Below are 72,089 nucleotides of genomic sequence, written 5' to 3'. Positions count from 1 at the left end.
GTGCTCAAGCATGGATATCCTTAAACCTGGATTAGTATTAGTCCAAAATTATGGTTTGATTGTAGATACGGTTAGGCCTCAATTAGTGTTAGAAATAGGCTTCAGTTAGGATTAAGGTTAGACAGACTGCAGTTAGTGTTACAGGATGGTTAGGCTAAAATTGTAGTGTCCATTTTCTGAACATGGTGACGTTGTAAATCTTAGAGCTGAGAAAATTATCTGAATGACTCAAAATATAAAATACTACAGCACAACAAGTACAATTGAGGTGAGGAGCACAATTAACAGTGGGAGAGTTAAATATTAGAATACAGTATGATTTACTGACAAATTAAATACTGGCCAACACTGTTACACCGGCAGGGTGCAAATACAGATGGTCAATATCCTAATAGGTACATAATACCAACAGTTGAAATGCCGAACGCAATATGTTGACATGATCATAAGGTTGAGCATGTTAAAATGCAGATACAGTTGTAATTTCACTCTATTAGTGTACAGCGCCCCTTGATGTGCTCGCCATGCTGTTCTACTCTCTCTTTATGCCCACTGCGATGGTAAAGTATAAACAAGTCGGTTTTTGTGAAAAAAAATCATGAAAAACTGTATATGGTACTACTTGTGTCAATATTTTGGCTGGCGGCATTGTGGTTTGTCTGTGTTTTGTACCTGTCGGAGTCTATATTCTCAGTATTTGGATTATCGGTGTTCTGTACCTGTCAGTATTTGTCCGCCGGCATTTGGTTTGAGGGGATTCTGTCAATCAGTATTTTGTCGGTTGGGAAATTAACTACATTCCACATATTCCTATTAATTTAGTTTTGTGTTCAATCGAGATTTATCTACTGTCTTTCATTCTGATGATTCACCAAGTCTCGGATGCATTTAAAAGTAGGAGCAAGAAGTATCCAGCAAGTATGGCAATGAGATCATACTGTAGGTCTCCAACAGCTACCCCATTTACCTTGAATCAATAGTACATACTGATTATGTTATGTTAGTAATATATGGATAAAAGAACTTTATTTCATACACAATTAAGGTTAAATAGTGAGCAATTCAACTATCTAACTTTTATTCTTGCCATTGCCATTCCAATCAACAAATCCATTTTCTAAAATAATCTGTATAGTTATGACTATTCTGTATTCAACCTTATCACAAACCACTTCAAATGATCGTGCCGAAGTTAATATACAGCATTTTTCAAATAACTTTATTGTTATCTGGGACTGTATTTAATAAATACTGTACAAAACCAGGCATGTAATGTATTGATTATAATTACCCATTTAAATAGACAGAACCATAGCCATTTAAATAGCTTTCTGTAATCACATAAGATTGCACTGAATAATAATTTTAACTTAAAGACGTCAAAAAAGATCTAGGTACTTCCTGAGTACTAACAGATGATCCAAGAAGCAGCTTTTTACATTTTCAAATTGTTTTGATTGCATGTTCTGTATAACATTGCTGAGTCAGTACAAAGAAATGAGTAATAATAATAATAATAATAATTATTATTATTATTACTACTGTTTCTACCATAGGCACCCTTTCTGTATCAACCAAGGAACAGGCTCATGAATAAAATTGAATATTGTCTATGTACACATGTTAATTGTGAAGACAGGGATACAGTAGGCCAACAATGAAAATATTGATTTTGGGGAGTATTCAATGCCATGGCGAGCGCATGGCAGCGAATCCTGTTTTTGATTCGCAGTGCGCTCGCCATGATTTTTCACTCCCCTTCAATTCGCTGCCAGACGCCAGCCCACACTATTCAATGCGTCAGGGGCTCGCTGCCCCTGACGGCGAATAGTGTGAAGAGTGACGAATCCCCCTGCGCAGATGCTCCATGCCTGTCTGGAGTCTGCAGGGGGATGGGAGGGACTGGTGTCGCGGCGGGGGAGCGCGCTGATGCAGGCGGGAGCCTCCGCACAGCCTGGGGACAGGTCCAGCAGCAGCAGAGCCTCCGGCTCAAGCAGTCCCAGCGCTGACATCACCGTGCTGTGGCTGCCGGAGTCAGAGGTCTGCTACTGCTGGAGCCGTCCCTGTCAGCTTGTCCCCCGCATATCTCTCCCCCCTCCCGTCCCCTCACCTCCCTCCCCTCACCTCACCCCCAGCAGAAGCGCTTGTAGGGTGCTGCTGGGGTCGGAGCCGCTGCACTCACTGGTCCCGATCATCGGGATCAGTGTTCAGTGAATATATGAATATTAATGAGCGGCTCCGGCTCCCGTCCCCCTGCTGGCGAATGTGTAAAAAAATAAAAAAAAATAAAAATATTGTTTAAAAAAAAATATATATATATTAAAAATATATTCATGTGCTGCAAGTATATGAATAAAAATAGCATGCCCCTTCATAGGAAAAATATTCTGATTTTTTAACACCAAAAAAAAAATTAAACACGCTTTAATTTAAAAGATCATATTACAGTTCACCTAAAAAAGATGACGAATGCTAAACGGAGAATCATGGCGAAAATCAATGGAGAAAGCAGTTCTCCATTTGAGCATTGAATACACTGTCGGCGAATTCCACTAAAAACCCCATTGAAAATCACAGGCGAATTGTGGAGAATAATTTACGGCGAATCGGCAGACATTCGCTGTTCATTTGTGGCGAATTGCCTCCATTGAATAGGGAGAATTGTTTCTTCTAACAGAAAATTCGCCGTAAACCCAGCGAATTGCCAGATTCACTGAAAAAAAACGGCGAATCTGAGGCATTGAATACTGGCCAATGTCTAGGTCAACCCCAAAAGGTTGACAGACACCAGGCCAACATAAACAATATGTCAACACAAGCAAAAGGTTGACACAGAAATGATCCCCACATGAAAAGGTTAACATGAAGTTTTCATGTTTTTTGGAGCTAATTTATAGATTTAATAAGATGGACCCCAAATTATTGTGGCAAGTCCCCTTGCATGACGTGATTCCCTTGCCATGCTTCGGACAAGGTGTCTCGCTCCACTACCTCTGAACTCGATACAATCCATGTGGATGGTAAAGTATGGAAAAGTTCAGAAAAAGAAAAAAAAAACATGTCAACCCTTTGATGTGTTGACTGGGATACGGTCATTGGGTATACAGTATGTTGGTCAACAAGCATTGGGTCGACACCGTTAGGTCGACAGGTCATTAGGTCAACACAAGCATTAGGTTGACAGTATCTAGGTCGACAGTCAAAAGGTCAACATGGGTTTTTTCACTGTTTTTGAGCCAACATGTGCTGACAGGCGGTATGTCATGCCCTACCATCCACTAGGGCATGGTGGGAGAATAAAATAGTGTGCCGAGCGCAGCAAGGCACCATGCCCGAAGCATTGCAAGTGAATTGAGCAATGCGAGGGGATGCGGTGCGATGGAAACTGTGTCCATGTCAACTGTGTTGACATTCAGGTCAAGAAACAGTGAAAAACCCCATGTCGATCTTTTGAATGTCGACCTAGACACTGTCAACCTAATGCTTGTGTCGACCTATTGACCTGTCGACCTAAACCCTTGTTGGCCTAGACCCATGTCGACCTTGTCCCATGTCAACCTAGAACCATGTCGACATTTCCCCATGTCGAGCTAACGGTGTCGACCTAATGCTTGTAGACCAACATGCTGTAGACCAAACGATCCCAACCTGTGTTGACCATTGCTCGATATTGACCTTTTGCTTGTATTAACCTTTTGTCTGTGCCGACCTTGTCAGTGTCAACCATTTGTTGTTGACCTAGACCTAGACATTGTTGACATATCATCCGGATCCCATATGACATCCCTCTGAAAAGCAGGACAAATACCCTTTATTGCATGGCTTCCAGAACCACAAAGCAAAATACTGTAATATATGAATGTCCTGAACAATGTCCTATTGGGAGTTTACAGTATGTCACAAGAGTTATCTGGAGCACCCTGAGATTTAGGGCCTTATTCTAGTTCACTCTTTCTGACAAAATCCTTCTTAGATGGACAAAACCATGTGCACTGCAGGGGGGCAGATGTAAAATGTGCAGAGAGAATTAGATTTGGGTGAGTTATTTTGTTTCTGTGCAGGGTAAATACTGTCTGCTTTATTTTTACACTGCAATATACAGTAGATCTCACTTTGAAGTAAAACCCCACCCAAATCTAATTCTCTCTGCACATTTTACATCTGCCCCACCTGCAGTGCACATGGTTTTTTCCATCTAAGAAGGATTTTGTCAGAAAGAGTGAACTAGAATAAGGCCCTTAGTCACTCAGAGTACTTATTCAGACCTCTCTAGTGATGAATGAGCTGCTACAGTAATGCTATAGATCTAAGTCCGCATAAAGTAATGTATCCATAAACACAACAGGCATAATTCAGCATTACTATTGTAAAGGGCATTTACTCAAAGCATATAAAAGGAAAATATTGTCTTTTGCAGAGACTTTATGCGCTGTGAAAGCAAAATAAGATTTCATGGCTTATCGGCTTGACATTTTATTTTTGGACTTAATATATGGACCAATATATTTCATCTGAATTCTTCCTGCAAGGTCTTTTCTGTGTTTAAAACATATCTTATGTTACGCATATAAAGAAAGACAATTTTGAGCTGCTGTGTTATTCCAAGCCTAAGTTACAGAATGTTTTACTGCACAGCAATGGCAGAGGCTTCAGATCTGCCAAAGAGACAGTACAGTGATACGATGTAACAGAACAGATAGCTTTAAAAAAAAAAAGTAAAAGTACTTTTTCACTTTAAAAATACGGGCAAACTCACAGAAATTTGGAGTCAGTAGCTCATAAGCTATTACATTTTTTCCAAGATGTCTGAATGGGTACCAATAGTTATCAAGGCTTTAGAGAAGTACACAATTTTGACTAAGCCGATTTTGACTAAGCCCGATTTGGCCATAGGCAAATTCAGTCCGGATTGCATGGCTGCAAATTCGTACATCGGGAGATTATGATTATCGATACACTGCGCATGTGTATGGGCCGCAATAGGCATACAGACGACGTGCTACGATGAAAGCCTGCTTCTTTTTTCTTTGCTAGCTATTTGCAAGTTGATTTGACAGGAAGTAGGCATCTGTGGGGGTGTGTGTGGTAACCAGCAGTTAAGTTGGAGTGTTGAGGAGAACACATACAGATGTAGCAGGCTTCATCCTTGGCCGGTGCCCGCCAGATCCTTTTCACTGGCGAGCACTGGCGATAGGGACTGCGGATGGGCAGCGCCCCCTGCCCGTCTCCACTTCAGGGAGATGCTGCCCAGTTCGAGGAAGGGGGGGGGGTGGTGGTGAAGTCGGGGCGGCAAGGGGGACCGGTGGCGACAACGGGGGAGGCGGCGGGGACTGGCTCCGCTACCACGGGGCATGCGAGCGTCATGTGCGCTCACGCCCCAAGCGGTAGCCGGACGCTGGCGATAGAATCACCAGCCTGCTACATCTGTAGGTGCCGAAAAAAAGCCTGGGAGTGTCAGGAAAAACGTAGGCGTGCCAAAGCCTGTTGGGGGAGGGTGTGTGACATCAGCTCCAGCCTCAATTAGGCTGATTTCAGTGCAGCTGCTGATTTGATGGTGAGCATCTTGCGAATAGATTTAGACATTTTCACAGGGCTGTGAAGCCTTCGCTATGTGTACACAACCATTTGCAGGGGGTACACATCCATTTGCAAGGCGGGAAGGCGTCTACCGGATCGCTGGCCTCTACACGTTCGTGGCTTTGCTATCAGGTCTGCATAGGCCCCTATTGCTCTGCCAATGCGATTTGTTTATATTTGGTCTGCATAATAATGCTACAGTACCAGCTTTACATACAAACTCAGTTCTATCATATTTCGTGTTACTACTGAGAAATAAAACTGCCATTTAGATGGTTAATCCGGTTTATCATTCTACTTGTGGGATTGTACATACGGAATAGTGAGATTTGGGCTATAGATGAAAAGTTTATATGAAACAGCAGTGTCATTTTGCATCCTCATCTGCATTTTGGTGATAAGGGACTCTGTGGGTGTCTGTGAAACTCAGAACAAGAGGCGTTTGTAAGTAATTAGGGAGCAAATTAGAGATTTGTTTTTCATTAAAAATCCTTTTCCCTAGATCAATAGAGAAAATCTATTTCTTTATTAAATGGCACATCTAAAAAAGTCAGTACTGAGAGCCTCATACAGAACATCTGGAGAACATTGTCACAGCCCAGAGCAATTACTATACAGAATTGAATTCATTACTATCACTAGGCGGAGGTAGATATTATAATTGGGCATTACCCCCGGGAAAATGGCAGACACGGTGAAATAAATTACGGCCGTGTATGCACCTCTGTGTAGCAGTCGATTTAAACTATTTTTTCCCCTCAAGGGTGAAAGTACAGTGGGAAAAGAGGCTTAAGCAGAACATCTACAAAAAAAGGAAAATAACTCATATCATGTGCTTAATGTGTCTGACCAGGCAGAAAACAATCTGTATATTAAATATTGGAATTCATGTTTCCTTTTTTAGTTTACCATAAAAAAAAAAACAACTGGCTCATGGTGCTCTTATTTTATTTATATTTAAATGTTAATTACAGTGTTGCTACAAATTTGTAAAATGTGCATAATGTTGTATAATTATTATAGACTAAAGGGGCCTACACACATAGCAATTTGCTGAGCAATCTCTGGTGAGAACACTGGCCCTGCCCGGCGATATTACTAGATATATCTAGCATGCTGGATATTAATCATTGGGCGATAGTGGCTACATGTGTAGGCCCTATAACAGGAAATGCAATTTGTTACTTTATATTGGCCTGTACTTAGAAGGTGGTGCGTAACTTTTCAATTGCCTGAAGCATACAGTATTTTGTTTTGGGGGTTTTTTTTGGTGGGGGGGGGGGGGCCTCTAACATCACTTCTAATGTAAATATATATATATATATATATATATATATATATATATATATATATATATTAGAGATGTGCGGCGGCCACTTTTTCGGGTTTTGGTTTTGGTTCTGGATCTCCCTTCGTGTTTTGGATCTGGATTGGTTTTGGCAAAACCACCCTTGTGGGTTTTGGTTTTGGATCTGGATTTTTATGAAAAAATGCTAAAAATTGCTAAAATAACAGAATTTGGGCCTGTTTTTGCCCCTAAAGTATTATTAACCTCAATAACATTAGTTTCCACTCATTTCTAGTCAATTTTGATCACTTCACAGCTCACAAAATTGTTTTCATTTACTGTAGTTGGGCCAAAAGGTTATACCGAGGTAGCTGGATGACTAAGCTAAGCGACAGCAGTGGGCATCACATACATGTGGACCTTACACTTCCAACCTGGCACATCTTGGAAGCAGAGCGGCACTGCTGGGGTAGTCAGGGTGGCAGTTTAATAAATTATCCCCCAAAAAAAAGAGAAATGCTCCAAAGAGCAAAAAATACAAAGAGGTATCGGCCTTGTCATGACTGGTGGTAGCAGCTTCAGCACTTCTATCAGGTTGCTGATCTCCCACTATTTCCTCCTCCATCATCCTCCAAAAATGTGTTTGGTACTTGTTTCCTAGCACGGCCACAACGATTAGGATCTCGGGCATTGGTCGCATCGCATGCGGCCATAAAAATCGCATGCGATGCGACCGACGCGATGCCCGCGATTTCCCATAGGGAACAATGGAAAATGCCTCAATTTACCCAAATCAACATAGGGAACAATGTTAAATGGCCCAGAGACACCTAAAAAAAACCCCTGAACAGTGAAATGGCCCCCCAAAAATTGTTAACGCCACCCCACGATCAACGTGAACCCGAAGCGTGGCGAGCTCAGCGAGCAGCGAGGGGCGGCGGTACGCGATCTCCGACCTTTTCATACCCCCACTATCCACGTCGGCGTGGAGTTGAGAATAGAAAGTGTGACGAGCGCAGCTCGCCACCGAGCCTGAAGCGTGGCGAGGGGACGCGGACACCTTCACAGGTATCCGCGTCCCCTCGCGGGCTTCACAGGTATCCGCGTGCGCTCGCCACGCTTCGGGTTCGGTGGCTCGCTGCGCTCACCACACTTTCTATTCTCAACTCCACGCCGACGTGGATAGTGGGGGTATGAAAAGGTCGGAGTACGCGTACCGCCGCCCCTCGCGGGCTCGCTGCGCTCGCCATGCTTCGGGTTCACGTTGATCGTGGGTTGGCGTTAACAATTTTTGGGGGGGGCCATTTCGCTGTTCAGGGGGGTATTTTGGGGTCTCTGGGCCATTTAACATTGTTCCCTATGTTGATTTGGGTAAATTGAGGCATTTTACATTGTTCCCTATGGGAAATCGCGGGCATCGCGTCGGTACCATCGCATGCTTTTTTTGGCCGCATGCGATGCGACTGATGTGATTTTGACTTTTTCAATGCATTTCAATGGGAAATCGCGGGCATCGCGTCGGTCGCATCGCAGACCATTAAAAATGACCCGCGATGCCCGCGATTGTGGCCGTGCTAGGAAACAAGTACCATGTGTTTTTATTTTATTTATTACTTTTATTTATTTTCCTTACTTTACACTGGACACAGCCTGTCACACTGGACACAGCCCCTTGGACACTGGACACTGCCCCTGGACACAGCCCCTGGACACTGCCCCTGGACACTGGACACAGCCCGTCACCCTGGACACAGCCCCTGGACAATGGACACAGCCTCTGGACACAGCTCCTGTACACTGGACACAGCCCCTGTCACACTGGACACAGGCCCTGTCACACTGGACACAACCCCTGTACACAGCCCCTGTACACTGGACACTGCCCCTGGACACTGGACACAGCTCCTGTACACATCTCCTGTACACTGGACACAGCCCCTGTCACACTGGACACAGGCCCTGTCACACTGGACACAACCCCTGTACACAGCCCCTGTTCACTGCCCCTGGACACAGCCCCTGTACACTGGACACAGCCCCTGTACACTGGACACAGCCCCTGTACACTGGACACAACCCCTGTACACAGCCCCTGTACACTGGACACAACCCCTTTACACTGGACACAGCCCCTGTACACAGCCCCTGTACACTGGACACAACCCCTGTACACTGGACACAAACCCTGTACACTGGACACAGACCCTGTCACACTGAACACAGCCCCTGTACAGCCCCTTGTACACTGGCCACTGCAGCCCCTGTACACTGGACTTGTGTACAGCAGCCCCTGCAGACCCTAATCGAGTGAGCAGCAGCAAAATAATATAATACCACCCTCTTCCCTCTCCTATGCTGGAGTAAAGATGGCGGGGCGCGCGTGCGTCTTATATAAAATCCAGATCCCGCGAGAATCCGACAGCGCGATGATGACGTTCGGCCTCGTTATTGGTCCGGAATTCAGGCGGGAACTCCCGAGCCGACTCGGACCCTGACCCGGATCCCAATATTCGGATCTGTCGGATCTCGGGGATCCGGACCCGCTCATCTCTAATATATATATATATATATATATATATATATATATATATATAAAAATATATATATATATATATATATATATATAATGCTGAAAATTTACTTATTGCACGGTTTATTAACATTCACATTTTTATTGACGCTACTGAGTATATCCTAAGGTCACACTAAGCAGTTGTGAAAATATATTGACATCTCCAAGGGTCACTGTGGGCACTTCTACATGCACCTGCTCCTTAGGCTAAACTAGAGTCAACAAGTGATGCTAGTCCCACTCCCAACCTATTAATGCTGGTGCTGGTAACCACGGATGATCAAAACAGAGAGTAGTTTGTAGGCAAAGCTGTGGATATAGAGTTTTGTGGGAACATCATCTGCTGAGGGAACTAGTGCCTGTCTGGATCCAAACAAGGTGGCTGCTTGCACAGAGGTGAGTGTCACAGCATAGACAACCGGGAGACTCCAGCCTGATTATGCAAGACAGGCTCTCCTTATATTCACTTCCCAGCAAAGCATTTTCCAATAGCTGGACAGGAAATTCTAGGCTCGATCAAACTGAACCATGCAAAAATGGCAGGAAAAAGTCCAAGTAAACTGCTGCAATATGATCATTTATACCTTTTGCCAGATATATGTTGTTCCGGTTAAAGCCAGGAAGCCATGGTCTAACATCAGTTTCATAGAGTACAGTCCTGAACCTCTGCTGGTATTTTTCCAGATAGACAATAAAGCAATCTACGCAGCGAGCCCCGCGAGGGGACGCGGATACCTGTGAAGCCCGCAAGGGGACGCGTATAGCTGTGAAGGTATCCGCATCCCCTCGCGGGTCTCGCTGCGCGCGCCACGCTTCGGGCTTGGTGGCTCGCTGCGCTCGCCACACTTTCTCTTCTCAACTCCACGCCGACGTGGATAGTGGGGGTATGAAAAGGTGGTAGGACGCGTACCGCCGCCCCTCGCGGGCTCGCTGCGCTCGCCACGCTTTGGGTTCACGTTTAGACTTGGGGGGTGGCGTGGGGGTGCATTTAACCATTGTAAGCACCCATTAGCGTGCTTATACAATTTATAATCGCATCGCATCGCATTGTATGGCATTGTATGCCATATACAATGGCATACAATTTTAAAATTGTATGCCATTGTACAACATCGGCCGATATCGCGTCGCATCGCATACCATCGCATGCCTTATGGTCTGCGATGCGATGGGCGCCGTGTTACACAAGTACCAATAAACTAAGTTAAAATGAACTAACTGTGCGCTGCTTTAAACTTGTAGAACAGAAAGTTGCCTCAATCCTGGCTCTGGTGAAGTCATAGTTTAATAGTGTGCAGGCAAACAAATACAAATCCTGACAGCTTAGTTTGGATCTTTAGCTCAATACAACGTTTTCTAAAAAAACTAAATTCTTCCTTACCCAGGCTTTCCTTTTCTTCATACAGTTTGCTCAGGTATAACTTTTAACAATCAGTTTCTGGTCACTGACTTTCCTGAGAGGATCTTTTGCTGGGTAATAACCTCTGTGTAGATATGAGCTGAGTGGATTTAAGCTAGTTTTACAGTTTCTAGCAGTTCATCAGTCAGTAAATAAAATTATCTTCTCAAAGTTTTAAGTGGTCTGTCTGTCTGTCTGTCTGTCTATAAAACATATAGGGGGTTATTCTAGTCCATTCTTTCTGACAAAATCCTTCTTAGATGGACAAAACCATGTGCACTGCGGGTGGGGCAGATGTAACTTGTGCAGAGAGAATTAGATTTGGGTGGGGTTTTTCTTCAAAAGTGAGATCTATATTGAAGTGTAAAATCATGCAGTCAGTATTTCCCCTGCACAGAAACAAAATAACTCACCCAAATCTAATTCTCTCTGCACATGTTACATCTGCCCCCCTGCAGTGCACATGGTTTTGTCCATCTAAGAAGGATTTTGTCAGAAAGAATGAACTAGAATAAACCCCATAGAGATGAGCGGGTTTGGTTCCTAGAGCACCAAAACACCCCTCCACCCCCCAAACTTACTTAGGGTTAGACACTTGGTGCCATTTTCTGGATCAAGAACAAGGCTAAACGTCCTCATTCCGCTATCAGATTCTCGTGAGTTTTCATTTCTATATACTGTAAGTACCAGTGATCGGTGCCCTCTTTATTCCGGCTGAGCATTTCAGACAGCACACATCTGTCAGTGCTGTTTTCTGTGGAGGAGCCTGCTATGGGGCTGCGGCGGGCTTTTATATAAAAAGAAAAAATATGTTTGTTTTTATTTTACTGCAGGGGACGCCATATAAGTGTGCCATATCAGTACAGGGGTGCTGCCCACTGTGCTCTATCAGTCCATGGGTGCTGCCCACCGTGACTTATCAGTCCAAGGGAGCTGCACTTTTTATTTTATTTTTATTTTTTACTGTAGGGGTGCTGCTATTTGCTGCAAATTTTAGGGGTGCTGCCAAGTGTGCCATAAAATTCTTGGGGTGCCGCCATATTTGCCATATAATTTAAGGGGTGCTGCCATGTGTGCCTTTTAATTCAAGGGTTGCTGCTAAGTGTGTCTTATAATTCCAGGGGTACTGCCATGCATGCCATATCAGTCCAGGGGTGCTGCCCAGTGTGCCGTTTTAGTCCATGTGTGCTGCCTAGTGCGTCCTTTCAGTCATGGGGAGGCAAGCTGCCCAGTGTGACTTATCAGACCATGAGTGCTGCTTTTTTTTAGTGCAGGGGTGCTGCTATGTAAGCTATATAATTCCAGAGGTGCTTTCATGTGTTCCATATAATTCCAGGGCTGCTGTTAAGTATTTCTAATTTATTTATTAACAGATTCGTATTTAGCTCACAAATATTCCACAGCACTTTACAGAGAATATTTGAACATTCACATTAGTCCCTGCCCCATTGGAGCTTACAATCTATATTCCCTACCACATTTATACGCACACTCATTCTTGGGTTCATTTTTGTTTGAAGCCAATTAACCTACCAGTATGTTTTTAGATTGTGGGTGGAAACTGGAGTACCCGGAGTAAACCCACGCAAGCAAGGGGAGAATATTCAAACTCTGCACAATTAGGGCCATGTGGGAATAAATAAATGACCTCAGCACTGTAAGGCTGTAATGCTAACCATTATGCCATCCATGCTGCTCCAAGTATACTGCATTATTCCAAGGATGCTGCCATGTGTGCCATATACTGTAATTCCAGGGGTGCTGCCATATTTGCCGTATCAGTTCAGGGGTGCTGCCCAGTGTTCCATATCAGTCCAGAGGTGCTGACCAGTGAGCCCTATCAGTCTAGGGATGCTGTCCAGTTTGCCCTATCAGTCTAGGGATGCTGTCCAGTTTGCCCAATCAGTCCAGGGGTGCTGTCCAGTTTGCCCTATCAGCCCAGGGGTGTTACCCTTTTTTATTAAAAGAAAAAAAGTGTTTATTCTATTGCAAGGGAGCTTTTCCTTATTTTATGTTAAACCTGACCACCACTGGACCTGAGTGAGAACAAGGTCGACAATATCTACTCTACTCTGATGGAGTGAAGGGTGACAAAATATAAAAGGAAGTATTTATCTTCTGTGTTTCTCATAAGAAGGCACCATTTGTCCTACACTATTTCCTACTTATTGTTTTAAGATTCCTGAAGGGTAACGGAATAACCCTTATTTGTGTAGTATTAAGTGGCAGCCACCTAGGGCTTGGGTTTTGGGGATATTCTGTGTATTGTTGTCAGGCTTTTACTTGTCAGCCAGGGGTATGTAGCATCAGTATGAGGGGTGGATTGGGGCTATGACTAACTCTGCTGCCAGGAAGTCTTGTAGTTAAATTCCGGTCTCCAGATCTGTTCTCTGTTGTGGCTTCCCGACGCTGTCCATGACTATTTCAATCAACAGCTCCCAGTCTGTGCAGGCTTCTCTTTTGTCACTGCTGCCACAGTGCCAATGGTCCAAAGGTCCCATTTTATAACCTTCTACAGCGGACCCTAATGTTTCCAACCAACAGCACAAGCCGATTATAGCCAGCACATGGGAAAGATCCATTTTCACTTGACATGGGTCTGTACTGCTGCTGTCTTGCTTTCATTAATGAGTTCATGTGTGGGCTACATACAGGGTTAGACTGTATCCACACAAGCACTTGCTCCCCCTATGATTTTGCATGGGGTCAATATTATGGGTCTTAAGAGGATATTTGTAGTAGTGGGGTGGCAAATACCCCCCTCTCTCTCCAGCGTTCTGTGTAATATAGCTCCCAAACCATGAGGAACATTAATTGAATCCAAAATACCAGAGATCTTACAGAATGATGGTGTTTTGTTGAGTTTTTGGATACAAGCTTTGGATACAAGCTTCTGTGGTGAGCCATGGCTTATTATCATTTATTCTTCTCAGCTGCATGGGTGGATTCAGGGTGGGGGCACCCGGGCACGTGCCCCCCTGTCCTTTCAGACATAGCTCATTTTGGAGCCAACCAAGGGTTTCCAACGAGCCTAGCCGCATGTCGCTAGCCCCCTGGGAACCGAAGATATCGCCAGACAAAAATAGAACGTATTTTTTTTCATAGTATAACATTGGACCCGATAATTATGACCCCCACCTGGTTCCGACAGCTGCCATTTTACCCGCGGCATCACATAAACTCATTCGAACCCAAATCGCTGGACCTTCAATTTGATACCAGGCAGGTCCAAATGGGTCAATTGGTTCCGGAGATATTGTAGGTAAACAGAGTTTTTTTATTTCTGAAATGTAATTTCATGGCTGTTCATGTTCTTTGAGGAAATATTACTCTGGAGCCAAGCACCCCAGTTTCACGGGACTAAAATCATTTGAAGCCCACTTAAAAGTTCTTCAATATGATACTTGTCTCATGTAAATGGGTCAGTTGGTTCCAAAGATATAGCCAGTAAAACAAGATAGCCGGTTAAAGGGAGGAAAGGTGGTGGTTTTCTCTCCCGCTCACACCTGAAAATGCAGGGACTAGGCTGGTGTAAAAGGGGCCAGCCCGGGAATGTCCCTGCATGATCCTGGGACAATATTCCATGATAAATCCCTGTATTTTCTGGTGTGAAAGGGGTATTATTTCAAATAGCCAGGACCTGAAGTGCTCTGAATACAGCCGGGCCGCCACCCGCTCTCTGCCTGGCTTTCAATGGCTGTCACTTCTGCCTGGCGGTGGCTGTTCCCCAGTTACCGCAAGCATGTATTCCCCCTTGGCCATAGGTGCCGATTTATGTTTTTGCTGGTTGGTGCCCATGAAGCCACTGCCCAAAAATATAGGGGAGTGGCTTCATGCGGAATGAGCGTGGCCACAAACTAATACCAATTTATATTATACATATAGTGGTTTCTATAATTGTTGCCAGGGGTTGCAAGTACTGTAGGCATGAAGCTTCCCTAGATATATTTGTGACTATGGAGCTGTGTGGGTGGGAATATATGTAGATACAAAATTAATTGGAGCTTGGGGGTGTACACACTCATATTTTTGTGTGTGTGTATTATACACAGTATATTCACATCCCAAATCACAACCTCAGGTGGATGTATTTTTACCTTTATGGCTGCAGAGGAGGGAGTCCCTGTGAAGCAGATAGATTCAGTCCATAAAATATATAAATGTCCACATTTCAGGCTGCAGGAATAGGGAACCATTATCCACTTATGACTGTAACAGCATCTGGATGGCTGCCCATGGGCTACTCTGTAGCCTCAGTCCCTCACTGCCAGAGCAGACCAGGATTGACCAGGATCTCAAACTGATTACCCCCACAGGCCTCTGGTGATGTCGCCAGCAGGGTGAGGTGCCGTTCAGCAGGGACTCCAAGACAGCGTCCAAGAAAAGGTGAGTAAGCTCTGTTCTCCTGCATTTGGCTTTCACAATCCCCCGGCAAAGCAGGCCACTGCACCGCAACCTGGTGCCAGCTCCCACCTGTTGGGCCCCCACCTGACCTGCTGTATGCCGGCCCTTCAGGTGATCAGAGGGCACACTCAAAGAACCATGGGAGAAGCTGCACGATGCCACGCCGCGGCCATTGTGGATTTTGGCAAAACGTGTGTATATATATATATACAGTATACATACAGTACATATACAGCAATACAGCGGCCCATGGGTGCTCGTGAATTTCCGTGGCTGCTCAAGCCCTTGAGCACCCACAGAATCGGCGCCTATGCCTATGGCAATGAGCATGTAATCCCCCATGGCAACGAGCATGGAACCCTAGGCAATGAGTATGGAACCCCTGGCAATGAGCATGGAACCCTTGGCAATGAGCATGTACAGTAGGTAAGCAGTACTTATGTAGCATAATTTTTAATAGGCATTATGGTGTTTGGCATAATAAATAATGGACATTATGCTGTGTGGTTTAACATGTAATGGGCATTATGGTGTAAATTTTATTGTGAATTTTATTTAATCTGTGTGGCATTATGTGAATTTTGTCTCTATTCGTGTGGCATTATGTGAATTTTGGCACAATCCATGTAACATTATATGAATTTTGGTTCAATCCGTGTGGCATTATGTAAATTTTGGCACAATCCATGTGGCATTATGTGAATTTGGGTTCATTCCATTTGGCATCATGTGTAAGGGGCAAGTATAATGGGGTCTAGTATTTTGTTGCATAATGTGTAGAAGTTGTATATGGTGTGGTACACTACACTCAGGGACATGCCCCCTTTTGAGTGGCCTCACCCCCTTTTCCTTCACTTTTGTTGCCAAGGTAGGCCTTTGTACTTTAAACGCCAGGGCCTATTTTTAATCCCATTACTGCCCTCTCTCTGCTCTCCTCTCTCTCTCCGCTCCCTTAGCATGTACACTGGGACCACTAACACTACCATCAATACCAGAAATTCAGGTAGTTTGGATTCCACACATCTCTAGTTTATGTACTCTTATTAATATGAATTGTTTTCTTTGTGTTCAGTTGAATATAGTTTGTATGCTGATCAATATTTTCTGAGAGCAGGGGTCAGTGCTAGGTTTTTCAGCTTTCAGCACCCCTGCAAATTACAGTATGTAACAAAGGGACAATAACACCCACAATAGTAGTGGCACACATACTGTAAAGCCCACATTAGTAGTGCCCCATATATAAATACATACACATATATATATATATATATATATATATATATATATATATATGGCTTGCTGTACAGTTCGGCACTCGTCCACAGGGGAACGTAGATACCTGGATGCCTTCTGGAAGGTAGATGTAAGGTCCGGCAAGGTGACAAACAGGGGCACTCGACAGGGTTTGGTGAATAAAGCAAAAATCTTTAGTGAGGAAACCAACGTTCCGGGCCTACAAATCACCCCTTTTTTCAAGATGTACACCTTGCCGGACCTTACATATATATATATATATATATATATATATATATATAACTTGTCGGTGCGGCGGCACTCAGTCACATAGGAAACTTGACTCACAGCCTGTTAGACGCCAACGTTTCAATATTTATTCATATTTTCGTCAGGGCAGCATAGTACATTAAAAAACTCACCAATTTGTAGTGCAGACCATCACCAAGAATCCTCCCGCTGGGCGGACGCCGCACACTGTCGGAGTCGCCACCGGAAGTTGTCACCCCGTGAAACCTTCACCACCATCTTTAAAGCTGGAAAACAGTATATTTTAATACAAACAACTACTGGCAAGCAGTAACTTTGTTAATCACGACAAGAGTAAGAACTAGTAGAAGTGCTAAATCAAGTTCATAGCGACATACAAAAACAGTTTATAAAAAACAACTCAAACCCAAAGTCTCATTCAGACCACTTGGACTTAATGAATCCAACAAATAAATCCATTTGGATTCTTTCTGCAGTAAACATTTAGATCGGTTGCCCCCACGGCGTAGCGGAGGGACATGATCTATAATAATGTGTTTCAGAGCAGTAGGGGAGTGGCCGGCCTCAGCATAGTGCCTAGCAATCGGTTGTGTACTGTTGCCAGACAAGACCGCTGCACGTATAGCCTGCCTGTGCTGGGCCATCCTGGTTTTAAATTGACAATCAGTTTTGCCAATATAATACTTGCCGCACGGGCAGATTAAAGCATATATGACAAAACTAGAAGTACATGTGAGCCGATGATAGATTTTAAATGATTTGGGCAAAGAGGGATGTTTAATGACATTACCCGTGAGCATGTACCCACAGGTTGTGCAACCTGTGCACTTGAAGCAGCCAAGTTTGGGAGTACCCCAAAAACCGGCTGTAGTTTTTTTGCCCATATCCGTCACATCGGCGTGGACCACAAAATCTCTCAGATTTTTACCTCTAGAATAACTAGGCATAATTTTTTTAGAGTTCAGCGAAGAGAGCTGAGGGTCAGAGCTAATGATGGGCCAATATTTTTTGACCGCATCTCTAGCCTGATTGCTGTAAGGATTATACCTAGTGGGCCATATTAGTGTATTGGCCATGCTTTTCTTGTTTTTTTTCTGGAGAACACTAGCTCTGGTTTTATTCATCACTTTATGTTTGATGGAAAGTAAATGTGACTTTTCATAGCCTCTGACTACAAACTTGTCAATCATAAGGTCAAGTTGTCTCTCCGCTTCTGCATCCTCATTACAAATCCTCCTAACCCTCAGGAATTGTGATAGGGGTAAACCTTTTTGCACTGGAGGGGGATGGAAACTGGAGGGGGGTAGCAGTATATTGCGGTCAGTAGGTTTTACAAATAGGCTAGTTTTAAGCAATTGGCCGTGTTTCTCAATTTTAACATCCAAGAATTCAATGCATGTATTAGAGATCTTGTGGGTCAATTTAACTGGGCTGTCACTGCCATTCTGCTCATTGATAACCTGCTCAAGAGCATCACTGCCACCACGCCATATCAATATCATATCATCAATATACCTAGAATAGTATATGATATTGCGGGAAATGGACTCAGAAGAAAAAAATATATCACGTTCCACACTTATCATGAAGGCGTTGGCATAGGCTGGCGCTACCGATGCCCCCATAGCGCAGCCTGCCTACTGAAGGTAAAAAGCGCCATCATAAAAAAAGTAATTCTTAGTGAGTACCATTTCGAGTAGACCGCAAAAAAAAACAATGTCTGGTCCGCGGTAAGCAGGAATGTCTGATATGAGATGGCGGGTGGCAGCAATCCCCTGAGCATGAGGAATACAAGTGTACAAAGAACGGAGACGTTCAAACTAAACCGACAGCTTAAGTTGCAGGAGTTCTTTAAAGATCAAGCTGTTCCTGTCAAACCCAATCCCATTCCAGTGGAACTACAAAAATTAAAGAAAAAACCATCATTCCATCCTCCAGTGAACAATGCATCAATAAAATCATTTACAAGGCTGGTTGAGAGTTCTCTCAACAGTATGGATGCCCCTGTATCTACTTCACACTCCAATCTCACGCCAGCTGAGTGGAAGGCCCTTAAAAATCTTGAAAAAAGGGAGGACATTGTTATACGGTCTTCGGACAAAGGTGGCTCCATAGTCATTCAGGACACCAGTGACTATAAGAAAGAAATTGAGAGGCAATTAGCCGATCCTGCAGTATATACACGTTTGGTGGGTGACCCTACGGCCACCTTCAAGCGTGATCTTGAGAGTTATCTTCAAAATGCTGTGAAAAATGATATCATTAACATCGACATTCTTACACTATTGTCCACAGAGCATCCCACCAGGCCCTTGTTATACACCTTGCCTAAGGTGCACAAGAGCTTGGTGTGCCCTCCTGGCAGACCAATCATTTCTGCCAGGGGGTCTATTTTTCATGTGGTATCGATGTATCTAGACACCTATTTACAGCCCTGTATACAGGGTGCTAAATACGTGTTACAGGACACTACTTCTTTGTTGCTGGACCTGAACCAGCTCATTGATGTTCCTGATGAATGTTTGTTATCGAGCATCGATGTTTGTTCTTTGTACACTTTTATTCCTCATGCTCAGGGGATTGCTGCCACCCGCCATCTCATATCAGACAGTCCTGCTTACCGCGGACCAGACATTGTTTTTTTTGGCGGTCTACTCGAAATGGTACTCACTAAGAATTACTTTTTTTATGATGGCGCTTTTTACCTTCAGTTGGCAGGCTGCGCTATGGGGGCGTCGGTAGCGCCAGCCTATGCCAACGCCTTCATGATAAGTGTGGAACGTGATATATTTTTTTCTTCTGAGTCCATTTCCCGCAATATCATATACTATTCTAGGTATATTGATGATATGATATTGATATGGCGTGGTGGCAGTGATGCTCTTGAGCAGGTTATCAATGAGCAGAATGGCAGTGACAGCCCGGTTAAATTGACCCACAAGATCTCTAATACATGCATTGAATTCTTGGATGTTAAAATTGAGAAACACGGCCAATTGCTTAAAACTAGCCTATTTGTAAAACCTACTGACCGCAATATTCTGCTACCCCCCTCCAGTTTCCATCCCCCTCCAGTGCAAAAAGGTTTACCCCTATCACAATTCCTGAGGGTTAGGAGGATTTGTAATGAGGATGCAGAAGCGGAGAGACAACTTGACCTTATGATTGACAAGTTTGTAGTCAGAGGCTATGAAAAGTCACATTTACTTTCCATCAAACATAAAGTGATGAATAAAACCAGAGCTAGTGTTCTCCAGAAAAAAACCAAGAAAAGCATGGCCAATACACTAATATGGCCCACTAGGTATAATCCTTACAGCAATCAGGCTAGAGATGCGGTCAAAAAATATTGGCCCATCATTAGCTCTGACCCTCAGCTCTCTTCGCTGAACTCTAAAAAAATTATGCCTAGTTATTCTAGAGGTAAAAATCTGAGAGATTTTGTGGTCCACGCCGATGTGACGGATATGGGCAAAAAAACTACAGCCGGTTTTTGGGGTACTCACAAACTTGGCTGCTTCAAGTGCACAGGTTGCACAACCTGTGGGTACATGCTCACGGGTAATGTCATTAAACATCCCTCTTTGCCCAAATCATTTAAAATCTATCATCGGCTCACATGTACTTCTAGTTTTGTCATATATGCTTTAATCTGCCCGTGCGGCAAGTATTATATTGGCAAAACTGATTGTCAATTTAAAACCAGGATGGCCCAGCACAGGCAGGCTATACGTGCAGCGGTCTTGTCTGGCAACAGTACACAACCGATTGCTAGGCACTATGCTGAGGCCGGCCACTCCCCTACTGCTCTGAAACACATTATTATAGATCATGTCCCTCCGCTACACCGTGGGGGCAACCGATCTAAATGTTTACTGCAGAAAGAATCCAAATGGATTTATTTGTTGGATTCATTAAGTCCAAGTGGTCTGAATGAGACTTTGGGTTTGAGTTGTTTTTTATAAACTGTTTTTGTATGTCGCTATGAACTTGATTTAGCACTTCTGCTAGTTCTTACTCTTGTCGTGATTAACAAAGTTACTGCTTGCCAGTAGTTGTTTGTATTAAAATATACTGTTTTCCAGCTTTAAAGATGGTGGTGAAGGTTTCACGGGGTGACAACTTCCGGTGGCGACTCCGACAGTGTGCAGCGTCCGCCCAGCGGGAGGATTCTTGGTGATGGTCTGCACTACAAATTGGTGAGTTTTTTAATGTACTATGCTGCCCTGACGAAAATATGAATAAATATTGAAACGTTGGCGTCTAACAGGCTGTGAGTCAAGTTTCCTATGTGACTGAGTGCCGCCGCACCGACAAGTTATTGCAGGATTCTCCTAGGCTGTTTGCCCGGAGGGCCCCACGGAAGGCACCAGACCCGTTTGTCCCTATATGCAGAGAGTGCCAGGATCACAAAATTCTATATATATATATATATACATATATATATACAAGTCTGGTTTGGCGCGGCACTCAGAGGACTGATAAGATAAATAAATCACCACACGGCTTCAAACATCAACGTTTCATTTCATGTCGAAATATCGTCAGGATGTACTGTATATATATTTATATTTATATATATATATATATATATATATATATACACACACATAAATAAATACGCCACACACCATAATGCCCCTTACACAATGTACCACACACAGTAATGGCCATTATGCCACACAATTATGCCCCTGATACTATTATATGTCCTACACACAATAGTGCCCTTTACAAATTATGGTCCACAGTAAGGCTTCTAATCATTTTTAACTTACTTGTTTGTTGCCTTTAGCGCCATATACATAATGCCCCCCCCCCCATCGTGCCATATACATAATGCCCCCATCATTCCATATACATAATGCTCCCCATCGTGTCATTTACGTAATGCCAGCCAGTCCTATCATATACATAATGCCTCTCACTGTACCATATACATAACGCCCCCCTACAGTGCCACATACATAATAACCCTGTAGTGTCATATACATAATGCCCATGTAGGGCCATAAACATAATGCCCCCATGGTGGCTTAGGGACGCGCTCACACCCCCGCTGGTTGCAGGAATATTAGCAACAGATCCCAGATGTGAAGCGTGGCTAACGCAAAAGTGTCCTCGTGGCCATGCCCCACACTGTGCAATGCAGGTATTTTAGGCATTGCACAGCGTGGGGCGGGGCTACAAAGACACAATACGCATCATTAGCTCCCACGGACCCCCCACTTATTGGGGGTTGTTGGAGTCTGGAAGGCTTTCCCCCCTTTACGATGGGCTTGGAGGAGGACTCAATTTCCGGGACTTTCTTGGCCATTATGGGAGGGTAGGCAACCCTGATTTGGGATTATCCTGGAAATGATAGTATGCTTATCAATGCCATGAATCCATTTAATTAAATTTTCAAAGAATGGCCTTCCTCGAAGGAAATGTAATGCAAACTTTGGACCCCTGACATGGTATATTGTTTAGATAATCCTTATTTTGTGTTGTTTCCTATACAACACAGTTTGCAGCCTATTTTGATTTGGAACTAAAACATTCTGATGTTAAAGAGTTCCTAGAACTGGCAACAGCTTACAAATTGTAATCTTGGAGCTACAGTACATGTACCACACCAGAGACTGAAGGCAAGTACTACACACAATTACATTAAAATGAGCAAAATAGAAAACAAAATTACATTGAAGTTGTTTTAAAGTTTGGAACAAAAAGGATATTACCTATACATTTTTCCTATTTCTGCACAATACATATAACATAAAATTACTTTAAAATTTTAATTAATAATATGGGAATAATATAAAGTGATAAAAATTCACTGTGATCTGCACCTTATTAATATCTCATTATACATGGTTATTATTGCTTTCACATTTGAAAGATGTACTGAAAACTTGAATATCATATGCAAAACTCAAGAGAATTATCCTTACATTTATTACTTTGAGCAAATTTATGATAAGCTGCAAAGTTTATATTTATGCAAATAAGAATATTCATTCTGAAAGAAGACTCCATAGAAGCAGTACAGTATAACGTTTATATAGTTTATAAAGAACATGACAGGATGCGGTAACCATGCTGGAACCAGATGCTAGAAACCTGACTGGCAACCATAACACCGGCACCAGAATCAGTGGAGATGCCCATGCTGGAATACCAACAGCTGCCATCCATATTGTCAGTGGTGCCAATGAGGAGGAGATACTAATTACCCAGGCCCATGTGTGATGGAAGGGCCCATTGGAGACTTTGAACCATCCCCCATTACCTGTAAGCACGAGCCTTCAGCAGCTCTTCTCCTCAACCCAGCACATGTTGCTGTGTGCTGGGGTGCAGAGTAGCCAGGGAGGCATTAAAATTATAATTTTTCTGAATTTAATTTTATAGGTGCATGACCACACCCCCGTAAATAGGACACCCCCCATATAAATACCTGGAACTGGCCAAGCTCTCTGCTGTCCTGCATTTCGTAAGTATTACAGGGTCTGTTAGCAAAAGGCTGGGGTGGGAGGTGGGAGTTAGGTATAAGAATTAGTGGGTTGTTATGGTTAGGTTGGAGCTGGGTGGGCAAGTCCCTGGCAAGTACCAGAGCCAGATATGGACACAATATATGAGCCCTGGGGTACATGCCAGCATTATACACATGTGAAGCAGTATACACTGCTGGAGATTCGCTGAGTTTTGATAAAAGATGTGCAGAAAAGGTAGCCAGGTGGGGCACTGCCTCACCTGCCATAGACTTTTTACTCCAGAGTTTTGACTATAAAAATGATTAGAATAATAAAAATAAGATTTTTATTATAAATTATTTGTATTTTTGACATACTTTATCAATTCAAAACGCCGGCATACACGCTAGTATGACAGGAAAGGCTGTGCCTCACCCCACCGGACGCCACTGGTGGGCACTAAATAGGGGGGATAATGTTAGGCTGCAGGGGAGGGAGGCATAATGGAGCAGATGTATTAAAAAGGCATTTACGTTTTATAAATATCGGGTTCCACTTCTCCTGCATAATGTATTATCCCCACCCCCAGGAGCCAATTATTTCCTAACTCCACGGCTCTCCTTATTGGCGCCCCCTCAGGCATACGCAAGTGCATTTAAAAAAAAAACTCTCCCTCTCTCCCTCGGCCGGCTCTCTGGGCATGCGCAAGATCTCGCTTTTATCCCTGCAGTGGGGATAGGACAAAACTAGCCCTGAGCTGGTGAAGCAACCGGGGCGGATTAACAAATTGATGGCTGTTAATACATCACCCCAGCCGCTAATTGCTGGGGGGATTGCAGGGGACAGGTCCGCCGAGCGTTACTAGGCGGGCTGTCCCTAGCGCACGTTAGGTGCGCTGTTAATATATTTCAAAACATTGAATCCCCCCCAGGTAACTAGCGTTAAGTGCAGCATATGCACTTAACGCTGGTTAATACATCTGCCCCAATTTTAGGTATCTGGTAGTGAGGGTTAGGGGAGAGGGTAAGTATACATAGTACTCATCCCTGTCATGACCTTGTGAAAGGGGCATGGCCTCATAGGAGGGGCGTGGCCTCATCCAGCCCCCATTTTCATCTCTTGGGGTGGGAGTCAGAAAGATGCGGGCTGTCCCCGGATACGTCCGTAACTGCCCTAACAGCTTCTTCTCACATGATCTGAGTGCTGCGCCTGACTCCTGTAATGGATGTAGCTCCACCTTTGCTTATGCATGGCACACGGCATTACCAGCAACACAGGAACAAAATCCACAGACTCTCCTAACACTGGATTTGACATTCTAATCATGTCAAATATTCCAAGGTGCAATCTCATCAATCTTTTTTGACTACAAAGGGTAAATTGATTAAAGCTTCTAAAAATAAAAAGAGGTGATGTTGCCCATAGCAACGAATAAGATTCTGTCTATCATGTCTCTATTACGTCCCAAAAAATGATAGACAGAATCTGATTTGCTGGGGGGGTAACATTTTTCACAGTACAGTACCTTTCAGATAGCCCTTCTGTCCTTTAAGTTATTCTATTTGCCAGTGGATTAATAAGGGGTACAGTATACTTTAATTCTGAAACTATCACACGTTAAGTTTTCCAGTGAAAATTCACAAAACAGCTATTTTCAATTATATTAACATAAAGTTACAAGAGAAATTCTCAATAGATAATAAACTTTACATCATTTGTACTAAAACAAGTTCTAGCTCAACCAGTTCACATATAAATGCAGTTAAAAGTCAGAATTGGTTCTCCAGAGTCATATACTGTATGAGACATCAAAATGTAAAATCAAGCAAATGTTCCACTTTTCTAAAGCTAATGTTTCCTTTCTTTATATTGTAGCAATTACAGCTCCTTGCCAATTAACATAACTGCTATTTTGTACTTCAAGTTACTCTATTATCAATTACTTATTTTATTTATTGTTACCCCTTTTCTACTGCCTTGAAAAACCCAGGGTTTTCTCATGAATGTGCTCACTGGGAAAAAGGTCCCAAACCAGGTTTGTCCTGCCCCAGCAAAACCCACATCAGAGCTGTGGGCCACCCCGTTTCTCCTCCCCTCCTGTCGCTCCCCCTCCCCCTCATCTCTGCTCCGGAAATCCTGGGCCCTGCTGCTGCCCCAGCCGCCGATCATAACAGGTGGCAGGCTTGGGGATGTTCGGGCGGTCTCAGGTGGAGAAGGGGAAGGGAGGAGCAGAGAGGTGAGGGGGAGTGATGGAAGGAGAGAGCAGAGCAGCCTGGGGGGGTTCCCAGACAGGTGATGCGCCGCTGGTGCATACCACTCAAGTGGTTAAACTTTGTTATGTTAAACTAATAAATTTGTTCATCAGTTGTACACAGTTCACATTACATGTCATTTAAGATAATGTCATCAGCAATTTCAATATACTGAACTAACAACGGGCATTTACTTAGATAAATAGTACTCAGAAATAACCTTTCATTTTATAAGAAAAACATGTGGTGCAGATGCACACTCCATATTATTATTCAAAATCAATCAATAATAGAGGTTCTTGGTATATTCATTGGCAAAGAAATATTGCCCACCAACCAGCTTCACGGTGACCTCATTTCTGGTGGGTCCCTAATACTAAGGGCCAGATTCTCTAAGCTTCAAAAGTGATAAAATGGAGAGTGATAAACAGCCAGCCAATCAGCTCCTACCTGCCATGTCACAGACTGTGTTTGAAAAATGTCAGACAGGAGCTGATTGGCTGGCTGTTTATGACTCTCCATTTTATCACTTTTGAAGATTAGAGAATCTGGCCCTAAGTTTGAATCTGGGGCGCAGAACCCCAAAAAGGCCAGCATAAGCCAGTCACCCCAGGGCAGCACACAAGTGAAAATCTAAGCTATAAAAGTGTGTTAATAAGAAAGAAGCAGGAGCTATAATATTAGTGAAAATAAATAGTGCTAAATAAATGTTAGGGTGTGCCACCCCGAAAGCAACTCGGTTAGACAACCCAAGGGGAGTCGCGCCCCAAATCCATCTCCAAGACTAGAAATTAGTGTAAATTTTTAGGTCTTACCTTCATTGTGCCCTCAGTTTGCAGTCTGTGGCTACCAGGGACCAAACTGGTTAACTAATGTTCAGATCAGGTGGGCGGGGTGCTACTCTAAGTTAAAGGAGTCCCAACCTTCAGGTATACAGGTGTACACAATGTTAGCTTATGGGGGGGATCTTAGAATGCACACCCGATTTACATGAGGTGCTATCATGCTGTGACTTATAGTTCTGCAAAGCAAAACATGTGGTGCAGATGCACACTCCATATAATTAATCAAATCAATAAATAATAGAGGTTCTTGGTATATTCATTGGCCAAGAAATATTTGCCCACCAACCAGCTTCACAGTGACCTCATTTCTGGTGGGTCCCTAATACTAAGTTTGAATCTCTGGTGCAGAACCCCCAAAAGGCCAGCATAAGCCAGTCACCCCAGGGCAGTACACAAGTGAAAAACTAAGCTATAAAAGTGTTAATAAGAAAGAAGCAGAAGCTAGAGGTTAAAAAAGTGTAGTGCTAGAAAGTATAATATTAGTGAAAATAAATAGTGCTAAATAAATGTTAGGGTGTGCCACACCGAAAGCAACTCGGTTACACCAACTCAAGGGGAGCCGCGCCCCCATATCCATCCCCAAGACTAGCAATTAGTGTAAATTTTTAGTTCACCAGTTTGGTCCCTGGTAGCCACAGAATGCAAACTGAGGGCACAATGAAGGTAAGACCTAAAAATGACAATAATTGCTAGTCTTGGAAATGGATTTGGGGCGCGATTCCCCTTGGTTTGGTGTAACAGAGTTGCTTTTGGGGTGGCACACCCTGACATTTATTTAGCACTATTTACACTTAGTGCAGCCCGTGCACTTAACCCCTTCCTGACAGAGCCAGTTTTTGCGTTCCTGACAGAGCCCTTTTTTTCAAATCTGACATGTATCACTTAAGTGGGGATAACTTTTTTTTGCTTTTACTTATCCCAGTGATTTTGAGATTGTTTTTTCGTGACACATTGTACTTCAAATTAGTGGTAAATTTGGGTCGATACAGTCTGTGTTTTTTTGTGAAAAATACCAAAATGTCGTGAAAAAATGGAAAATTTTGCAATTTGCAAAATGTTAAATTTTCTGCTTGTGAGACAAATAATCATACCACTCAAAATAGTTAATAACTAACATAGACCATATGTCTACTTTATGTTTCCATCATTATTTCAACTTCCTTTTAATTTTTTTGGACACTAGGAGGCTTACAATATGAATAGCAAATTCTCAAATTTTCAAGAAAATTTCAAACACTGATTTTTTTAGGGACCAGTTCAGTTCTGATGTGACTTTGAGGGACTTGTATGTGAGACACCCCCATAAATGATACCATTTCAAAAACTGCACCCCTCACAGTATTCAAAACAGCATTTTGGAAGTTTGTTAACCCTTTAGGTGTTTCACAGGAATTAAAACAAAGTGTAGGTGAAATTTCAAAATTTCATTTTTTTTGCAGATTTGCAATTTTAATACATTTTTCTAAGGAACACAGTACATTTTACTAGAGAAATGTGACTAAAAATTGATTCCCCCAATTCTTTTGTTTTCATAAATATCCTATATGTGGCCCTAGTGTGCACGTTGACCAAACCACAGGCTTCATAATAGAAGGAGCACCTACTTGATTTTGGAGCCTCCTTTTTATGAGATTATTTTTTAGGCACCATGTAGGTTTCTAGGCACCATAAGATGCTAAAATTTAGGAACCCCCCCACAAGTGACCCCATTTTGCAAACTACACCCCTCAGGGAATTCATCTAGGGGTATAGTGTACATTTCAAACCCCCAGGGGTTTCACCAATTGTGGTACAACTGGGCAGTGAAAATGAAAAATTAAATTTTTTACACAAAAATGCAGTTCTGGCTCAAAATTTTTCATTTTCAGAAGGTATGAAGGAGAAAAAGCACCCCAAAATCTGTGCCCCAATTTCTCCCGAGTACGGCAATGCCTCACATGTGACCAAAAAATACCATTTGGGTGCATGGCAGGACTCAGAAAGGAAGGAGTGATTTTTGGATTTTGCAGCTCAGATTCTGGTGGAATGTTGGTGGGTGCTATGTTGCATTAGCAAGACCCCCCAAGCACCAATACAGTGGAACCCCCCCACAAGTGACCCCATTTTGCAAACTACACCCCTCAGGGAATTCATCTAGGGGTATAGTGTACATTTCAAACCCCCAGGGGTTTCACCAATTTTGATACAACTGGGCAGTGAAAATGAAAAATTACATTTTTTTACACAAAAATGCAGTTCTGGCTCAAAATTTTTCATTTTCATAAGGTATGAAGGAGAAAAAGCACCCCAAAATCTGTGCCCCAATTTCTCCCGAGTATGGCAATGCCTCATATGTGACCAAAAAATACCAGTTGGGTGCATGGCAGGACTCAGAAGGGAAGGAGTGATTTTTGGTGGTGGAATGTTGGTGGGTGCTATGTCGCATTAGCAAGACCCCCAAAGCACCAATACAGTGGAACCCCCCCACAAGTGACCCCATTTTGCAAACTACACCCCTCAGGGAATTCATCTAGGGGTATAGTGTACATTTCAAACCCCCAGGGGTTTCACCAATTTTGATACAACTGGGCAGTGAAAATGAAAAATTACATTTTTTACACAAAAATGCAGTTCTGGCTCAAAATTTTTCATTTTCAGAAGGTATGAAGGAGAAAAAGCACCCCAAAATCTGTGCCCCAATTTCTCCCGAGTACGGCAATGCCTCACATGTGACCAAAAAATACCATTTGGGTGCATGGCAGGACTCAGAAGGGAAGGAGTGATTTTTGGATTTTGCAGCTCAGATTCTGGTGGAATTTTGGTGGGTGCTATGTCGCATTAGCAAGACCCCCCAAGCACCAATACAGTGGAACCCCCCCACAAGTGACCCCATTTTGCAAACTACACCCCTCAGGGAATTCATCTAGGGGTATAGTGTACATTTCAAACCCCCAGGGGTTTCACCAATTTTGATACAACTGGGCTGTGCAAATGCAAAATTACATTTTTTACACAAAAATGCAGTTCTGGCTCAAAATTTTTCATTTTCACAAGGAATGAAGGAGACAAAGCACCCCAAAATCTGTGCCCCAATTTCTCCCGAGTACGGCAATGCCTCACATGTGACCAAAAAATACCATTTGGGTGCATGGCAGGACTCAGAAAGGAAGGAGTGATTTTTGGATTTTGCAGCTCAGATTCTGGTGGAATGTTGGTGGGTGCTATGTTGCATTAGCAAGACCCCCCAAGCACCAATACAGTGGTACCCCCCCACAAGTGACCCCATTTTGCAAACTACACCCCTCAGGGAATTCATCTAGGGGTATAGTGTACATTTCAAACCCCCAGGGGTTTCACCAATTTTGATACAACTGGGCAGTGAAAATGAAAAATTAAATTTTTTTACACAAAAATGCAGTTCTGGCTCAAAATTTTTCATTTTCATAAGGTATGAAGGAGAAAAAGCACCCCAAAATCTCTGCCCCAATTTCTCCCGAGTATGGCAATGCCTCATATGTGACCAAAAAATACCAGTTGGGTGCATGGCAGGACTCAGAAGGGAAGGAGTGATTTTTGGTGGTGGAATGTTGGTGGGTGCTATGTCGCATTAGCAAGACCCCCAAAGCACCAATACAGTGGAACCCCCCACAAGTGACCCCATTTTGCAAACTAAACCCCTCAGGGAATTCATCTAGGGGTATAGTGTACATTTCAAACCCCCAGGGGTTTCACCAATTTTGATACAACTGGGCAGTGAAAATGAAAAATTACATTTTTTACACAAAAATGCAGTTCTGGCTCAAAATTTTTCATTTTCATAAGGTATGAAGGAGAAAAAGCCCCCCAAAATCTGTGCCCCAATTTCTCCCGAGTATGGCAATGCCTCATATGTGACCAAAAAATACCAGTTGGGTGCATGGCAGGACTCAGAAGGGAAGGAGTGATTTTTGGTGGTGGAATGTTGGTGGGTGCTATGTCGCATTAGCAAGACCCCCAAAGCACCAATACAGTGGAACCCCCCCACAAGTGACCCCATTTTGCAAACTACACCCCTCAGGGAATTCATCTAGGGGTATAGTGTACATTTCAAACCCCCAGGGGTTTCACCAATTTTGATACAACTGGGCAGTGAAAATGAAAAATTACATTTTTTACACAAAAATGCAGTTCTGGCTCAAAATTTTTCATTTTCAGAAGGTATGAAGGAGAAAAAGCACCCCAAAATCTGTGCCACAATTTCTCCCGAGTACGGCAATGCCTCACATGTGACCAAAAAATACCATTTGGGTGCATGGCAGGACTCAGAAGGGAAGGAGTGATTTTTGGATTTTGCAGCTCAGATTCTGGTGGAATTTTGGTGGGTGCTATGTCGCATTAGCAAGACCGCCAAAGCACCAATACAGTGGAACCCCCCCACAAGTGACCCCATTTTGCAAACTACACCCCTCAGGGAATTCATCTAGGGGTATAGTGTACATTTCAAACCCCCAGGGGTTTCACCAATTTTGATACAACTGGGCTGTGCAAATGCAAAATTACATTTTTTACACAAAAATGCAGTTCTGGCTCAAAATTTTTCATTTTCACAAGGAATGAAGGAGACAAAGCACACCAAAATCTGTGCCCCAATTTCTCCCGAGTACGGCAATGCCTCACATGTGACCAAAAAATACCATTTGGGTGCATGGCAGGACTCAGAAAGGAAGGAGTGATTTTTGGATTTTGCAGCTCAGATTCTGGTGGAATGTTGGTGGGTGCTATGTTGCATTAGCAAGACCCCCCAAGCACCAATACAGTGGTACCCCCCCACAAGTGACCCCATTTTGCAAACTACACCCCTCAGGGAATTCATCTAGGGGTATAGTGTACATTTCAAACCCCCAGGGGTTTCACCAATTTTGATACAACTGGGCAGTGAAAATGAAAAATTACATTTTTTTACACAAAAATGCAGTTCTGGCTCAAAATTTTTCATTTTCATAAGGTATGAAGGAGAAAAAGCACCCCAAAATCTGTGCCCCAATTTCTCCCGAGTATGGCAATGCCTCATATGTGACCAAAAAATACCAGTTGGGTGCATGGCAGGACTCAGAAGGGAAGGAGTGATTTTTGGTGGTGGAATGTTGGTGGGTGCTATGTCGCATTAGCAAGACCCCCAAAGCACCAATACAGTGGAACCCCCCACAAGTGACCCCATTTTGCAAACTACACCCCTCAGGGAATTCATCTAGGCGTATAGTGTACATTTCAAACCCCCAGGGGTTTCACCAATTTTGATACAACTGGGCAGTGAAAATGAAAAATTACATTTTTTTACACAAAAATGCAGTTCTGGCTCAAAATTTTTCATTTTCAGAAGGTATGAAGGAGAAAAAGCACCCCAAAATCTGTGCCCCAATTTCTCCCGAGTACGGCAATGCCTCATGTGTGACCAAAAAGTGGCAGGACTCAGAAGGGAAGGAGTGATATTTGGATTTTGCAGCACAAATTCTGGTGGAATGTTGGTGGGTGCTATGTCGCATTAGCAAGACCCCCAAAGCACCAATACAGTGGAACCACCCCACAAGTGACCCCATTTTGCAAACTACACCCCTCAGGGAATTCATCTAGGGGTATAGTGTACATTTCAAACCCCCAGGGGTTTCACCAATTTTGATACAACTGGGCAGTGAAAATGAAAAATTACATTTTTTTACACAAAAATGCAGTTCTGGCTCAAAATTTTTCATTTTCAGAAGGTATGAAGGAGAAAAAGCGGTACTCTTTACTTAGAAGGGCGCCCATCTCGGCCATCTCGGGCATTGAATGCACTAAAAAATCAGGTGCGATGCGACAGACGAGATGCCCGAGATTTTCCATAGGGAACAATGTTAAATGTCTCAATTGACCCGATTTTCCTGTTCAATGCCTCAATTGACCCAATTTTTCCATAGGAAACAATGTTAAATGGGCCACAGAGGCCAAATAGGCACCCTGAAGTGAATAATGGCCACCCGAATTGTTAACGCCACCCCACGATCAACGTCAACCCGAAGCGTGGCGAGCGCAGCGAGCCCACGAGGGGCGGCGGTACGCGTCCTACGACCTTTTCATACCCCCACTATCCACGTCGGCGTGGAGTTGAGAATAGAAAGTGTGGCGAGCGCAGCGAGCCACCGAGCCCGAAGCGTGGCGAGCGGACGCGGATACCTTCACAGGTATCCGCGTCCTCTTGCGGGCTTCACAGCTGTCCGCGTACCCTCGCGGGGCTCGCTGCGCTCGCCACGCTTCGGGCTCGGTGGCTCGCTGCGCTCGCCACACTTTCTATTCTCAACTCCACGCCGACGTGGATAGTGGGGGTATGAAAAGGTCGTAGGATGCGTACTGCTGCGCTCGCCACGCATCGGGTTGACGTTGATCGTGGGGTGGCGTTAACAATTCGGGTGGCCATTATACACTTCAGGGTGCCTATTTGGCCTCTGTGGCCCATTTAACATTGTTTCCTATGGAAAAATCGGGTCAATTGAGGCATTGAACAGGAAAATTGGGTCAATTGAGACATTTAACATTGTTCCCTATGGGAAATCTCGGGCATCTCGTCGGTTGATCGCACCCGATTTTTTAGTGCATTCAATGCCCGAGATGCCCGAGATTTTTTACTAACGATGCCCACGATCAAAATCGTGGGCGCCCTTCTAAGTAAAGAGTACCGAAAAAGCACCCCAAAATCTGTGCCCCAATTTCTCCCGAGTACGGCAATGCCTCATGTGTGACCAAAAAGTGGCAGGACTCAGAAGGGAAGGAGTGATATTTGGATTTTGCAGCACAAATTCTGGTGGAATGTTGGTGGGTGCTATGTCGCATTAGCAAGACCCCCAAAGCACCAATACAGTGGAACCACCCCACAAGTGACCCCATTTTGCAAACTACACCCCTCAGGGAATTTATCTAGGGGTATAGTGTACATTTCAAACCCCCAGGGGTTTCACCAATTTTGATACAACTGGGCAGTGAAAATGAAAAATTACATTTTTTTACACAAAAATGCAGTTCTGGCTCAAAATGTTTCATTTTCATAAGGTATGAAGGAGAAAAAGCACCCCAAAATCTGTGCCCCAATTTCTCCCGAGTATGGCAATGCCTCATATGTGACCAAAAAATACCAGTTGGGTGCATGGCAGGACTCAGAAGGGAAGGAGTGATTTTTGGATTTTGCAGCTCAGATTCTGGTGGAATGTTGGTGGGTGCTATGTGGCATTAGCAAGACCCCCGAAGCACGGTGAAATGATGAACCTAATAATCCATAGATGTGTGGTATATTTTAAAACACTCCTTTATACATAGGCCAGGTTTGTCGGGGCAAGTTTTACAGTGGAAAATAGTTTCCTTTCTTATTCCCTTTTTATAGCAAACTTTGCACCTTTTTTGTGTCCTGCCCTTTCTTGCAGTGTAGGGGATTTCGTTCGGAAAATGCTGCCCTGGTACAATACGGGGGCCAGTACTAGAAGTACTGGGGCCCTCTGCCTGCTGGTTCCCAAATACTAGGCCCTTTATGACTTCCTCTTGAAAGTGCATAAATGTCCCCCTCTGGCCGGTAGAACGGAATAGCACGTAAGCGTTATACAGTGCCATCTGGATGATATACACGGCCAGCTTCTTGTACCAGATTTTTGTTTTCCGCAGGGCACTGTACGGCTTCAGTACCTGATCTGAAAGATCCACTCCGCCCATGTACCTATTGTAATCCAGGATACAATTAGGTTTTGAGGTGTGGGTACTGGTACCTCGTACAGGGACGGAGGTGGTACTGTCTCCGTGAATTGTTGTCAGTATAAGGACATCCCTCTTGTCCTTATATTTGACCAACAACATATTTTCGGTGCATATTCCCCTGCTTTCACCCCTTCTCATTACTTGGGCAATGTGCGTTTTTGGGAGGCCTCTTTGGTTCTTGCGCACAGTACCGCAAGCTGCTGTACCTCTTGAACCAAGGGCCTTAAACAGGGGGATGCTAGTGTAAAAGTTATCCACATAGAGGTGATAACCTTTATCCAGGAAGGGGTGCACTAAATCCCAGACAATTTTTCCACTAACACCTACGAGGGAGGGGGGGCATTCTGGCGGTTCAATTCTTGAATCCTTCCCTTCATATACCCTAAACCTGTGAGTGTACCCTGAGGTGCTTTCACACAGCTTATACATTTTTATGCCATACCTTGCCCTCTTACTGGGAAGGTACTGGCGGAATTTAACCCTTCCTTTAAAATGTATAAGGGACTCGTCTATGCAAATGAATTTATCTGGGATGTACATCTCTTCAAATTTGGCACTGAAATGATCAATTACCGGCCTGACTTTGAATAGCCGGTCAAAGGTGGGATCATCTCTGGGTGGGCACTGTGCATTATCGTTGTAATGCAAAAATTTAAGGATCGTCTCAAATCGAGCCCGGGGCATGGCCATACGGTAAAATGGGGTGCTGTACAGAACATCTGTACTCCAAAATTGCCTAATTTCTGGCTTTTTTACTATGCCCATATGAAACACCAGACCCCAAAACGTCATCATCTCTACTGCATCTACAGGGGTCCACCTAGCAAATGATGACGTGGGGTTTTGAGCAATAAACTGCTGGGCATATAAATTAGTTTGGTCCACCATTAAATTTATAAAATCATCAGAGAAAAATAATTTGAAAAAGTCAATTTCTCTGAGACCTGTGGAATCAAATTGGATTCCTGGCATGGCCAAAAACTCAGGAACCTGGGGCTCAAAATTGTCTGGTGGTGGGGTCCATACAAGATCAATTATTGGGGGGTGGGTCTCAGCTGCTCTACGGGGGCGTCTTTGAGGGGGTCCCTCATCACCAGAGGAGGAAGAGGAGCTTCAAATTCCCCGCTTGCATCACTGGCTGTGTCAGAGTCAGAGGCAAGCATGGCATATGCCTCCTCCGCTGAATACATTCTTCTGGATGACTGGGATGACATTTGGGATGACATTTGGGATGACATTTGGGATGACATTTTTATTTTTGTGTTACTGGTAGTGAAATGTTTCAACACGTGTATAGTGTAGGGGGGGTACAAACTTTATTTCAACCCGGGGGGTATGTAGTGTGTAGTGTGTATGTAGTGCAGAAAAAAAAAATACTTTATACAAAAAAAAATAATTGAAGGGGTTAAAAAAAAAAAAAAATTGAAGGGGTTAAAAAAAAAAAAATTGAGCACAGATGTTGGTCAGTAACGTCCGTCACTGAACAGCGCTCAAAGGCAACAGGAATTTGATCAAAAAAAAAAAAATAGATTAACCCTGTGCCGAAAAAGATGATCAGTGATGTACGTCACTGATCAGCGCACAGTGGCCACAGGACACCCACAAAATCACAGTGTGTGTAAAAAAAAAATTAAAAAAAGACCCCACAGCACCCACAAAAAAAAAAAGGTGATCAGTGATGCGACACTGATTACCAGTGAGGGGCAGCAGGTGCACAACCTTTGGTGCAACTGACAGTGCAACTGGCAGGTATATATATATAAAAAAAAAAAAACCTCTGCACCCCCAAAAAGTTGCTGATCACCTCAGATATAGTGATCAGCACAAAAGGCGGGGGCAGCAGACACAAAATTTAGCACTCTCTATCACTCTCTGTCACTATCTCTCTCTATCTCTCTATCTCTCACTATCTATCACTCTATGACACTGCAGCAGCAGCACTGACAGTTATATATATGAAAAATAACCCCTGCACCCCCAAAAAGTTGCTGGGGGTGCACAAAAGGGGGGCAGCAGACACAAAATATAGCAGTCTCTATCACTCTCTGTCACTATCTCTCTCTATCTCTCTATCTCTCTATCTCTCTATCTCTCACTATCTATCACTCTATGACACTGCAGCAGCAGCACTGACAGGTATATATATATATAAAAAATACCCTGCGCCCCCAAAAAGTTGCTGATCAGTTAATTTATACTGATCAGCACAAAAGGGGGGGCAGCAGTCAGTTATATAAAAAATATATAGCACAATCTGTCACTATCTCTCTATCTCTCTCTCTCTCTCTCTCTCTCTATCTCTCTATATCTCTCTATTTCTCTATCTATAACTCTATTACACTGCAGCAGCACAAAATATAGCACTCTCTGTCACTAGGCCTCTCTATCTCTCTCTATCTCTCTCTCTCTATCTCTCTATCTAATAACTCGCAGCAGCACAACACAGCACAACACAGCACAGGATGTCACAAGAAGAAGCAAGATCCAGGCAGTGATCAGGTAAGTATTTAGCAAGGTTCTGGTCAGTAAATGGCGACAGCTGGGCACGGTGACCGCACTGCACGCTATTCCAGACCGGAATGGCGTCTGCAGCGCAGTCACCGTTAGTTTAAATGTCGCGCCTTGGCTGTGATTGGTCCGTGGGTCCCACGGACCAATCACAGCCTTGGGGGCAGGTGGGGTGAGGTGTCGTCGTCACCGATGACCCCCTCATGCCCCCTGACGCCCGGCGGTGATTGACACCTGTGTTACCGAGCGACTGATTCGCTGGTAACACAGGAAAACGCTGTGAATGGCTGTTCACACTGAACAGCCAATCACAGCGATCGCCGACGGGGGGGCGGCATCGCAGCCCCCCCTGGGCATGCAGGGACATGTCTGCTGTCAGGGACAGCAGACATCGTCCCTCTGTCACTGCGTCTCTAGACGCAGTGACAGTTAGAAGTCATGACGTATATATACGTCATGTGTCGGGAAGTACTTCCCGGCCATGACGTATATATACGTCAAATGTCGGGAAGGGGTTAAAGCATCCATTATCCCTTCTTAAAAACTCGCTGCTATTTTTTATTTGTTATTTCTGTTCTGCCTAAATGTGTTTGAATATAGGGGTTAACCTTCACATATATAACAACAGGCAATAGAGAAGGCAATATCAGCATCTCGTGGCTCTTTGCTACAAGAGCAAACCAAAATATCTAAGAAAAAAACAGCCCCCTGGGTACACAATTTCATACAGGGAGTAAGGCCCTCTGTAAACAAGCCAAACAATTGTGGCCGATAGTCACAACAGATCCGGACCTTCAGAGCTTTAGGGAATATAAGGTCATACCAAGCTACACCAGAAGCCGCAATTTAAGAGACTGGCTAGTGAAAACAGACGTCACACATTTAGGCAGAACAGAAATAAAAAATAGCGGCAAGTTTTTGAGAAGGGGTAATGGATGCTTTAAGTGCACTGGCTGCACTACGTGTAGCCATATGTCAGTGGGGAATACAATAAACCATCCTCGCACAGGCAAAAAGTTTTTCATCTCTAAACCGCTAACATGTACTTCCAAATTTGTGGCATACGTACTGTTATGCCCATGCAGGCTCTATTACGTGGGCAAAACAGAATGTCAGTTCAAAGAAAGGATGGCTCAGCACAGGACGGCCATCAGGGCGACACTACGATGTGGCACCAGTGACCAACCGGTGGCACGCCACTTTGCACAACATAAAGTAACACAATAGTAACACAATTGCGCAACATTACGCCACAATATTACACCACAACATTACGCCACAAAAGTAACACAATTGCGCAACATTACGCCACAATATCATTGACCAAATACCAGCATCACCTAGTGGAGTCAACAGGGGAAAAAAACTCATTCAGGTTGAAAATAAGTGGATATTTAGATTAGACACTGTTGCCCCCAGAGGCTTAAATGATAGTCTATGGCTCAGTTGTTTCTTATAAAGTGTGGTTTCATGACTGAGTGCAATTCTTTATATATTATATTATATTGTATTCTTCATTATGTTCTTCCTTGCATTGTGCCTAAGAATATTTTACATACTGTTGTTCACAAGCAGGGAGTATGATAAGCAATTATCCTACAACAGTATTACTTTTTGCTTTATTTATTAGAAAAGTCCTGGTTAAGCTTTTAATCCGCACTATATTATTACAGTTCACATAAATATGTATCAGTGAGGATGCGCACTTGCACACCAATGTTTGTTTATACCTATTGATGTTATCAATATCATCTTTCATCCCCGCAATAAGTGGGGTCTTAATGCACTTGTATTTCGTCATGTTATGTATGTCCATTTTAATACGTCAGTTTGGTGTAAACTGAGCTGTTTCCAACAGCCACATCTCCGTGGCAACGAGACGCTGCTCCAACCCGTGGTCACGTGATGCCGCCCTCCCAGCCCGACATCCTTGGATGACGCACTTCCTAGTTACGGAGGCAGCATCTATGGATGCAGAGGTGGGGGGTGGAGAGCGCGTGTACGCAGGGACGGAGGGAGCTGCCAGTTTGCCGCTTTTAGTGAGTATTTAAGAGTGTTGTGCACAGATTTTTTTTCACTTGTGTGTGACTTGAGAAAGGGGTGCAAGCCCTAAACCTAAACCCTAAGCCAATAAGCCAGGAGTTTCTTCATTTACACAGCCTCAGAGTGCTGCTCATTGTTGGAATATATATATATATATATATATATATATATATATATATATATATATATATATATAGCAGCAGATGGGTGGGTTGCACTCCCAGAAACAAACGACTCAAGAGCCCAAAACGGTAACCACCCATCTGCTGCTATATTGGATTGCGTTGTCCTCTCCTGGGAAGGCACCCAGCCTTTTGTTTTCAGCGGAGTGCCGGCCCACCCCCCTCTTGTTTATATATATATATATATATATATATATATATATATATATATATATTATATGAGGCACAGAAACAGACTTTGTTAGTGCCACAGGACTGGACTACAGAACTGAACACTGGCTGTGTACTCCCACCTAGTAGTTAAAACTACTAGGTGGTGGTAGGGTGGACAGGTAAATCAATCTATGAGGCACAGGCACAGACTATATATATATATATATATATATATATATATATATATATGATGTTGATGAGGCACAGGCACAGAATCTGTCAGTGCAAATTGTACTGTAGCATGCAACTTGAGGCACAGACACAGGCAGCAGGGCGGGAGAGTGAGCACACGGTGGAGGGGGGGAGGGGGGTTTGCCAAGACAGCCAGGAGGACGAGCTCCCTCTACTGGAGTGAAGATGGTGCCCCCCAGCCGTCCCTATATAGGGGGGAATTTACTAAAGGAAATTTGTTAAAAAAATAGGTGTATTTGTATCCAGAAATACACTTATTTTTGACATTTACTATCCCGAAAATACGGCAATTCATATTCGTATTGATGTGCTATCAATACGAATACGAATTGCTGTATTTTCGGGATAGTAAATGTCAAAAATAAGTGTATTTCTGGATACAAATACACCTATTTTTTACAAATTTCCTTTAGTAAATTTCCCCCATAGTGTCTGAATCTCCTGAAAGGCATCGCTGACCCTTGGCGGGAAAACCCAAACAGGCTCGTGAGCGCGTTCGGATTGGGGGGGTGTTTGGATTCCCCTAATCTGAGCGCGTTTATCCCTAATTTAGTTGATGAATTGATAATCTACTTTCTTCAGCCAGAGAGCATCATCCCCGTTGTTAGGCAAACTTTTTGAAGTTTTGTCCTGATAGCTACTATAACAGCGTCTTCTGATTACTTTAGTCCTTGTGTCCCCGTGAGGAGAACCCCTCTTCCCATAAGCCCCTACAGTATGCTGCTCCCATCCCATTTATCACTATTTTATCTGCCCAGCACACATACACAGTACAGTATCTTAACTGGCATTCAAGTGATTGCTTTAGCTACTACTGTACTTTACTATTGATCTCTAACCCAGCACATACTCCTAGAGGAGCTATTTTCCCAGCAAGACGTATTTTGTTAAATAAAAAAATGAAGTGTTAATTTACAGGGGATCAATCTTGTTTACTGTTAAATAGGCCCCATAAGCTTAATGCAAAGTCCATCATGATTTACAAACCACGTCCATCACAGTAAATAAGGACATTGCTTGTAGGAGCTAAAGAAACAGCTTTACCTGAAGTTTCCTCTCACACACTTGTTATTTGATTTGCAATTGAATTACATCTATCTAATGATCTATCTATCTATCTATCTATCTATCTATCTATCTATTCATTCATTCAAGAGCGGATTACGGACCCAATGCAGGTTGGCTGGGTAAGCTGCGAACATCCAAGCATACCGAGCACCTGAGACGCCTTCCGTCTGAACACCCCTTCCCCCCGCGATCGCCGATTCCCTTCTGTAACATGGGAGGGTATGTGTAACAAAAATACATCCCGTCATATCAGCCGTTAGCAGGAGAAATCATTTGATGGTCACTGACTATGGAATGGTTTGTCCTGCATTCGCAAATAAAAGTAATTCTTCTATTTGCAAGCGCCGAGACAAATACGGAGCAGGTGGCTGATGGCATGTGATGTCAGCCACCTGCCCCCAACAGGCATTCGCCCACCCATGTACCCATTGGAATGCTGAGTGTTTTCATGGGGACGCCAATAAAACGCTGAGTGTTTCCATGGTCCAGTGCCTTCACCTCCCCTGTTTGCCGCTGACCCTCCCTCCATGCGGCGAACAGCCGGATGAGTGTGTAACTTGCTGTGACGGTTCGCTGTTGAGGTTTGCACATGTGCAGAAATGCACATACGCAAACTCTGAACATTGGGGCAGGGGCCGAATTCAAAGCCTACTGCATATGTGGAGGTCACCGGAAACATGGTGACTGCCTTATGCTCAGGGAAATCTCTATTGCACATGCCCAAACCACTAGGAAAATGGACGCCATGCCAATTTCCTGGTGATTCCTTCCTGCAGCACTGGCCTCCATGGGACTATGGATGGTTAAGTATAATTATATAGGTGCAGGGTTTGCAGTGTAGGTACCTTTGGAAATAGGAGCCCTTGTGCACTGCATGCTATTCACCCATTGTCTATCTATCTATCTATCTATCCATACATACATACATACATACATACATACATACATACATACATACATACATTAGTGATGTGCTTCTGATAAGCTTAAAAAAGGACTTTTCCTTACATATACACACTTTTAGGTAAAGTAAGGCTACATTGCTAAATAGCAATCTTTTCTGACACTTGCAGCTCTGTAATAATAACTCTATCATATGAGTAAAGGATTCATCCTACTTGAACTTGTGTCAATAACTATAAATTTTGCTTCATCTCAGTGTACTTAAGGAATTGACTATATATTACTTTTTCAGTGGAGCTAACGGAAAATAGCTCATGCTTGACTTACTATCGCATGAATAACAGAGGAAATATCTTTATATGAAAGTCTTGAAGAGTTTTGAGAGGAGGAGATAGAAGGCAATTTCATCCACTATGAGTTTTACATAATAACTTAGCTACCATATACATTAGGGGAGATAAGGCAGTTTATGCCACATAAGAGATGTCATATGCTTTTGCTCCAAGCCACTTGCATCTAGCAGCCTGGATCACTTTCAGGTTCCTGGATTAAACATTTAGTGATGTGTGACATTTCAAGACAGCGGTGATGGCCTGGAAGGCTTCTTTACATTTAGATTGAAACAGGTGAATAGTACCTATATAGGAAATATTATGTAAATTAAAGAGCTGAGTGTCTGTACTTGGCCACCAATTTCTCCAAACAAGATATGGGTCTTTTATTTTTAATCAAAAGTAGAACTCATCCACAGTGATGACAATGGTGCTGCAGACAACTGTTTTCATTTGTTATATTCCCCTTCTGCACTCAGATTGTATCACTATTTGGGGCACATTTATGCCAGGGAACCACATATGCATGACTTTGTTCATACCTGTGACTGCTAATACTGACTCTCAACAACCCCCAATGGGGGTTTTCAGAACTGAGATTGAGAAACACTAATCGGTAATGTATATCTGTGCTCAGTGTGACACACTAATAATACATATTTTTCCAGCTCTACAAGTTGTTGGTAAAGTGTTAAAAATACATCTGCATCGCCTGTCTGTGTTAATTTGTCCTAGCCCATTTATTAAAGAAATTCCAATATAGAATGACATCTGCTCACTTCACCCAAGGAGATATTAAAATAACATTATTAACTTTTTCAAATTCTAACTTTTAATAGAGTTGCTTTGAAAGTATAGTGTGTGCATAGGCAGAGGAAAGGCAGATCAAGGGGATGCTGCTCGGACTTCTGCCCTAGGCCTAGACAGAGAAGGTGGCTCCTCGCTGACCATTCATCAAAAGCATTTCTAAATTAGAAGTCAACAGTAAGCTAATTGCAGCTCTCACTGTGGCCAGGCTTAATGGCTGAGGGTCTGTGAGCTGCAACTAGCAACCAGTTGACATGTGTTTCCTAGATGCAGCACCACAGTGGTGCTTGTCTCCTTTAAGACCAGCTGCACCTGCTCCTTGTCACTGCTCCTGCCCGGTCCCACCAGTAACAGCTTTAGTGCTACTCCATCTCCCAGAACATTGTTATGATTATATGTTGGGATCAGGGCTGTTAATACGGGAGAGCTGTCAGACTTTTGTCCCAGCCCAGACTTTTGTCCAAGAGGGCCTGGCCGCCTGTAGAGTTTATTGCTAATCAATCACTGTCACACAGGACAGTGCAAGCTGTTATTGTTGGCAGGAGAGTTATACAGTATGAATGACTCACTGATGCAAGTAGCAGACATATCGGGGCAGAGTGACTGCTGATTGGATCTGATCCCCTACCTTTTTCCTCTGCTGTTGTTGGCGACTGAGAGGTAACTTGTATAATCACACCATAAGGAGAAGAAAGCAGCAACCCTCTTCTGCCACTAGAACTGGCTTTACCAGGGGAGTCTGTCACTAACTACCATGACTACCAAGATTTCTGACACACTAACATGGAGAAAAAGATGGAGCCCAAGTCCAGCTCAGAGGAGCTGGGTGCAACTCAGGTCCAGCCTTGAAATACTGAGAGACTCCACAGTTTTTCCAGTTGTCTACTTGTCCAGTCAGAATGGGGTTTCAGGAGGATATGGAGAGAAGATCTTTCATATTCTGGCAGTCCCGTGCCCCACAATTTCTGATGGCAGGTCCTGGTTGGTATGAGATGGATATAATGGCTACTTAATAAACCACCCTTGTATATTCAGGATGTGTTCTATGTTATTGTGGTCGAGAAGCTGACAGTCAAAACCAAATGGGCGGTGTTGGTCAGGGACTTACAGTGAGTTATGGATACAGTGGCATGGAGGGGTTGGTGACGGAGTGCGCTCACTGGGACTCGGTAAGCTGCGATCTTCACAGCTTACTGAGTCAACCCGAATCCGTTCGTATGTGTACACACCTTAAGCATTAAACATCAGCAGGTTGTATATGGTAAATATGGAAGCCCAAGAGGAATAACTGTTATAGCACACAGTTACCAGGCTCCACTACAGAAGAAAGTACAACTATAAGAACGTACAGATTGACGACGGTCTGTGCTTTGTACAGTATTGACATATTTTTTAAAGTCTTGATGACGTTATAGAAACAATTTATTAAAACTGATACAGTCCTCACTATGGATCCACCTCCTACAGTAAATGTTCCTTCTCTGTTAAGAGATCTAACACTTGCAAAATGAAATACATTTTCTGTTATTACATATGTTTTGTTTTGCTATCTTTTTTTAGCAAGGAAAGTTTCACCTTTATTGGGCACATCTGCTGGTATAATGAGCATTGACACATCTGTTCTTCTACATCATCAATAAAGCTGTTAGAATGTAACAGTTCATACAGCCCAAAGGACAATGCACAGTTGTTTGCTTGTAGTGTCCTGCTGTGTTCCTTAAAGATGCTATGGAGAGAAATTCTATAAACTCAAAGAAGTTGTTTTATTTTTAATTGTTCTGCATTTAAGCAGTGCAAAATCCTTTTAAGTAGTGCAATTGTTTAGACTTGTACATTTTTGCAAAGACTTCTTTAATGAAGATAGTGTATGCCATTTATTGTCTAGTGTCTCTCTGTGAATAATGATACACTTAAAAAATTCTCAATGAAAATTGATTACAGAGAGGAGAGAGATGATCTTTTGATTCTTATTTTAATTGAAAAGGTTTTAAATAAAAGATTGCCATAATTAACTGACAAATGATCAAAGCTTACTGGCTGCAATGCTTCTAATGCGCCTGAATTGATTTAAAAAGATGTACTCAGTTTGTCTATTAATATCAGGGGAGGGCAGTGTTTGGCCTGGGAGCTGTGTCAAGAAAGTGGCCCCACACATAATAATATATATGTATGCAGTATATTACTGGAGTTATATGTAGGTAAATGAGTCAGTGTTAAAATTTCTTACATTTTTCAAAATCAATATCGGACCTTAATTACATATGAAAGTCTGTGCAATAAGTTGAAAATGAATGTTCTCCTTCCTTCCAATATGACAGAGCTTAAACAATATTGCAAAGAAGAAACTGTGCTGGTAGATTGGTAATGCCTCTACAGAACCAAATAGACTCGCAGTTGTACTGTAATTCCAGCCAGATATCCTTTTATCAATCTTTTGTTAATCTATTTGAAAGTAGCAAAATGATTTACGCCTCTACACGCTATATCTTTTTACTACTGTATATCCTCTTTTGTGTGCACTCAACAACAATTTTGTTAATGGATGCATTTCATATTCATGCTGGTTAGTTTTTCAAAATTCTCCGCTGTAGTTTCATATCTCTTTACTTTGCTAATGACTCCTCCCTGATCACCACTTTCCACTCCCTGATTCAGGATATTTCCTGGTGTGCTTCCACCCTCTGCAATTCCCGTTCATACTCCAGTCTTTCATCCACCCTACAAACCTTCAAATTTTCCCTTAGAACTTTTATTTCATTATAGCTTACCAACCCTTCTACAGACCATGAAACCTCTGCCCCTTACTCCAGTAGTTCTTAAACTCGGTCCTCAGGACCTCACACAGTTCACATATTTCAATTCACCCAACTGGTGCACTCATTACTCACTGACACATTTTAAAAGAACCACAGGTGGAGGTAATTATTTCACTTGATTCTGTGAGGAGACCTGCAAAACATGCACTGTGTGGGGTCCTGAAGAATGACTTTGAGAACTTGTGCTTTACTTCATATTGTGTCCATCAAATATTCCTTCTAGATGGGGACAGCCATCACCATCATAATATAAGGCCCTCTGGTGGGAGTCTCAGACATGGCTAACACATGTTAGGATTTTTTTTTCTTCTTTTTCCTTAAAGATTTGTCTTTGTTATTTTTCTCAGTACTCAACACTGATTGTGAATTACTCATCAGGGTGGTACTTGGCAGAGACATTCTTGTGACAGGCAACCTAACTGCCAATCAGATTTGGCTGCCAAGAATCTGTCTATTAAGAGAAGAGGCCTTGGAGCGCTCACCCTCGATAATGCAATGATTATACAGTGAGATTGCTACTAAGTGCTTTCACACTCTGATCAGCTGTAGGTCTACTCTGACATACACACTGAACAGCTGATTTTAGCCCAAATACTGTAAGTATATATTTTTTTAATGGGTTGCTAAACAAATGACTATTATTAATATTATTATTACTACTACTACCATATATATATATAGGTGCTGCGAGCTGGGACTCAATAGAAACATTTGCCCTGGTGCCTTCATTGAATGAATACAGTACACAGGGGCAAAAAATAGATCTACAATTGTAGAATATCACAATAAGTGCCACAGTACACAAATTAAGTAAATAGTTTCATTGACATAGCCCCATAAAACAATATAAAAAGGAAAGGAACAGAATGAAAAAACTAGAATAAAAAAATAAATATACTGTACATATATGAAAAAATGAACAGAGTAGAAGAACTGGACACAAAATGTCATCATAGGAATAAGGAATTTAAAATATAATATGGAATTGGAGGAGTGTGGTCTGGTAAGATACAGGAATAGCTTTTTGAGTATAATAAGTAAAAGTACAACAAATACAGGGTACATACCGCTTAACAGATTTTTATAGAAGTCTGAATTACATCTCGTAATGTTGGAGTTACGATGGGGGCGGCGGTATTATATTGCAGAATTTTTTTTTAGTTACAATCGATACATCGATGACCAGCTTATATTTTGGAAAGGTCCCCCTCAAGAGCTACAGATTTAGCGCCTCTGATCCTCGGCCGGGGATCGCCAGCATGTCTCCGCTGGTGAGCGCCGGCGCAGAGGCGCTCCATCTGACTTGGACGAGCGTTCGTCTCACACGCACGCGCATCCCAGTTTCAGGACGGATCCCTGCCCGTCTCCAATAGGGGATATTCCAGTTAAATGAAGGAGTGATTTCCACTAATTTGTTTAAGAAAGAAACTGATCGGAATAATATTTTGAAATATTCCAGTTGTCATCTGAAAGCCACTATTAGAAGTCTGCCCTATTCACAGATGTTATGAGTTAGACGCATTGCCTCAGATTCGGTTCCTGTGTCGGCCCAGATGGATTATATGCGTCACGGATGGCCGCGGCGGGTACGGTACTCACCTCTCCGCGCCCGCCGCCGCCTGTCCGTGCTGAGGCTGGATGCCGGGCGCCATCAGGGTTCCGGGTTTCGGGCTGCTGGGGAGCGTTGCATGCTGGGGGCAAGTCCCGGGAGGCTTGGGGGAGTTGTGGCTGAGGCGGCGCCAGCCTCCTGGTTTTGGCCAAAAGCAGATTGGCTGCCAGAATAAGTGTCCTGCCTCCCTGCACTGTCTAGCCAATGGCAGCCACCCACTATGTATTTAGGGGATCTGCCATGCCTTACCTGTGTCAGTGCAAAGGTCTTTCTTGCCTAGTGCAGGTGGATACTTCTGAATTACTCCTGGCCTCTGCTGGTCCGCAGTTCAGTCCGCCCTGTTTATGTCTCCGGTATCCTGACCTCCTCGCTGCCTCCTTGGTCTCCAGTCCATGATCTCGGTTCCTGTTCTCCGGTTACCACTCAGCCTCCGTCGGTCGTACTAGACTTCCACGCTCGGATACCCAGAGATCTCCTACGCTGCAGTCTTTCCCATAAATTACCTGGATCATCACTCACTTCTTTACCGTGCCTTTGCTAGACTCAGTTTCCTTCATCCACGCCAGTCCTTCACCATAAGCCCGTCTACTCAGCCATACACCCCTCTTCTCCAAAAACTCGGGGTCTCCCTCAGTGCTGCTGGATTTACAGAGACTTTTTGCAAGACGTATTGCCCATTTCCTTTCTAGGATACCTCTCAAAGACTTTATTTGGGACTTTCCTTATTTCAAGATTTCAAAGCAGTATTTGAAAAGTGTTCTGATTATTATTTATGAAACCTTCTATAATAAAGCCAGCTCGTTTCAACCCTACTACTTCTGGTCGTCAAGTTGTACCTGAACACCACATGAACCTACCTAGCCCTCCATCTGTGACAATATGGTTGTCCGTTTTACTGCACGGGGCTACCCGGTGACAGAACTAGAAGCAATTAGAACTAGAGTTATGGCATTAAATCGAAATACGCTATTGAGCCCTAAAGCACATGATGAGCAAAACTCTGCGATCTTGCCATGGGTGACTACATACACTCAGTTAAGTTCCGCCATCACTAAAATTGCACAAAAGCACTGGCCCATGATTCCGTCAGATAGTGAGCTGGGTTTAAATGCTACTAAATTATTACCTAAAACAAAATTGTAATGCTTTGCGCTGCTGTAAATTTATAGTGGTTATAGTCTGCTGATCAAGAATGATGAATCCGGACACACTGTATATTATAAAATTTTTATAAAAAGTAGCAAAAATAAAATAACATTTCACACAAAAAAATATTACATACAATAAAATATATTATATAGCTCTAAATAGGGCTTCAATGTCAGAAATAGCACTTAAAAGGTATGGAGTCTCCAGTTATAAATGGATTAATGGTACCAATATAATCTTTCTTTATAGTAGCAGTAGAATAAGCGGTGGTAACCTCTGTGTTAGTAGAGTTACTGTAGTAAGCCAGTATATTAATGTGTAGCCAGTTCCTTTAGCATGTATGCAAACACGCAAAAAAAACAGTTGTTTTGGCAAGGGAGTCAATCACCGGGTGAAGCGGATAAAGTACCATATATACTCGAGTATAAGCCTACTTTTTAAGAACATTTTTTATGCTGAAAAAGCCCCCCTCGGCTTATACTCGAGTGAGGGTCCCACTTGAGTCAATAAGTTTTCCCAGTTTTTTGTTGTAAAATGAGGTGCCTCGGCTTATATTCGGGTCGACTTATACTCGAGTATATATGGTAAGTAGATCCGTGTATACTCACAGAGCGTGACCCGCCATATGGCAAATGGTTATTGTGCCTTTTCGCGCACCCACCGGTGCCGGCAGATGTCTCACCCACTTAGTTGTTAGGAGCGGGAAGCCGGAGGATGGATGCCGGTCAGATGTGATCACCGCAGATGGAGGAGAAACGTCCGTACTGCTATTTGATTTTTTTGCCAGATAGATAATGTCCCGGTTTCACTAAGGGGTGGCAGTAGGAAATTAGCTCTATTACAATGTCAGGCACATTGGATAGTCCGATTGGGCACACTATGCCCAAACGGACTAAATGAGCAATCAGGTATATTACATTACTTGTCTAGATTGTCTCTGTAGATTATAATTGTCTGTGCTGTTAACCATAGCTAGATTATGGGCTGGTCTCTCTGTTTTTATTTGTTTCTTCATAAATGTCTACCTTTTGTGTGTAGAATAACTTGTTTATGCATTTATATGTATATGTTTATGGGTTGTTATGGTGATGGATACGTCACACAATGGAGGTGCTGTACCCGGGGCGTTTTGCTGGTTGGTGATGCTGAGGATAAATTGTGCTTATAAGTTTACATACCCTAGCAGAATTTGAGATTTTTCTGGCCATTTTTCAGAGAATATGAATGATAACTTGCAAATTTTTCTTTCACTCATGGTTAGTGGTTGGGTGAAGCCATTTATTGTCAAACAACTGTGTTTACTCTTTGAAAATCATAATGACAACAGAAACTACTAAAATGACCCTGATCAAAACTTTACATACCCCAGTTCTTAATATGTGTATTGCCCCCTTTAACATCAATGACAGCTTGAAGTCTTTTGTGGCAGTTGTGGATGAGGCTCTTTATTTTCTCAGATGGTAAAGCTGCCCATTCTTCTCGGCAAAAAGCCTCCAGTTCCTGTAAATTCTTGGGCTGTCTTGCATGAACTGCACGTTTGAGATCTCCCCAGAATGGCTGAATGATATTGAGGTCAGAAGACTAAGATGGTCACTCCAGAACCTTCACTTTATTCTGCTGTAGCCAATGACAGGTCAACTTGGCCTTGTGTTTTGGATCATTGTCATGTTGGAATGTCCAAGTATGTCCCATGCGCAGCTTCCTGACTGATGAGTGCAATTTTTCTGCAGTATTTTCTGATAACATGTTGCATTCATCTTGCCATCAATTTTGACCAAGTTTCCAGTGCCTTTGTAGCTCACACATCCCCAAAACATCAGCGATCCACCTCTGTGTTTCACAGTAGGAAGGGTGTACCTTTCATCATAGGCCCTGTTGACTCCTCTCCAAATGTAACATTTATGGTTACGGCCAAAAAGTTCAATTTTGACTCCAAATGACTTTGTTCCAGAAGTTTTGAGGCTTGTCTCTGTGCTGTTTGGAGTATTGTTAGCTGGATGCTTTGTGGCATTTGCTCAGTAATGGCTTTCTTCTGGTGACTTAACCATGCAGCCCATGTCTCTGTTTTCCAATGGAATTGGTGGGAAAGGTCTTCCTTGTGAAATTTGTAGGTTATTTTTATGAACATGGTGTATTGGGGTGCAGTGCACACAAACAATAATTTTTTTTTGATGACGCAGCTTGTCCAACACTGCGTGGAGGCAGAACAATCACACACAGAACTTCTGACACTATGGGCCTTATTCTAGTTCACTCTTAGAGGCAAATTCCTTCTTACAGTATGGCCGATTTGGTGAGGAGTATTGAGAGCGGGATCTATTCTGGATCTGTGTAGTGGTGTGGTCTCGAATGGGTTTGTTGTTTTTGTGAATCCCTTTAATTTTGAACTTTACCCCTATAGGTTGCTGTGTTTGTATTTTTCCTATATGTGTATACTGTACTTCTCCTCTGTCATAGTCTTGTAGATCCCTGTCTACTGTATTTTGTGTTCTTTTCTCGTAATGAGTTGTTCCTTTTTTCAAGGTTATTATTCATCTGGCGGTCCCTTTCTGTGAAACCTTCCTTATTTTCAAACCCCTTTAGGGATATGTATAGTTCTTCAATTTGAGATTGTATCTCTGTAACTTTGTCTTCTCTAAACTTAATTAGGAATCTCATTAGATTTTTAGAGCAGGCATCTAGAGCACTGTTCCAATTATCTGTGAATTCACAGTCATCCTTAAATGTGGATGGTTTGATGATTTAAAGCCAAAGGTGCGTTTGATAATCTTATTATGTCATACAATGTACTGGATTTCCAAACTACTTCTCCATCAATGATAATTTTACATAAAAAAAAAATCTATTTTGTTTTGAGAACAGAGGTATAGTGGATGAACCAATGATTAAAATCAGAGGAAAAGCTAAGCATTGTGTGTCCTTCCAAATATTGCTATGTGCACTAGAAATTTAGTTATTCCCCTGAAATTGTTTATACTTGCCCTCATCACACTAGATCCCTAGTGTGCTGTTTGTTTGACTGATTTTATACCTAGAATGGATTACAAAATGTGGCAGATGGAATGTGCTTCAGGTTTTAAAGTTTTAGAACCTGACACCCATAAAACATAACTGTTCATTTTGCAGTGTAATAGAGAAATGGATATTTTTATGTGACAGCACAATGCTTTGTGAGTTTATATTTTAACCTCTTCTGACTCTCAGGACATGCTGGTGTTACAGGACATGCCAAATAAAATAAAAGGTTTAGTGGACTGATATGAACCAGAATTGCATGGAACATTTGCCGCAAAAGCAAAGACAGTAAAACCAAGAAAGGTTTAATAGTGAATTCATATGAAAAAAAATTAAATAATAAGAGACGCATATAGTTAGTAACATAGACTGGATGGTTCTGTGCTTATTAAAAGGAAAATTACTTGGAAATATGTATAGTATCTTTATGTCAAGTGTACACAAAGAAATACAAATGAGTAATAACTCATACATGAATGCAGTTCTAATACCGGGTCGGAAAACATAGGCAAGTATTCAATGCCGGTGCGAGCGGCCGGCGAGGGGGTTAAACTGCGAGGATCACAGAAAACCAGTGATCCTCGAAGTTTAACCCCCGCGCCGGCCGCTCGCACTATGCAACGTTCCGGGGGAATCCTCGCAGTCACAGAACTGCGAGGATTCCCCTAAACTGCGAGAGCCGCGGCTAGTGCAGCAAACTCGCTGTAATTAGCCTCGATTCTCGCAGTTTTTGGAGGCACATTCGCAAATTCCCCCTCGCTCAAGAAACGGAGCGAGGTAAAATTTGCGAATGAGGGGGGTCAGTTGAATACTGACAGGGTGAGCGGTGACTGCGAGCAAAAAGTCCTGCTCGCAGTCACCGCTCGCCCACGGCATTGAATATATGCCACTATCTAATTCAGTGAAAGTACAAATGGCTATAAGGTATGAGGAAATGACATAGAAGAACTGTAATGGGCAATATGGGAATACAATTGTGGTTATTATGATATTAATACAGTAATTGTTCAATCCAAATGGTATTAGTATCCAGGGTAAATCAGGACATCCCTTATGTTGGCAGATCCAGGTTTATTAATGAACAAAAGGACATTTCTTGGCAAAAAGGCTCTGTATGGCTAAGTCAATTTGCTTAGAACATGAAATAACTTTTTGGACATATTTATGGATAAACATATAAAGTAATATGGAAGCTTACTGTAGTGAAAGTTCGAACAGGCAAACCATTTTGAAAAACACACTACAGATGCAGCCTCTTTCTTCTTGGCCTTTAATAGGATTAACTGAGAAAGACCAGTCAAACTAATCCCCTGTTAATCCCCTTGCTGTATTGTTCTTTCTATTGGATTGCAGCTGAGAACAATAGATGAAAGGAAGCAATTTCTGCTCCTAGGTGCAGAAATGTAGTCAAGATGAGCCTGGCTCTATCTGTATTTACATCATCAGATGAGGTGATCGCTGTGTTTATTTAAACCAGGATGTCAGAGATGTGGGTATTAGAATCCTCATGTATGTGGACCTCTTAACATAACATATTGCCTTGGCATGGATGGTGAGCTCCAGAAAAAAAATACTAAAAGGCACATAGTTTGAAAAGGATCACTGATAAGGTAGGTGCCAAAATGGTGGGAAACATGCATTTTAAGTGCCCTTTTCCTATTATCAGGTCTACTGATATTACAGCGGTGTAGATTGACATTTATTATAGATCGCAGGTGATCATCAGTCCTTAAATACTAAATAAGTAAGGAGACACCATTCAACAGAGAGGAATCTTTGCTTCCATAATTACAGTATTTCTATAGTTCAAATGTCTTCAATGGTGAACACATTTAAATATCAGAATAACTTTTCAGGGGTCATGTTACCGTATCTGGAGGAGACCTTCCCCTAGTCAAACGGGAACCTATGAGTATATGGGAGCCAGAATGTCGAGAGAGAGCATTTTAATTCTCTCTATACCATTTCCTGGCTTTAAAAAAGGTATGAAATGTTTGTCTTAGAAGGGGCAGATCTGAGTGACATAATGACCTAACATGATGATGTCATCAAGCTCCACTCCCTCTGGGATCCTAATTAACAGAACTATAAGAAGGCACTGCCCATGCCATGACAAATCCCAGACATCCTTTGCAGTAAAGGGGTTTACATATTATTCTTTTTTTGCCTAAGAACCTACATGTCAGGGAAGGATTATAATGGGGCACAAGGGGTCAGTACCCCTGGGCCCCCCTCTAGCTAGGGGCACCCTGTGGTTGGATGTATTTTTCAAAAAAAAATATTTTAAGCTAAATATTTTGTGCATGGGAGTGGGGTAGTGGTGCAGCTTCACCTATCTGCCAATGTGACAATGATTAATGGTGCTGAGCATCGGGAGCCAAGGCACACTGATTGCACAAGTGTGCAGTGCATTACTAGGAGTTGACTAAGTCCCATGAAACTTTGCACCAGAGGTCAGAGGCTGAGGCGTTTGTGCTGAGCTCTGATTAGTGGAGCTCATTACATGCTTCTCAGGCCCATAGAGAACAGCAGCAGCAGCCTGGTCATGGGAGGGTTTTTAATCAGAGGCAGCACTGGGACTGTGAGTTCTCCTACAGAGTAAGGTGCAGAGGGACAAACACAGGCTTTTCATGTGGTATGTATTTATGTGTATGTGTATGTGTGTGTGTGTGTGTGTATATATATATATATATATATATATATATATATATATTAATATATATATATATATATATATATATATAGTGTATATCCCCTGTAGTTACCCATTGACCAAGTTTATACTGCCTTTACTCTGTGTTTTGACAGTGTAATATCCTCCCATGCAGTTTGAGGCCAGTAATGACAAGTGCAAGGGGGCCCCCTGTCTAAAGTGCCCCGTGCCCACCGAAGGCTTAATCTGGCACTGCTACAGGTGGTAAGAAATATGAAAGATTATATGTAGTTTCTTGTCTCCATGGTTGCCCAATGAAATGACTGCTATTTATAAGTATATTTATATTTCATGGCTTCCCACAATGTAAATAAAGACTTTGTTGTAAATTCAGATTAGTCTCTCAATTTGCATTAAAAAGCAGGTTGAGACAGCATCTCTTCTGATCATGTGTGCATTATAATTGCAGCTATACTACAGTAAATATCACTACATTACTTCACCCCCACTTGTGCATCTTGTTTCTAAATTGTTCAGTTTTCAAACAAGGTAGCTGAGGAGACCAGATTGGATCAAACCTGTTCCCAGACATCTAACCCCAAGATCTCCTGCATTTCGCTCTTCTGGGATGCTTTGTAGGGGACCAAGGGAGGAGAATCATGAGAAAGCAAGAGGTGGTAGATAGTGGAAAGCAAACCCATAAAAAAGGAGGCGAAAGTGATTCAAGCATGGTTCTCGTGAAGACATCCCAGAGGGAATAATTGAGGTATTAAAACTATGAAATTGCCGGTACTGGTAGAGACATTGGGCAGGATGGAAATACCTCTCCTGAAAGTCTGCAAAGGAGAGAAAATAACTTAATAAAGCAAAATAAATTAAAAACATGATACCATTTCTTATCTTATGTTAGAATACCCTATGGTTAAACCCAGAGCGAAGCAAGGGAAGGAGAACAATGGCATTTGTTGACTTTTCACAGATTATGGCTGTAAGGGCTATAGTTGGAAATTTAAACACAGAGGTCTTCTTAAGTGGTCAAGGGACCCATAGTTTACATAAAGTAGATATAGTTTGCAAAACATAAGATTGAAGTTGGACCCACCTATGATAGGCTGGATCGGAGTAAGAGAGCATACTCTGAGTAAAACTATGAGTAATACTCTGAGTAAAAGTATAATCAAAGCCTCCCACTCTATGTGGGTTATGTCGTTGGCAATGCTGAAAATTTGGTACTCCTTGGTAAGCCCTTCTGGTCTTATTTATTTGGACAGGAAGATTTACAATTGCATGAAAGTGGTCAGTCATCATGTATCTTACTCATGTATATTATTAGATCTCCAAATGATCACTGGTCTGTGTATGTAGAACCAGTGATACCAAGGAGGTTATTCTGATCGTAGCGGCCAAACGTGCGTACGTTCGCTATTAACGTACGCTATCCGTACGCGGCCGTTGGGGTTAAGTCCACCCACAAATCAGCCGCATACGTACGGGCAGAAACAACGTCGAAGGGGAGTGGCGTACAATTGAGCGTACGCCAACGTACACGGACGGACCAGCCCTTACACTCCGACAACTGGCGTACAATTGAGCGTACGCCACCGTTTACGGACGTCTCTCGTCCGTCTTCCCACCGACTTCTTGCGGCTATCTGAGCGTACGCCAGCTTGCACGGACGGGTCCCTATTGTTTTCAATAGAAAACTCAGCTTATGTCACCGCTCGTGAGAGTGAGCGTACGTCCGTGTACGCTGGCATACCCTTCACATATATGGACCTGCAAATCTTGCCTTTCAACTATAATTATGAAAATTAATTAATTGATTGAATTAATTAATGTGCAAAATAGTGGGCATGGGCTTAAAACATTGCTGAAACATCCTTTGTAGGTGTTAGATGTGGTTTATGTTATTGTATCATAAATACAAAACCTATGTTTGTATTAGAGTGAACACGTTGACACATGTCGACTTGTGTAGATTGAGTGTGCTACTGTGTAAAGTCTATGAAAGCACGTAGTGAATGTGTATAACTGTTTAACAAATACCTACCTTAGCATATATAAGCAGGTCTTAAAAAGATTCTTACCTTAAATTAAACAAACCTTTAAATGTAGAGAAGTATAGAAACTTCCAATGTGTTTGAGTGCTGTGTGTAGGCTTGCAGGTAGTGAAATCATGGTTTGGACTTAATAGACTGCAGCATTGCTTATTACATTCAGGTGTATGTGTTTGAGTAGTAATCAGCGTAAATTAGCAAACCCAGGCGCACGCTGGCATGCGGTATCTGTAGGGGTGGTCTGAGGTGGCGGTTGGCGGCCGCCTGTTTTGTGTCCGAAATGAACGGTGCTTTAGTCGATCGTGCGGTAGTAGCACCGTTCATTTTTGGTGCACACCCCCGTGTACGCCCATGTTTACGCCCATTTTCCCTCATTATTTCGGCCGCTCCCCTCAACACGCCCCTATGCCGCCCCCAATGCCCGTACTCTCGCGTACAGGTTTTTTCGCACGGAGAGACCCGTCCGTAAGCGTTGTGGAGTGTTCGCGACTGCGCATTAGCGAATGTACGCATGCGCAGATCATGAAAAACCCCGGAACGTACGCGTACGGCCCGGCCGCACCAACCAGAATAAGGCCCCAAGAGTGATTGGAGTCTCTGGGCTGTGTATGTTGCTATATGAGATCAGCCCCCAGTGACTAAAATTGATGTACAGCTGTAACCAGATTACAATATCCCATGTTTTAATTATGCAGGTGTAAAGGATTGTCCATTTATTCATAAGCAAGAGCAATTCCATGTTTCCAGTAGTCCAAATCTATGTAATCCTCTATGTTGACAGAATTAAAAAGGCCTCTGTGTCGATGATGGAAGTCCACGTGGATAGGGTGATGGACAGTTTATAGTGCAGAAGTGAATGTAGAGGAATAATTGATCCAATGTGTGCTCTCCAAGTAGGAAATATTAGATTCTAGATTATATCTTTACATTGTATGCATCTCTTTATCAGAGGCTCCGGAAATCACAATAACGACATCTTTTGATATTTTAGTGATGAAAGTTTCCTTGAGCAAAGTATACCTTTATAGAGAAATAAGTTCCTTAAAGTGTTAAACTGTAATAAGAAAAATGTCATAGTGCTGATTGCTCACAGAAGAGAACCAATTGGCTAGAGTCCGAAATGTTCCCAAGCTACTTAGCCCAGAGGGGTGTGGGTAGTGAGGAAAAGCTGAAGTTGATGGTTTGAAGCATATACAGAATAAGCCAAAATGTATATATATGAAAATATTCATGAGTCCAGAAGTTTTCCCTAGAATTTCAAACAGAGAAAACCATAGTGCAGATGGTTTAAAAACCATGAACACTTGATAGCCAATATATGCATTGCACTCACATGGATCCGAGTATCAAACAGCTTTGTATGGACACTGACGGTCCTGCATGGATCAATCTCTCCAAACAAAGGATGTCCAGGATTCTCTGAAAACTCAAAGAATATATACAGTAATAGTGAAAAACTGTATATCTAAAAAAAACTTTTATTACGGATGTGCATTCACATGAAGGTAAATAAAAACAGCATAACAAATACCATGGAAGGTGTTCAACAGACACTGGATGTTGATAACTGTTTGTGGTGATATTTGCTATCACTAAGCCCGGGGTACCGGCTCCTCCAATGGCTCCCAGATGGTTAACAGGTTTCTCCCCAAATGTTCCTCTGGAACCAGTGAGATGGTGTTCCTTTTAGCTTGAACACGGTTCGCTGTGCCCTCTCACACTGAGCGTCTGAACATGCGCATAAACACGCATGCACAGATGCTCGCCATCGCTCCCCTCCACGAAAATGCATGGGAGCAAGGCAATCAGAATAGGTCCCATAGAGAGGAGGATGAGAACTTCTGTAATTGTAGAGACCCCATCACTTGGCCATAGTTATCTTTATCATTAAAGATTCCACTACAGTATATGGTATACCAGAATGCAGATATTGGCCATTATTCAGATCTGATCGCAGTACAAATTTGTTCTCAAAATGGGCAAAACCATGTGCACTGCAGGTGGGGCAGATGTAACATGTATAGAAAGACTTCAATTTGGGTGGGGTGTGTTGAAACTGAAATCTAAATTGTAGTGTAAAATAATGCAGCCAGTATTTACCCTGCACATAAACAAAACAACTCACACAGATCTAACATGTTACATCTGCCCCACCTGCAGTGCACATGGCTTTGCCCATTTTGAGAACAAATTTGTACTGTGATGATCAGATCTGAATAAGGGCCAATATCTCACATTCTCATACCACATCATTGCAATAATCACATGCTAAATGTATTCAGATAATTCCTTCTCTAGGCCCTCCAACCATTGTTGAACTACAAGTCTTAACATGCCATTGTCATAAACACATGGATATTAACAAATCAACCACTATCCCAAACAAATGTCTAATTATACTCCAACAGGTATCACACACACATCACACTAAATATATATTCCTGTTACAAAGTGCCCTTACAATTCCAAGCTACATGAGCATTACCTACAGTATGTATCTATTACAGCAATAACAAATAACACATCACATCACACACTTTCGACCAATCCTGTAATAGTACAGTAAAGTATTGGTCGAACATGCGTTTGGAGTGGGGACTGAGGAAGTGTGAACTGGAATTTGGACCTTTTGCCTATTATTCCAGATATGGCGGCAAATCCTGGGTACCACCGTTGTACTATGTGATTATTGAGGAAAAATCTTTTTCCAGTTCTCCACCATCTATGGTAGTGGGTCATTTTTCATTCACCTTCCTAGTTTTGTCATTGTTGTTCTTTTATCATCTTACAGGTAGAGTCTCCCATATCCAGAGATCTCTTATTCTAAATACTAAATATTCCAAAAATATTTTGGATAGCCCCCTCCCCCCCCCTGCCCATTTTTTCAGACTTACCAAGTCCCCTGATGTCCATGACAGCCTTCAGGATGTTCTTCAGCTTTTTCAATGGTCCCAGGAGTGCATTGCGCGGGTGCCTGCAAACTCACGCAATGCACCCCTTGGGCCACTGAAGATCATGAAGGCCGCCGAGGTCACCAGGGGAGGCCGTGGGACCAGGTAAGTATGTAAAATAAAAAAATCCCAAAACCCTTATCCGAAATGCTCGTGGTCCTGAGCATTTCGGATAAGGGATACTCAACCTGTATTGTATTTGTTTTCATTAAATGGTATCACACTATCTGCCATTTAATCATTTTTTGGGGGGTAATCACCGATTACCCCCAAAAATCACTGATTGTGCATCATCATGAAGTACGACTGACATCCAGTACCATGCTGTATTTATCACACACACACACACACACACACTACTTGGTTCCTTTTTCATACCACCATAGTCGGAGAAGAGGATTGAATCCCAGTATACAGGGATGTATTATGCACACCTGTAGCGCCAGTGGAGGGAACATCCACCCTTTCATTCTTACATTCTTCCAGAACCAGATTGCCTTCTTTTAGGCCTCCTAATTAAGGGCTTTATTCTAGTTCACTCTTTCTGACAAAATCCTTCTTAGATGGACAAAACCATGTGCACTGCAGGGAGGCAGATGTAACATGTGCAGAGATAATTATATTTGGGTGAGTTATTTTGTTTCTGTGCAGGGTAAATACTGACTGCTTTTTTTTTACACTGCAATATAGATCTCACTTTGAAGTAAAACCCCACCCAAATCTAACTCTCTCTGCACAAGTTACATCTGACCCACCTGCAGTGCACATGATTTTGTCCATCTAAGAAGGATTTTGTCAGAAAGAGTGAACTAGAATAAGGCCCTAAGTTTGATCCAGTTACCAGGAAAACTCTTCCAGAACCAGATTGTCTTTTTCTATTGCTATCATCCTGGTGCGCTGCCTCACATATGAATATAATCCCATTCACCTACATTACTCCTCTTATGCGAAAGACTTATATTTGCTCAGCCATCTTCCACTAACCAACCTCCAGTGTACTGCAGCACCAAGGCCAGTAGTCAGATTCACAAAACACCCATAGTCTGACACTATGCCATTACTACACTATGGGCCTTATTCTGCTTGGTACGGTGGGACCGTATACAGGCGGATCAGGTTTTTTTTTCATCTGCGCATGCGTAGCTTTCGCTATGCACATGTGCGGCGACCTCACACCGCTCACGGACGGGTCTCTCCGTGCGAAAAAACCTGTCCTCAAGAGTATGGTCATTGTGGGTGGCATGGGGGCGTTTTTATGGGAGCGGCCGGAATAATGAGGAAAACTGGGCGTAAACATGGGCGTACACGGGAGTGTGCACCAAAAATGTACGGTGCTACAACCGCTCGATTGGCGAACACACCGTGCATTTTGGGCCGAAAACAGGCGGACGCAAAGATAGCTCCAGACCACCCCTAGAGATACCGTATGAGAGCGGACGCCTGGGTCTGCTAATTAACTCTGATTACTACACCTGAATGTAATAAGCAATGCTGCAGCCTATTAAGTGAAAACCATGATTTCACTACCTGCAAGCCACACACAGCCCTCAAACACATTGGAAGCATATCTTTCTACACTTCTCTACATGTAAAGGTTGTTTTAATTTTAGGTAAGATTTATTCTAAGACCTGCTTATATATGTCAAGGTAGTTATTTTATAACCATCTACACCCATTCAGAAAGTGTTTTTGTATAATTTAAAAAGTAGGACACTCAATTCACAGAAGTCGACATGTGTCAACTTTTTCACTGTAACACCAACATAACTTTTTTTTAAAGTAAAACCAATGTGGGGACACATAGATAGTGATTAAAATGCAACATTAGAGCATAATAAATATACATGTAATGAGGGTTAAAATGTTGTTTTATTAGGTTGTTTATTAAGGTAGACAATTGAAGTAATAGAAAACAATTATTGAAAAACAGTTAGAATAATTGATTAAATGTCTTAATTATAGTTCAAAGGCAAGATTTGCAGTGCCATATACAGTATGTGAAGGGTATGCCACCCTGCGCGGACGTACGCTCACTCTCATGATCGGTGACACACGCTCAGTTTTCAATTTAAAAAAGTCGAGACCCGTCCGTGCACTGTGGCGTACGCTCCGATATACGGAAGATGTCGGTGTGAAAACGGACGAGACCCGTCCGTATACGGTGGCGTGCTCTCTGTTGTACACCAGTTAACGGTGTCTAAGAGGAGACCCATCCGTATATGGTGGCGTACGCTCAAGTGTACGCCACTCCCCATTGTCTGTGTTTGTGACCTTCCGTATGCGGTTGTTCTGTGGGCGGACTTTCGCTCACCGCGAGCGTACGGGAAACGTACGGTGAAACGGACCGTACGTACGTTTCACCTACCTAACCATAATAAGGCCCTATGTTTCTATATAAATGGTGACACATATCCCATCTTAATAGTCTGTTCAGTATCCTTGGCTGAGTAACACTAACTATGGACAAACACAACATGGTTCTTGGGAGACTTTCTTTGGGTTGCTGTGAATAGGAAGCAGTCTTATTGGTTCATCCTACATGTATCTATTTAACTAAATGCAAATCAACCAAGCCACATGTATTGATCGCTAATCATCCTGCAGTTTAGACCAGAGATATATCCAGAGTTTCTTTGACCAGGTATATATATATATATATATATATATATATATATATATATATATATATATATAACCGTTTGATGGGTGGCGGCACTCAAATCAGCATAACAAAGAGTCAGGAGACCAGGTAGTGTCCAACGTTTCGAGATCTAGCGATCTCTTTATCAAGGTCAACCAGTACTACCTCCAGCTATGTGGGTGTGCGATGGGGTCCTCTGTGGCCCCATCGCTCGCCAATAGCTTCATGTTCATTGTAGAACATGATTTGTTCTTCAAGGACCCCAGGATCAGCGGGCATCTGGTACTATATACTAGGTACATAGATGACCTGCTGATCCTGTGGTCAGGTCCTCAGTGTGAGTTGGAAAATTTGATCAATGGGCATAATTTAACGGATTCCCCCATTAAATTTACGTATTCGATCAGTAATGACAACATTAATTTTTTGGATGTCAACATTAAAATCTCGGGGAATTCCATCTCTACATCCCTCTTCTGTAAGGCCACTGATCGTAATAACCTGCTCTTGGCATCAAGCCACCATCCATTACCCCTGAAGTCCGGCCTCCCCTTTTCTCAGATGTTGCGGGTGCGCCGCATCGTGAGTGATCCAGTCCAACTTGACCTCACACTTAACAGCATGATTGATAAATTCAGGGCATGGGGCTATAAGATGGAAGAGTTGTTAAAAGCCAAATCCAAAGTACAGGCTCTTACTAGAGAACAGGCTCTTACTCCAACTAGCCGCAACAAAAAAACAGATAAGTTTATCTGGGTCAATTCTTTCCATCCCCAAAGCAGGCTGATCAGTAGGATGGCCAAGTCCCATTGGCCCATCATCCGCACTGACCCATCCCTGTCCAGTATGCAAAACTCCCAACTTATGTGTGCATACACCAGGGGCAAAAATTTGAAGGATTTCCTGATCAAAAATGATGTGGTAGACGCACCCACCCCGAGTGGTTCCACTTTTTTAGGGACCCCTAAAACTGGTTGTTTCAAGTGCAGCGGCTGCACCACGTGCAGCTTCATGGTGTCGGGGGACACCTTCTGTCATCCCTATTCTGGGAAACCTTACAAAATTCAACAGCGGGTTTCATGTTCCTCCAATTACGTTGTATACCTGATCAGTTGCCCCTGTAGTCGACTGTATGTCGGCAAAACGATCCGCAGTTTTAAGGAAAGAGCAGCAGCACATAGATCTGCTATAAAACAGGCATTACTGTCAGGGAAAAGTGATCAACCTGTTGCGAGGCACTTTGCCTCTGCCCGCCATCCTTTGTCCACCTTGAGACATAGGATAATCCAACAGATCCCCGTTCTAAAAAGAGGGGGAGATAGAGGATTACTCCTTAACAGGGCTGAAAGCCGTTGGATTCACCGGCTGGATACCCTGTCCCCCAAGGGGTTAAATGAGCACGCAGGTCTATCCGTATTCCTGTGATGCCCACTTAACCATTGTCTACAGTTCTAGTCCATTATTAGTGCAATGTTTGCTTAATTATAAAATGTATCTTATTTTCCTGAGTTTACTATACTGTCAGTTTAAACTAATGTAAGCTATGTGTCCAAGCACAATACGTTTGTGCCTATTATAATGTTTCAGGAATGTTATGCAGTAGATCGCCACATTCCTGCCTGCTGATCCATTTACTATTGGATCAAACTTGAACTCCATACGGTCTTTTAACCTTTCTTTTAACCTTTTCATTCATTACACATGTATTTGTTATTATGCACTTGTACTGGCTCTATATGAGCCCTTCCATTATTATATATGTATATTGATGCACTTTGCACTTTATTTGTATTTTAGCATTTGTTACTGTATGGGCAAATTCTGGACGCCCTCTACGGCTTCGCCGTCTGTCCCTCCTGAGTGACGTCATCAGCTGAGTCCGGGCGGGACGCTCGGCGCGCCGGCGGGGGATCCTGCACTGTATAAAGGTATGTTTGTTTGGCTTGCTGTGTATCTTCTGCACCTTGATAAAGAGATCGCTAGATCTCGAAACGTTGGACACTACCTGGTCTCCTGACTCTTTGTTATGCTGATTTGAGTGCCGCCACCCATCAAACGGTTGTATTACCCTGTCTCCTACAGGGGTCCACGGAGGGCACCAGACCCGGCTGCATGCCGTGTTGCTCAATTGGAGTGCCGCAAATATGCAAATTTCTATATATATATATATATATATGAAATTTTATATTATAATAAGTTTACACTATAATAATATGCATAACAGTAGACCTATTATAGCCTAGATCCTATAATTTACCATTCTAATCACACAATGCAACAGCTCTCCCAAGCCCACTTACCTATATATAGTATATTTATCAGTTGATATGTTTCATTCATCTAACATTTAGTACTTATACAGATGGAGCCACTCTCATCGTTTCCGCCAGTGTGCCATGGCGACAGTTTTGCGTACAACTTTCGTAGTGCACTCAGGCACGCCGCGGTACATGGATGCACGCCATACAATAGCCATGCAATACATATTGCCACCACTGGGTTTCATATTGCTGCAGCGGGACTAAGCGCCATGTAGAAAACTTGCGCGCCAACCGCCATAGGCAGGCTAGATGAGTGTGGCTTCATCTGTATTCTGCAATCATTTTGGACTTGTTCAAACAGCAAATGAAATATAATAAAAAAAAACACATATAAACATATATGCACAAGGGAACTGGCAGCAAATTCACTATTTGGAACAGAAAATATGTTTAGTAAAATAATACCAAAATTTATTAGAAACATTCAAGCATGTCTGAACTCCCTTTTCAGTTGCACTCAAAACCTAATCAAAGCTCCCACAAGGCAGCTGAGAAATTAGTTTATACACTTAATATTAAGTGAGTTTTATGTTGCTATGCCACAGAAAGCGCATATAAACACTATAATATGTAAAGTAATATATAAAGGTTGTATTTACTAGCTGTTATTTCTTCTGCACATTGTTAAAAGGAGTTTACTTTGAAATTGTGCTGTTTTCAAATTAGATGATTTGATCTTTTCAAAGTTATAAAAGCAGGTTCGTAATTGAAAAGCAATTCCCCATTTGTTTAAGTATATATTGAAAACAATTTTCTGTAAACATTTTGTAAGTCAAAATTGTATTTCCCTCGTTTTTGGCATAATTCAGCATTTATATTGTCATTTCAGTTTGGCTAAGTTCCCAGTTAATTTTAGCAGATCTTTGAAGTTCATATAAAATAAATTATATAAATAAGTCACTGTTTTGTTTTTGTGGACTTTTTAAAATATATGCATTCATATACTGTTGGTACAGTAACTCTGCAATCCTTTCATAAATCAATAGCAGTTATTTTATAAAAGTATATAAATTCACATTGACAAATTGCAGTCTGGCACTTATTTGAATTCCTTCAGCTAATTTATTGTATTTTTGGTGGCCAATCCCAGGATGGGTATCAACAAGGTTCTGGGATTTTGGCCTAGATTTTCCAGGATTTGTATCCCGGGTTTGGTGCTCCCAATCCTGAGACTTCAGGATTAGTTGGCATCTGCAGCAGATGGCTCAGATAGTGCCCAGCTGCCACTGCCACACAGTGAAGCTTGACGCCAGCCATGCCCACCTACCCTGAAATATCACTATGCAACTGGTGCAAATGGAAGCAGTGCTAAAAATATTTTACCAATGAATATAAAATAGTGGGATTGTCTGTATTCATTTTTATAACAGCACCTGTGTGCTTCAGCTACATGCACCTGTGACCACCTGCACCTGCACCACTGTGCTCAAGTTACCTGCTCTGCTGTGCTTCAGTCACCAGCACCTGTATGTTTCAGGTACTTGCACTTGTACCCACCTGCACAGCTGTGCTTCAGTCACCTGCACCTTTGTGCTCCAGTCACCTGCTCAGCTGTGCTTCAGAGTCACCAGCACCTGTGTGCTTCAGCTACCTGCACCTGTGTCCACCTGCACCGCTGTGCTTCAGTCACCTGCACCTGTGTGCTTCAGTTACCTACTCCAGCTTGACATGTGAAGCAAATTGCATTCATGATATTGGCTCACACAGCGTGCTACTACTGATCCACCGTATTCTAGTGAGAACTCTCACGCTCTCTCGGGAGATTCCTCCAGTGTTGAGAATTTAAGCTGAATATCATTCATTATTACAACAGCATCAACCTTACAATCAGTAGAATTGATATGTTAAACAGCATATGTCTGCTAGTAGGCATTGAAACATTTAACTTAATGTTATACACTAAGAAGATAATATGTACACGAGCCCAATTTAGAGTTCAAAAATAATATATTTTGTGAGGTTCAGTGTCAGGTACTAGGGAACAGATAGGGTTAGCTGCAGGGGATGCGCTGATGCTGCTGCAGTCATCAGGAGCGTGTAATCAGAGGTGATATTTTTAAAATTCTAAAATGTTAAAATTTTATCAGTGTCTACATGATGAATGTCAGCATATTTGATGTCAACATCTTGTTGACAAGATATATGCCAATGGCTGTTGACATATGCAGCTGGATATCAGCAGAGGAGGATTTCCAGATTACTGGAGCGGGGGACACCATCAATGCAGGAATACTGGAAGACGTGAAGCGGGTTTAACAACAGAGCAGGATTTCTACATGACTGAAGCTGGGGATACCAGCACTGCAGGAAGACTGGAAGTCGTGAAGCTGTACATGCACTTATCAGAATGTGAGTATTGGCTAGACTCCTTGGCGAGGGCGCAGAGTCTAAATGATCATCGGTATTCACCAGGGACCCCCGCAAGGAGGTTTGGACTTATCTGCGTCTGATCAGCAGGTCACGGCCCCTCACTAGAAGCACTCACATTAGAACTAAGAGGAATGGCTGAGGATGGCTTAATACATATGCACCAGCAAGACAGGATAGCCAGATAGCTTGAACTGGGGACTCCAGGATGTCAGGATAGCTGAGTGGCTTCAGACTGGGGTCACCAGCAGGGCAGGATAGCCGGATAGTTGGAGCTGGGTATTCCAGCAGTGCAGGTTAGCTGAATAGCCTGAAGCTGGGAATGCCAGCAGTGCAGGTTAGCTGATTAGATAGAAGCTGGGAATGCCAGCAGTGCAGGTAGCCAGATGGCTGGAAGTTGCGAATTCCAGCAGTGCAGAAAGTCAGATGGCTGGAAGTTGGGGATGCCGGCAGTGCAGGTAGCCAGAATAGTTGCCTGCAAATTATAGGTGCTCTCTTCCCCACATCCCCTCCAGCAACAGTCCAAAGCAGAACTATACATTATATACTATACAGTGAGTAGTTACTAGATACCAACTATAGTAGATATTGTCAGCATTTTCCTTAATAGAGGAAGAGATAGAGGCTTTAGCAACCCACTCATGTATAATAGCCCAGGAATTCTCATCTAGTGGGTCCTTCACCCATTGGAGCTTGTGGTGGAAGTTTGGCGTGAAGTAGGTGGGTTTTGCAATAATCCTACAATAAGCAACTAAAGGTAACGGATTTTGTAGAGGCTATTGCCTTTGAACAACCAGGGCCTGATTCAGAGGTCAACCACTGAATCAACCCTCAATATGCTAAAATGACCATCTGAATATCCAAATTTTAATACTTATGAGCAATTTCCCAATATGGCAGAACTTAAAATGATTTTTCATGACATCTGAAATCATCAGGAACGTGGTAAACCATTATGCTTCATTGATTAGTAACATTAATGTCAGGTTCTGCAGGTTTTGTGAGTCCGTCTGCAGATCCGGAGATAGTGGCCTAGCTGGAGGACAGAAGGAGGCAGGCTGTATGTAAATCCTTTGCATAGACAGCTTAGGCTGAAGATCTGGGGTGATGAGGCTAGGCCGAGGGCAGTTCAAGAAGACTGAAGGTACAGTAGTGCAGCACTTGCGTAGAATAAAGATAGTTCAGCTGTAACAGCGGATAAATTATACTAAGCCTATAATCAGGCGCAACAGATCTCAGTAATAATAAAAAAAATATTTATAAATAAAAAAGACCACAGCTTCTATAATGCTGCTCCCAAAAGATAACAATCTACCAATAAAAAAATATTTAAACAATAAGGGAGCACACTGTGTTGTTCTAATTAAGAGTTTATTAAATAAAAGAGTATATAATTAATCAGTTAAAGACATAAACACAGAATATATCTATATTCAAAGAACCAGTTCATGAAACAATTAGGTAGTTAAAAAACAATTAATTAAAACAGTCCAACAGTATTCACTTATAATCCTATAAATTGATTAGTCTCCTTTGGATGTTTTTAACTATTTTTGCCTTGAGCAGACAATATTTAAAGCACACACACATACATACATACATACATACATACATATATATATATATATATATATATATATATATATATATATATATATATATATATATATATACAGGTTGAGTATCCCCTATCCGAAATGCTCGGGACCACGAGCATTCCGGATAGGGGAATATTCCGGTTTTTGGAATAAATAGTTTTAGCCATACTTACCTGTCCCCTGATGCTGTCCGGTGGTCCCTCAGCGTCCACGCAGTCCCCGGGCGTCCACAGCAGGCCTCCGGCATCTTCTCCTGGTCTCCAGCGGTCCCAGGAATGCATTGCGCGAGTGTGCGCGCGCACCGGTGACGTCACCGGCGCGCGCGCACACTCGCGCAATGCATTCCTGGGACCGCTGGAGACCCTGGAGAAGATGCCGGAGGCCTGCTGTGGACGCCCTGGGACTTGGCAAGTATGAAAAGAGGGTTAGGGGGGGTAAAAAAAAAAAAAAAAAAAAAATTTGAATGATTCCAAAAACCACGGTTTTTGGAATAATTCGGATAAAAGATATACGGATACGGGATACTCAACCTGTATATATATATATATATATATATATGCGGGGTGACGGGCGGCACTCTCGGTCCTTAAATAGCGTACCTGAAGACGATTAAATATCGAAACGTTGTATCTACACTTGGCTGTGAGACTTTCTTTCCAGACATCTCACGCTATTTAAGGACCGAGAGTGCCGCCCGTCACCCCGCATGTATCAATTCCCCTGGGGAAGGCACCCGGCAACATAATACCCTACATCGGAGTACCTGAGTGCCGAGCAAACCGTCCACATATATATATATATATATATATATATATAAACGGGGTAACTCCCGAAACGCCGTCGGATAATAAAGGCAATTTTTAACCACTGCAATTTTTAACCACTGCAACTGAGTCTGGTGAGTGCCGCCTGCTACATACATATATATATATATATATATATATATATATATATATATATATATATCTCCCTAATTCTGTTGATTCTGGAAATATGCTTAAATATTAAAATATTGTGGATATATCCTTTTAAATGTAACTCAGCTTTGCTTTGCTTTAAATCACATTAGCAGCAATATATAATGTAATGTTCCTTCTACTAATACAAGGTTAAAATCAGTATGTGTTTATGATGATAATATTACAGGCTTACATTACTTGAAAGTGCGGTGACAGCAACCACTAATTAGTCCGCTTCCACCTGCGTGTCTCCGCTGTGAGGTGAGATGGTGCTGGGAGCAGACTCAGTGGTGTCGGAGGTGGTAATGAGTCCTGCTGACAACCAGCGTAGCTCCGATGGATTGGGAGCCGGCGCTGGTCACATGATGTATGTTACCTCGCAGGGTCTGGATGGAAGCAGACGCCAATCATCGCACAGTTTGCCAGCCACCTTTTGCTCACAAGGCAGCCACAGAGCTCTTCTTTTTTGTGCCGCTGGTCAGGTAGGAGTTATCGGGCAAAGTGGATGGTCCAACCCAAAGGAAGGATTTGTTAGAGGTATAGCGGATGTTCTGGATGCAAATAAGAGTCTTGCCGCGTTTCTCCGTCCCAACTATAATGACGGTTTCCTCAGAAGATGGTTTGCCCTAGTGCATGCATGGTTTACAAAGGCAGGTTAGCCAATCACTTCAGGTTGTTAATTACATTACACCTGTGAATTCCTGGTTTGACCTGAAACAGGTGTGTATACCTACAGTATGTCCGTGTTTAATTTGATGTTAAGAGTTCTTATAATAACTGTGGACTTTTTTACACAAAAAGTAATAATAAAAACATATAGACAAAATTATAAATCTATATATATATGATTAAACAGATAAATCTACACATAATTGTTTGGCATCAAAGAACGTTTAGGAGGTTTATTTCATTTATCCATTTATTAGTTGAATACACAGTATTTCTCCATGTTAAACATATAGAGCCCCAGTGGCTCAAAGACAGAGCGCCAGGCCACAAACAGAACATGGTCAGACATCCCCAGTTCGAACCCCACCACAGAGCAAAAAAGGAACTTTACTATATAAATTTACTATATATTTTATTATATCAGTAACAGCGGAATCCCAGGCGCTGGAAGCTCGGGTGCCGGAAGCTTGGAGTGGATGCAGCAGGTGCACAGGTGCCGGAAGCACGGAGTGGATGCAGCAGGAGCACAGGTGCCAGAAGCACAGAGTGGATGCAGCAGGAACACAGGTGCCGGAAGCACGGAGTGGATGCAGCAGTAGCACAGGTGCCGGAAGCAAGAAGTGGATACAGCAGAAACACAGGTGCCGGAAGCACGGAGTGTATGCAGTATACTCCCTAGGGAACAGGTAGCAAAGCACTGGCGCCAGCCTGTTCCCAGGTGAGGGGCTTTATCCCCTGGCCTTGCTCCTTATTGGAGGAGCAGCTAAATCCGATTCAGCCATTGGATGGATACAACAAGATGGCGGCACCAAGCGGGGGACAGGAACTACTCCTGTATGGCGGCTGGGAACACATGCCGGCAGCTGCCGGGCAGGAGGGGACGGATGTGGCCAGACGGACGGAGTAGCAACACTCCCGGGCCAGTACCAGTGCGGAGGGAGCGGAGACCCTGCCACCCAGACCGGTAAGCGCCGCCGCCGTTTGGCGGCCGTGACAATTAATAAGGTCACATATAGGCCAACCAGATCACAATGCTTTATTTCAATTTATTTCTTAATCTTAACTTGTAGCTAGGTAGTTTTGGTAATATCAAAAGTTTACTTAAGATGTGAACACATTATTATTTGAATTTTGTCAAACCAATGTTTTAACTGTTAACAAGTATCACATTATAATTATGCAATATGTTACTTGAAATATTAGTGTATTTGCATTTGCCGTAGTTAAAAAAAAAAAAAAAAAACATCCCATCCCAACAAATTAAATTATTACAATGTTTCTATATCATAATGTTTTAGGGTCTGACATACAGTAAAGTAGATTGCCATTTGCCCCCCTACCACCCCCCACCCTTGATTGTACATGTACAAGTACTATCACAAATTTGATGTCTAGTCTGTATTTTGAGGAGCCTTAAATGTACTTTAACCATCATGATTTTGATGTCTGCAATACTAAATTTTTAAATGATAAATTACTAGCTAAAAGCCTGTCAAAATGATGGCTTCTGCAATGTACTTTTACTTTGAGTTGTACTTTTATTTTGAGCTGTGACCGTTTTTAGCCCACAAACTCTTGCTTTCCTTTTCAAAGGAGTAATTTGGTCCATTGAGTGGCCTCTAGTGGTCAGTGGTGGTTCTCATAAAGGTGAGGAGAAATTAGCCTTATATAGTCAGGGAAAAACGGTAACGCTATTAGAGCTCTGCCCTCCATCCTGCTTACAGTTCAAGAGGTTGGGAAGTATGTTCCATTTACAATACAGATTGGATCCTTTAAGCATTGTGGTCAGAGGTAAAGGAAGGCCTAGTGCCTCAAAAGCACATCCCGGGGCACACCACCATTTCAATGTGACCAGGCCCCTTGGCTTTATGTCCTGAATCGAAGGGCAACGGAGTTGGAAGGGGCTTGATTCGAAATCCCAGCGGTCGGAATCCTGGTGTTCAAAATCCCGACGCCGGAATCCCGACCGCCGAAATCCCGAAAAGGGGGGCGTGGATCGGCACGCAGCGGGCCCGGTGCCTAGCTACGCTCGGCACACTCATTTATTCTCCACGACACCCATAGAGGGAGAAAGTGTCAGGATTTCGGTGGTCGGGATTTCGGTAGTCGGGATTTCGGCGGTCGGGATTCCAGCGTCGGGATTTTGATCGCCGGGATTATAACTGCCTCCTGTTAGAAGAGCATGCAGAGTTATTTCAGGTGTAAATAATGACCGCCTAAACAATCTCATTAGAGTTCTGTAAAAAGCTAGAGTGTATAATGCTTCTTTAGTGTGCAGAGCTGCAAATTAAGTTACATTACTGATAGAGTCATCAGCTATGAAACTGGGCTACAACTATCACCACAAATTGCTTTTCACTTTCCTGAGCAAACAAATTTGTGTTATCCTGTACTACGTTCATATCTCGCTGTTTGCTTAGTGTGCAAGGAATGGCTTTTTCTTTATCAGAAACCAATGGTTTCCCAGCAGGCCAAAAGTCCTAATAACATTTTCAAGTCAATTATGAACAAGGTCGTAGCCGATTCATAAACTCTTTGTTAATGTTCCCCTATTCTTGGTTAACACCGGGATCAGAATACAAGCCCTGGGCTAAGGAATTCATTCTTTCCTTGTAAAATGCAATTAAGCACAGCATGCATTTTCCTTCCATTTTTCTTCCTTCAAACTACTCACAACCTATTAATCAAATATTGTGATTTATGTCATTTAAAAAATGAGAAATATATTAATTTGTGTCACTGCAGATTGCTTGCAGCAAAACTCACAAGCAACTTCTCTTAATGCAATATATTCATAATCCAGTAAAACTTATCTAAAATTGCCGTCAGGGAAATTTAGCATGCAGCAGCAGCAGCTGAATTGTTTGAGAAGTTTAATCTTTGAAATGTGACATAGTTACATAGAGGGAACTGTGTAAACATTAAATGGCTTGCAGAGGAGTCGGATTCTCCCATGTGCCTCTCTCTATTCCATTGCCATCATGAATATCCAAATAGACATTTAAAATCC

Source organism: Crinia signifera, chromosome 1, assembly GCF_055691185.1.
Source record: "Crinia signifera chromosome 1, ASM5569118v1, whole genome shotgun sequence".
Taxonomy (NCBI): domain Eukaryota; kingdom Metazoa; phylum Chordata; class Amphibia; order Anura; family Myobatrachidae; genus Crinia; species Crinia signifera.
This window is presented reverse-complemented; position numbering follows the sequence as displayed.